General features: G+C 40.6%; 1 protein-coding gene and 1 pseudogene across 1 annotated transcript; both read left to right on the top strand.

Moving 5' to 3' along the window:
• The first annotated feature begins 3,265 nt into the window (after positions 1–3,265).
• Positions 3,266–4,817, top strand: LOC147465104 (small ribosomal subunit protein uS12-like; annotated as a pseudogene).
• A 28,193-nt stretch (positions 4,818–33,010) lies between these two features.
• Positions 33,011–33,712, top strand: LOC147465103 (uncharacterized). The gene has a single exon (XM_086529615.1). It carries the CDS (start codon positions 33,011–33,013, stop codon positions 33,710–33,712), a length of 702 nt encoding a protein of 233 aa, XP_086385741.1.
• Positions 33,713–72,089: the final 38,377 nt, after the last annotated feature.

Below are 72,089 nucleotides of genomic sequence, written 5' to 3'. Positions count from 1 at the left end.
ACTCCATCTTGGTGCCATACTTTGTGTGGCTTTGGATACATCTCATTGTGAGTATGGTATATGCTTGTTCCTTGCCTTTTTTTTTCTGCTTATGTAAAGGTGTGCGGATTCGCCACCATATACACACACTCTCTCTCTCCCTCTCATATTCCTATCATCTTGCTACTTCCATCTTGAGGTGTGCGGATTCGCCACCTCTTGTCTGAGAAGTGAGGATACTCGCAAGTTTCTCCTACCTCATTATCTTCCTTACTAACATGCACGAGTAGCAAGCCCATTCTCACTCATTCACCACTCCTCTCACCTTATTCTCCGACCACCCCATTCCACATTTGGACGTGGATCTTGAAATTATTTTCCATGGCATGCTTCATTGTGTATATGTATGCGTCCTAGCCGCACATCTTTCTAGGTGGTTCCCCTATTGTGTATCCCCCATGATGAGGCCATTGTGCATAGTCTTGGTGTAGAGGCCACCGGGTCTATTTTTTCACTTCCGTCTCTCATTTGGTTCCCCCACGGAGGAGGGCTCTTGAAACCTTCAGTTTACAAGGCTGACATGTTTACTTCTCTTCATGGACGAGTGGCTTCTTGAATTCTCTAATTGGACCACTGAAGAGGAGGAGCTTCAAGCAGGTTTGACACAAGTCATCGAGACACTCTTTCCAGGGTGTTGTATTGTTAGCATAGAAGAAGTGGTAAGACCCTCTTTCCCTACTCAGATTGTTTACATTTCTCATCATCCCCGCAAGCGTAAAAGCAAGGCACAAGCCACATCATGCTCACATTGTAGCCAAAAACCGCACCTTCGACATGAGTGAAACCCAAAGTGAAGAAAAGGCCATCATTTTCTCCCTCGACATCCGCACAGGCGTTCTCACAACGGTAGGCTTTCAAGTAGCACCAGGCTTCTCTACATCTACGTCCCCATCTTTGCCACCTATTCCACCTATATCCACAACAAGCCTTCACAACTTGAGAAAGCTACTACGAACGCGTGGTACCTCCCTCTCCCTTGCACCAAAAGATTCAAGGGTTTTCCAGCGCCGACATTAGGAAAAAGATGGACTCTCCATGGGCCTCTTTGATTAAGGGGAGGTTAAGAACTAGCCAATGGGGTGAGAGCTCGGATATCACCTAGAGCCTCAAGAATATTAGGCATGTCATATGTTGTCCCCTTTTCTCTTGTGGTTTTCCAAGTCATAAGCGGTTTCTCAAGCCATTACCATGGATTAAGTGGGCCAAGGGTGTTCAGTTCCCTCTCGTAAGTCACATTGCCCATTAATCTAAATGCAGAATTGTCAAAGGAAAGTATAATATATACGAAGGCTTTAAGGCTTTTTGGGGCGTGCAAATGAGCTCAGCCAATCATTGTTGCCCACTTATATTCAAATAAAGCATCTCCTTCATGGGCCACTATCTGAGGCAGCTCTGTAGGAGGACCATGCTACCCACTTATATTTGAATAAAGCCTCGCCTTCATGGGCCGCTGCCTGAGACAGAAGTGCAAAAGGAACGATCGCAGAAGATGCTTCGCAAGTGCATGCAGCTCCATCCCTCCCTTCCTCCTAGCGTCATCTGCATTAGCTCCCTCCTTGCCTCAGAGCGCACGTGGCCTTCTCCCATTCACTGAACCTGCAAGGTTTGCCGCGTACCGATGAAGCTGCCTGACATGCTTAATACGCATGCACTTCTTACTGGTCCACGTTGCCTTGAGGTTATGTGCTCCCACGGCTCCACGCTATACGCTCCACAGGGCTCCAACCTGTCACAGTTTCGCTTCGTCGGTTACCCTTTATAAGCTAATTGCCTAGAGCTCACGAACAAAAATAAATTATTTAACTTTTTTTCAAAAGCCTTCCTTTGAAAATTATACCATTTCAAAATTTGAAAATTTATTTAACTTGTTTTCAAAAGCTTTCCTTCGAAAAATATACCATTTCAAAATTTGAAAGCTGCCACACGGACCAATCAAATTGGCAAACTGACTTTTGCAAGTGCTTTTGAGGCAGAAAGGTATTATCAACCTAATTTCAAGAAAAGTCATATATATCTTTCTTCAATATGAGAGCTTTTTATATGAGGTGTTGCATATAAGAGCCTAAAAACCACCATTGACCCTAGTAGTAGTTTTCTATGTCCCCCAAGGGCCAACAATTTAGTAGCTAATCCCTTAAAATTAGGGATCCTTACAAGGCCCATGGGGAGTCCAGATTTTTCCTAATGACAATCACCCCGTCTCCAAAACAAAAGGGTAAATCCTCCAAAGTCTTTCTATACCTCACTCTCATCTCATGAGCCAGGAACTAGAAACAGTAGCATGGATTCTACGTCGTCTACCGAGTGAAGTGGCGGAGCTTATCATCGACAAGGTCTTTGACACAGGTTTTTCTTGGCGGAAAGACAAGACCCTCCACCTTCAAGGGGTGTTGCTTGTGAATCAAGGTACAAGAGTTTGATGGAAGAGATAATTTATAGGCCATTTCTCCTAATCAATTGGGTAATTTTAAATGGCCACAATATATTGAAAATGCTTTAGGAGGAGTTCTAACTTTTAGGAGAACTTCAACCTTCTACTCTTTTCTCCTATAGATTGGTTTTTACAATTCCCACATTAGAAAAACAAAAAAGATGGGGCAAAGCCAATGCAAAGTTGTTTTTCCTGGTTGAGCATTTGTCCTCTATGACTTGGGTCATGCGTTTGAATGCAACCAAGCGACCCTAATAGTGCTCATGGACGTCCAAGCTCTCTTGTGCACTCTACACCATCCACCATTCCTTATTGAATTGACACAACACTCTGAAGCCCCACGACATCCATCTTGCCATGCCTTTATGAACGCGCTCCCCCCCCCCCCCCCCCCCCTTCTTCCCGCCCCAATTTATCTTGCCATGCCTTAATGAACGACTCGTGTCACCTGCACACCTACAACACTGAGAGACAAGAGGCAGATAACCATCCAAACAAAAAAGTCTTCCCACACATGGAAATAGCAAGACAATGAGAAACTTCTCTTTTTTTGCTCTTAAATGTTTCCTTATCCTTCTATACTACTTTATTATGGAGCTTGAAAAGTTCTCGAATGCTGAGCGCTACCACGCATCGAAGAATGGGACACCAGGAACAATCGGAGAGAGAGAGAGAGAGAGAGAGAGAGAGAGAGAGAGAGAGAGAGAGAGAGAGAGAGAGAGAGAGAGAGAGACCTCTCTAGCAAGCTCCTGAGCACCAACTATAGTCGCAGGTGTAACAACACCAACAACAACCATGGGGAAAACATGTGGTATGGGAGCTGGTTGCAAATTGAAGATCCATAGATGGTAGGCGCATCTCTGGCTAGACAATGCATATAAGAAAACATACCTTGGAAATGAGTGGAAGAAGCCCTTTGTAGGCTCCTATCATGCCAAGGGCATCGTTCTTCAGAAGATTGGTATTGAAGCCAAGCAGCCCAACTCTCCCATTCAAAAATGTGCTAAGGTTCATCTTACCAAGAATGGAAAGAAGATTGCGGCCTTTGTTCCAAATGATGGTTGCGTGAACTACATTGATGTAATAGGACTAATTTTTGAAGTTCTTAAAGTCGAAAAGAATGTAGTAGCGCATATTTTTCATTTAGCACGATTTGAAAGATTGTTGAATAGTCTATTAAATAGAGCTTATATGAATGAGTTTGAGATATTAAGAGAGAACATATATTATTTTTTCTAAATAATACACTAAAGACATATTTGATAAAGATTAATGAATAATAGATAGTTTGTCTATGAACAGTAAAATTGAGATTTTTATTAATATCAATGTTTTATATTTATGTATTTTAGCTTAAAATGCGTGGGTAGGCTTAAAATAAGTTGAAAAAGTAGTGGAGATCCAAAAATAGAGGTTTTATAAGTCACGACCTAAAAGTTGCGTTTTGAGCCAAAGAAAGACGTTTTTGGCAATTTTGTCCGCGATGCCTTGTAGACCAGTCCTATTCACGTCGTTTTGAGTACCCGGATTGCTTCATTCTGAGTTCGTTTGTAAAATTTTTGATAAAAACAAATAGAAGACAGCAGTAGTGTAGTATACACAAGGACAGGCAGACATATATACAACATCATACAGTTCTCCCTACTATCAACCAAGAAGTGGATTGTTTCTTCATGGTAGAGTATTGCAATTGAGATTATGAAGGTATATAATTATGTTTTTTTACTTTGATTATCATGTTGAATTGGTTGCATGAGTATGTTCTTTTGGCTATTTTGTAGGCGATGCAGAAATCAGTGTGTGAAACAGGATCTGTGCAAAGTGTCATGATAAAAATCTAACCTTTACGGATCGCTTAGCGATCACGTTCTTATCTTATTCTCGCAAGTATACTTGGTGCGAAAATCGCGCAGGCTTTTTGAGGAAAAGAAGGATAAAAGCACGACGGGTGGTGCATTTGGGAATCATTCAGAGATCTCCTCTTCTGCGAGTGCAAGTGTGAGTGCGAGTGAGACGCTGCATGCAAGCAAAATAAAGCTCGGGGGTGGTCGGGAGGTTCGAGCTCCGTACAACAAAGTGCACCCATCTATTTTATTGCTCCTCTGTTGTATCAAAACTCTACAAAAATCCATCAATACAAAGATCTCTTTCTCTATCTTTTGCTGCCTATCTCTATTATTCCGTTCCTGTGACAATTGAAGAAAATAATGAAGTGTTGATTGGTGGGTTCGGTCGTAAGGAACATGCTCTTGGTGATATTCTTGGAGTGCAGTTCAAGGTTGTGAAGGTATCTGGAGTGTCTCTCCTTGCTCTTTTCAAGAAAAAGAAGGAGAAGCCATGGTCTTAAGATTTAAGAGGATATGTGAAGGTCCAACACGATTTGTACCTTATTGATTAGCTTCCTGAGAATGTCCACAAGAGATCGTCATGAAAAATTTGTTAATCTCATGAGATGAGCCAACTACTATTTTTTGATGCATGCGTTTCCTTCTAACGATGTAATGGAATTGGCCTATTAACTTGAGAGTAGCAGAAATTAATGAGAGTACTTTGAGAAATTAATTTGTGAGCATAGCGGGTGAACATAATTGAAGATAGCAACATAAACATAGCAATTAGTTAACTTGGCATGAACAATACTTTTGCAAGAGAGAGAATTTAGAGAACATGACAACAATTGAGGACCGGATTTAGATGGAACCGGTCCCCCCTCCAATAGGCATTTGTATTATGATTTCTCCCATTAAGAGAGACTTGTTACAATAGAATCTTTGTGTTCCTTGTGACCTAGGTGATGCAATGAAGATGGAAAGATTCATACATCACATTTAACTATCCCAAGCCTCAGTCCCAAGACCTCAAACACCTTCGAAGGTGGAGAGAGCTTGCACGGAATGAGGGTAGGGAAGAGGAAGAAGAAACATTTCATAGGAGAAAGAATTAGCTCCTCACTTATCATAACTCTTCTTGCTAGCATACATAATAGCATAGTAATTAAGAAGGAGAAGATGGCAAGCTTAAGCATTGAAGCATGGCTCTTGGTTGGATTTGCACTCCATAGTCAAGAGTGTTGGTGTAGGCTCTCAACCTCTACTTTCTTGGAGAAGGAGCTCTTGCACTTTGCACATTGCATAATGAGAGTGTGTGTGAGTGTGTGTGGGAGAGTATACCCCTAAGCAACCCCCTAGCTTTCTTTGGTTGACCCCCCCTTGTAGCTCATGCTTGAAGCTCATTGGACCCCTCCAGGCCTAGCCAATCACACGCAGGAGGCATTACAAGCAACAAGGGTAGCCTTGGGGCAAGTGTCCCCCTTTCCCCTTTGAGAGAGAGGACTTGATAAATGCAAAGACAATTAATTAAATATCCTAAATCATCATTGGACCCCTTGGGTGGCCAACCAATAGGCTTCACGCACACCATGAGGGCACATGAGGGGGAACTTGACAAGTGTCCCCTTTGCTTTCTTTGTATCAAGTAGGCCTTGTGTGAGTGGGTGGGTGTTCTCTCTCATACCCCCTCATGTAGGGCTTGCCCCCTCCTTGTAGGGATTAGATCTTTGACTTTTAACACCTCAAGCTCCTCAAGCTTAGGCCCAATTTCCACCACAAGCTTGGCCCTTAAGCACTTCAAGCTTGGGCTGGGTTCTCATCTCAAGTACAACCCTAGCATCTCAAGCATGTCAAGCACCTTAAGCATCTCAATCATCAAGAACCTCAAGCATCTCCAGCACCTCAATCATCAAGCACCTCAAGCACCTTAGTCATCAAGCATGACAAGCACCTCAAGCACCTTAAGCTCGGGTCGGGTTCCCACCTCAAGCACAACCCTAGCTTACCTGAGGTCAAAGGACTTAAATTACACTCATTATTGGAGGTCTTCAATGAATCTAACCCTAAGGTCTTATGCTCCATTGGTTAGCCTTGATTTTTGATAGACCATCTCTCATTTGGGCCCCTTTACCATTGGCAGTGTTGAGATAGATCTATAAGCACATGTCTATATCTTACCCCTTGTTCCCGTTTATTCTCCCACATTAAGTGATCATTTTAATATGAGAAAATCATTTGGGTTGGTTAAATATTAGGTTTTATGATATACCTCTCTCTTGAAATCATAGTCATCCTCGACTATGAGGTAGAATAGATAAATCCTTAGTCATTAGTCAATTTTACTTAGTGGGTAGAGGATCCCTGTCTATCCTACGACATCTTTCCAAGATGGATAACTAATCCATTTGGTGATTGGGAGACATAGCTGCCACAAGCATGTCTGCTCTTTAGTCCATTTCATTCTCTCAAAGTAGAGTGACAAATTCTACTTGGTGTTTGAGAGACTCCGTCATACAAACATGAGAGAACTAGTCTTATAAGACAAAAACATGGGTCATTTAAAAGCGATTGTACATTTGCTTACTCTAATATAGCATTGTAAGCATTGACAAGGTTCATACTATCCTTAAGCTGTATTCCTTGCATCCATCTAGCATCTTCAAAAGGATAATTTTTGAACTTAATAACATAACGTCGGATAATGTTACCATGTCATAGTACCTTGTCTTCATGCCAAAGGATAGCTTCGGGTTGTAGCACCTCTTCTTGGTCTTCGAGTTCGGGAGGGTCTTCAATATTTTTTTCACTTGGTGGTTCTCCTTTGTAGGGATTAAGTAGGCTCACATGAAAAGCATTTTGTATGAGCCAATGGTTGGGAAACTTGAGTTGGTAAGCTGTCTCATTGATGGGCTTCAAAATTTGGAAAGGGCCATAGTAGGTCTCTACTCCTCGAAGAGTAGGTTGATTACCTCTATGCCCCACGTAGGGAGGAGCATGGGGTTCATACATAACTTTCTCACAAAGGGAATGCGTAACACACAGCCTAGTTCCGTTGAGAAGATCATTATCCTACAAGGTAAATGGTTCCTCTTTCTTCCCCTAAGCAAGGACTGACATTATGTCTCTAAAGTGAGGGTTAGTAGCATACTCATCTATCATAGAGGATAGATCATTGTTAGTAGCTATAGACATAAAGTGCATCGGCCAATTGATTGTGCTTACCAACTATGTGAATTAAATTGCAAAAGAAAATTTTCCCACCTCATTTGTTTGTTGGAAATCTTTGTTTGTGTCATGAAATACTTGAGACTTTGGTGGTCGGTTTGTAGAATAAATGGAGTTCCTAATAGGTAGTGCTTCCATGTGTCTAGGGCATGTAAAACAACTAAAAGCTATTTCTCATAAATGCCCAAGACTCGTTCATCCGTTTTGAGCCTTCAACTCTCATATGGTATGGCATGCCCTTCTTGAAGCAAAAGTGCTCCAAGACAATCACCACAAGTATCATTGGACCTCAAATGGCTTTGAAAGATCCGAAAGCATAAGGACTGGTTGGGAGGTAAGCTTCTCCTTGAGCTTAACAAAAGCATTTTTCTCCTTAGAAGTCCATACATACTTAACGTTCTTCTTGGTTAAGTCATGTAGTGGTCCTGCTATTTGAGAGAATTTTGCTATGAAGCGTCTATAGTATGCACACATACCAATAAAGCTTCTTAGCTCATGTAGATTCCTTGGATTAGTCCATGCTTTTATTACCTCTAACTTCGATGGATCCATACGGATGCCATCTTGAGAGATAATATGACCTAAGTATTGAATCTCTTGAAGGAAAAATTCACTTTTTTTTTGGTAGAGAAAAAGATTATTCTCCCTCAATGCTTGAAAAATCACTTGGAGATGTTTCTTATGTTCCTCCAAAGACTTGGAGTAGATGATGATATCATCAAAGAACACTCCATTGAATTTTTGATAAGGTCTAAAAATTTTCTCCATTAGACGATTGAATGGAGCTGGCACATTAGTCAACAAAAAGACATGACTAGATATTCATAAAGACCAAATGTTGTGCAAAACCCGGTCTTAACACTAGTTTGGTACCAAACCAGAACACTTTAAGGGTCCTTTTTTAACAAATTTAAATTAAATGCTACTTGAATTAGATGGTTTATTTAAGAGAACCCTCTTGATATGCTTAAATATGTTAGCTAGAGGGTCTTTTAAAAATATAACTTTGCATTTTAGAATCTATCATGATCAAGAACTATACTCATCCAGTTGACCCTCGTAAGACTGCAATTGACGCTTTGAAGAAATCGTCTTTATAAGCTCAAGAAAAAATGAAGCAACCTTGTAGAAAATTTTAGGTGACTCTTCCATAATTTTGCTATAGATAATTGAAAGTTTCATGTGCAAAAAGATTGACTTTTGAGTATATAAAATTATGGAAAGTTCCATATGTTTGATATGGTCATTTCAAGCATATTGTTGTATACAAAGAAAAATATGTTTATGATGTATTTGTGAGTTTTAGAAAGTGATTCATTGCTTGCCCTTTCCATTGACCACTCAAGGTGGCAAGTAGAAGGGCTTTGGTATGCAACAATTATTGGATCCTTTTCAATATTCAAAACTGCATAAGAGAAAAGTTTTATATTTTCATTCTTAAGACATAAGCATTAAAAACATCAAATAATATCAAACTTTCCATGTAGATCAACTAAATGTATCAAAGTACGTGGTACTACACAATTAGGGTGCCTAAAACCTTGGTTTCAATGTTATTATGGAGAACTCAAGATTTTCAAGAGTTTTTGCATGATAAAGAATTCAAGATAGAGTTCAAGCAACGAGATTTAATTGAGTTAGGGAGCCCCATGTCTACATACTTGTGGATAGACTCATGAGAGAGAAGCTTCAAGCTGCGCCATTTGGTAAGCACTTTTTCCTTTGCATCGCTTGCAAGGAATTTCTTCATGATGGAAACTCGTAGAGTTTTCCATGTCTTTGAGGCTTCCCCGTTGCCACAAATGCTAGCTCGATTTCTGAAAGTGCATAGCTACATGGTGTAGCTTGGAGGACTCCGTAAAGCCCTCGTCTCCAAAGGGCGCATCAAATTGATGGATGAAGGCCAACAGTTTGTCAGTAGCACCAAAGGTGCCATCATAGGAGAGAAAAGAGATAGTCTTTCCTCCTTCCTTGAACTTCTTTATCTTTTGTAACCTTCGGCATGCAGGGAATAATTTGTGATGTCCTCCCCTCTTGTATTATCTAGGAGAATAGCCATATCTTTTGTCGGAAGAGGAGGAAGGTGAAGAAGAAGGAGAAGAGCATGACCTCTTTCTAGCCCTTTTCTTCCTTTGTTTCCTCTCTTCCCTTTCAGAATGACAAGGAGAAGGACCATGTGTTGATCTTTTCCTCTTGGGAGGAGTGGGCGATCGTCTAGACCGCCGTCTTTGTGGAGCCACATCTTCAGAGAAACTTAATATTTCATTACTGTCTTGCTCTTTGGATTCCTCCTCTCGTTTGGGAGAGAGTCTTCTTTTGGGGTCTCTTCAAGAGGCCTTCTGGGCTCTCTCTCCTCTTGGAGAGGAAGGGAAATCCCATAAGAGCGGCACTGTTGTGTAACTTCGGCTTGCAAAGCAGGGTTGCCCATAGCTTGTTGCAACCTAGTAACAAGATAAATGACAAACATGGGGGCATCATCATTAGCACCTTCATGTGCAAAATCAAAGCTATCAATGTTCATTCTACTCTCTTGATTATTGTCAGCCATAAAAAAATTTGAGTACGTACTTAGTGTATGCTTTGGCAATTCAAAACCTTAGTTGCCACTCCTCTTAGCCTTTGAAAATTGGGTCTTAAGTATCTACACCCACAACTCAAAGTGGTTAATTATAGAGAGTAGTGGAGTAGGTCTAACATAGCGGAGTTGCCAAGGGCTAGCTCCTTCTGGACTTCCTATGGCTCAATAATAGTAAATTTGTAGGCAAGTCTAAAAGGACTCCATTATTAAGTCCAAACCTTCCGAGGTGTGCACCATATCCCACATAGTGGGCTCAACAAAACCAATAATAAATTCCAGTTCCACTTGTCCTAGTATAATTGAACCGTACCATTTATAGGCTACTTAAGGACCTCTCTTCTTAAGCAAGAAAAGAGAAACCAAATTCTCTGATACCAATGTAATAGAATTGTCCTATTAACTTGAGAGTACCAGAAATTAATGAGAGTACTTTTGAGAAATTACTTTGTGAGCATAGCTGGTGAATATAATTGAAGATAGCAACATAAACATAGAAATTAGTTAACTTGACAAAACAATACTTTTGCAAGAGTGAGAATTTAGAGAACATGACAACAGTTGAGGACCGGATTTAGGTGGAGCTGGCCCCCTTCCAATAGGCATTTGTATTATGATTTCTCCCATTAAGAGAGACTTGTTACAATAAAATCTTTGTGTTCCTTGTGACCTAGGTGATGCAATGAAGATGGAAAGCTTCATGCATCACAAGCATAACATTAACTTTGAAGAAATCTTTAACTATCCCAGGCCTCAGTCCCAAGACCTCAAACACCTTTGAAGGTGGAGAGATCCAGCAGGGAATGAGGGTAGGGAAGAGGAAGAAGAAACATTTCATAGGAGAAATAATTAGCTCCTCACTTATCATAACTCTTCTTGCTAGCATACATAATAGCAAAGTAATGAAGAAGGAGAAGATGGCAAGCTTAAACATTGAAGCATGGCTCTTGGTTGGATTTGCACTCCAACCAAGAGTGGTGGTGTAGGCACTCAACCTCTACTTGCATGGAGAAGGAGAGGGAGCTCTTGCACTTTGTACATTGCATAATGAAAGTGTGTGTGGGAGAGTATACCCCCTAAGAAATTTTGGGATTCAGGCCAACTGGCCGGACATCCCACTTACTACTAACCCATCGACTAACTTAACTAGTATGCACTTATCTTTTATTACAACGCGATAAGGACCTGAAACAAGATAATGTTGCTATGCTCTCCACCCAAAGCAGGTCTCTCTCTCTCTCTCTCTCTCTCTCTCTCTCTCTCTCTCTCTCTCTCTCTCTCTCTCTCTCTCTCTCTCTCTCTCTCTCTCTCTCTCTCTCTCTCTCTCTCTCTCTCTCTCTCTCTCTCTCTCTCTCGCACTTGTACTCGCACACGCTTCCTGTGACATCTTCAACTGGTATCAGAGCAAGGTTTGTGCATGCCGTTGTCGCATCCGATCGCGCACACTTTCAAAAGTGCAAACAGGTTTTCGATTTCGACATCGCCAAATTGAACGTTCTGAGAGTGTTTCAAGCAGGTGTCCTGCGGTTTTACCCCCCTTTTGAAGCTATTCGTGCAACCAAATGTTTCACAGGCTACGCTTTAGGAGTTGTATTTTTCAACTTCACTTTTGCTATAGCTACAGGACAAGTACAGGTACAAGACACGGGTGCAAGTTGACTATTTTGGAATGGTATTGATTACTGCTTTTCGCTATTAAAAATTTCACATTTTTAGCCTCCCTCCATCACTACTGACCTTTTAACTCTACCCACATGCTAACTCAAAGATTGTAGATACCTTATTTTTCTTCATGTGTGTGATACCATGCTATAGTGGATATGATATGCTCATAAATGTGTATATTTCTCTAAAGCGTGTCCTAACCATAAAACTCCATCTTTACTAATTACCTAAGTAGGGTTGGATCCAAAACATTATTACTGCCCTTAGTATTTATGTAAATATTTCTTTCCTTTGTTTTAAAGGGCATAAATATTAAGAGTGTGATTTTATAAAAACAAAAAATTATTTTCACACAGATTTTTTCCCATCTCCTTTTTCCCTACCCACCTACTAATTCACTAGGTGTGTGTCGTGTTTTTTTTAGGGTTTAGTGATTTTTGTAAATTTTATATTTATTTACATCTCAAGAGAGTGTATTTATTCATTTATATATTTCTATTTTACTTATCCATGAGATTCCAAATTTTTCTTCATGGTAGTTAACTACAGTGTACTTTTTCCTTTCACATTGTGTAAAATTGTAAATATTATTTTTTCACTTCACCTATTGTAAGAAAATATAACAATATATATTTTAGCATACCTCTTTTGTATATTATCTTATCTTATTTTATTTTACTTTTATTTTTTATATACATATTATTTATATTTTATTTCTATAATCATGCACCTTAGCATGTACACTTGTTATCATGCATATCATCACCAAATTCAATAATAATTTTTCATGGACTCAATGAAACATTATTAAGGGTCCATGTGATGCCCTCATGCCTCACCGATTGGAATATATGCAAGTTCAACAACCAAGGACCCCACTTGGAAGACTTTGAGAGGGAAAATTTTCATGCATGATTCCACTCCGAGTTGGACTTTCACAAAACTACAAAGTTGTAGCTAGTAAGCTGAGGTTTCTAGAAAACTTTATTTCGCATGTTTTGGAGCTATGAGCGATTTTTTATGGGCATTTTGGTGGACCCCAGTTTTGCTGTCTTGGTCCAAAATGCTTCACTCTCACTCTCCTCTTCACCCACACAAATTCTCATTTCCATCTCCATTTTATTCAAACCTGCAAACATTCTCTCCCCTCTCTAATTACAACTAATCCTTATCACCTCCACTCTTACATAGCTTCCATGAAATCTTTAAACACTCATCTACCCTAACTACCTACCTAATAATTATCAATAAAGAAATATGATTGATCTCTTCTTCCAAAAGTCTAAAAAAATAAGCAAAAGACTGATTATGTGCATCTTCTTCATCAACTTAATCTCCCACAAGCGCCCTAATTACGGAAGCCGACAAAACCTCGCCACGGATGAAGCATTGGAGCGGCAAACGACAAGGCGTTGCGAGCAGTATAACATGTTTCTTTTCCTTTCAAACTCATCCTTGTATATAACCATTCCATAAAATCACTTTTTCTATTATGCTCATTTGAGCATTCCCTTTGTAAATTATCCATTTGGCACGTTTGTGCCTCACTTGTAAATATTATAACTACTAACTCACTAACTACTAACTTGTATGCAATTTGCCCATCCAATTTCGCCTTTAAAAATATGCAGACCCCATGTAGATAGAAACACCTCCATTCAACCGTATAAGGTATTTCTCTTCTCCCTATTCTCACTCGATGTAAATAGAGAAGACAAAGTAGTCCCACCATATAAAGAATTCAAAAAACCCTAAACCTAATTAGCTACACAAATAAGCATACTTATGCCTAGAGATGATCCACTTGGAAATGCTATAAATAGAGCACTTCTACATCACTTTAGGGGGGCTTATCAATTTAGAGAAGAGGAGATTTAGCTACTTAAGTGTGTGAGGAAGCCCTCGTGTCAAGTCCTTATGTCGAGATAATCGCCAGAGCTAGGCTCTCCATTTGTATGGTCTACTTATCTATCTATAACAATTGGATTTGGGCACACATATTCTCATTATCTCCTAAATCTCTTGACAATTCACAAATTGGTGCTCATTTTGGAATCTTCTTTAGCTTGCCGCAACAATTGGAAACGTCTACTTGTGGTAACACTTGTGAGAGTTTTTGTTGATGATGGTGTTGAGCATTGGTGGGACTTTGTTGGTCTAGGTTGAGGTTGGATTGGAGATCCCTCACTAGAGTAACAAAATCATCAATTGGTTTGTGATTGTGTATGTGCGTGCGTCTATTTATGCTCAAGTGTTAGTGCCTTTGTGAGTTTGTTTCATGAATTTTTGCAGGTAAGTCTCTCCATTTGGTATGTTAGGATGTATGATGGGGATGATCGTACAAAGATGTGTGTAAGCTCAAGTGTGAGGTTCATGTTTTGATATGTCTAACTCAATATAGTTAGGTGGTTCCCTTTGTCTTGGTTTTGTGTGGGTTTGGTTTGGTCTTTTGGCCATCCATTTTTTTTTTTTGAGCGACACGGGAGCCTAGGTGGTGCTTATAGGCCACTTCCTTGCTGCTTGCCCCGGACCGCCTCAATTTTGGTGCCCCCACAAAGGACCTCTCTTATCTCTATAGGTATTTTTTGAAGGCTTGAGTGTAGTTTGTACAAATCAACTCTTTACACTTGCAATTACAAAGAATCCATCCAAGCATAACATAGTTATTTGTAGGAATGAATAATGGACCCACTGTGCATCCATTTGACTTCATGCAAGATATTAGGATAAATGTTTGCATAAGTAGGAAAATTTATTTTCAACAGCGTATAGCTTTCTTGTTTGGAGCAGAGGCATTAGGAGAAATTCTACAATCTCCACTACCTGTAATTACCACTCATTGATTATAATATATCTTTTGATTGTGCATGTTTTCATATTACTCTAATTGAGGAAAATTTCATGAACATTTAGGTTATTTGCATCTCATTTGTAGGCATGAATCCTCACATATATGGAAAGATTAGGTTCAATATTCAAGGAGAAGTTTTGCACCTTGATTGTTTTAGTCTGGACATAGAAGGAACATTTGAGGACTTTTGTTTTATCCAAGCAGCTTGTGTGCTAGGAGCAGTCGAACAAGCAGTCCTCTCCACTTGGAGGATCCTTTTGGAGTGGGGATCTGAGGACTCTTTTCGAGAGATAAGAGTATCTCGACTTGACTTTGAAAGCTTTAGAGTGTTCCTTGGTGTGATAAATAGGCTACCTTTTGATTTTGAATCTCAAGGGAGGAATGTGCTTCACGCTTGGCTTTACGAGGAGGAGCGGATTTCTATCAGATATAAGGACCTATGGTCTTTGAATGTGAGAATCCTGCAGCACCCACACTCCTTGATCACTTCACTTTGGTTCTTTTGTGGTAGAAGTCAAGGGTCCCTTTCTAAGAGTTTTCGTGCACTCTAATCATGGCTGTGAACACGCAAATGTCAGGATATCCTCTTTTCTTTGGGGAACCTGGAGAGGATCCTGATATGTTTCTTGAAGATTTTCGAATGGCCTTACACATCAATCGTATCTTCACAGATGATGAGAGGTTAGGGATGTTTCAAGTTGTCCTTCGACGTGATGTTGATACATGGTTTCAAGGACTTAGTGAAGAGGTAAGGGTTGCGTTTCCTAGGGTAATTGAGGCATTTCAATCTCGATTTGGCCTTACACATCAATCGTATCTTCACAGATGATGAGAGGTTAGGGATGTTTCAAGTTGTCCTTCGACGTGATGTTGATACATGGTTTCAAGGACTTAGTGAAGAGGTAAGGGTTGCGTTTCCTAGGGTAATTGAGGCATTTCAAGCTCGATTTGGCCAACCTATTAACACCCAAAAATTGTGGCGAGATATCACTTTGCTAAAGAAATTTTTTTTAAGTGATTATTATGAGTATACAAGAGTTCACTCGTTTATGGACTCTTTGGTTGCGTGGCCTGCCTAACCCGGGGAGATGGTGCAAAATTTCTTAAGAAGGAGAGATTCATTGGAGGACTCCTTCCCACATTAAGGATCAAGGTTGAGGCAGGAGAACCAACAAATTATGCAAATGCTGAGCGTAGGGCAACCCAAAAGGTAAGGAAGATGATGTGTTTGGAGGAGGGAGAAAGTTCAAATACACAAAGAGAACCCTCCCTTCCAACATCAACAAAAAGGACAAGGGAGCTTTCGGAGGTAAGAGTTGATGTCATTGAGAGGTTAAATGAATCTTTAAACAACATGTCAATTCACCTTGCACAAGCCATAGGTCCAAGGGGACAAGCCAAGAAGCCTGAGGAGAGAGAGCCACGACCAAGGCGAGTCTTGCAATGTTGGAATTGCGGTGAGTTTGGGCATGGGATGTATAATTGTCCTTGGCCCCGGGGGGAGCTAGGGAGGCCTAACTTGAATTATCGAGTATTGAATGCAAGTGAAGGCACTAGTTAGCAACCAATGCTCTTGCAACGACCAAATGTTGCTCGACCTCCACCACGAGGAGTAGAGGGAGTACCACCTTTGCATGACCTAGATGTTAGTGTCGTAGAAGTCACACCATCCAAAGAGGATGACATTGAAGCAAATGGAATCAAACATGGACGTGACAAAGGTAAGGAAAAGGAAGGTGTAACATCACAAAGTGAATGGACGAGGAAAGAAAACAAAAGAAACCAAGGAGGGCAAGAGGACTCGGCGTCGCATCAACCTTCAAGACTTCCCTCTCGGACATGGTATGACTCCCTAAAACCTTATGGAGGACATGAGAGGTAAGGGTCCAAGCATATCATGGCCCCAATTTCTTGCATTGTGCCCACAAGTTAGGAGGGAGTTAACAAAGTCACTTAGCACTAGGAGAAGGACAAAAGAAAATGTGTCTGTCATCAAAATTGCACATGCACAAATGGATGAGGATATTACACATTTGCTAGATTGCTATATCAAGGGAAACCTAGTTAAGAAGGGTCTAGTGGATGGGGGTGCACAAATTTTCATTATGACAGAAGAACTTATGCAAAGACTAGGCATGCACATCCATGAGACGCTTGAAATCAAAGTGAAAATGGCAAATAATAGCAAGGCTAGGTGTTTGGGAGTTTGTAAGAATGTTTATGTGGAAGTTTTTGGCATTAAAAAGGTTGTTGATTTCTATGTTATGTCTACAAAGGGAAATGGCTACCCATTTATCTTTGGTCGACCTTGGCTAATGAGAATGCGAGCTTTGCAGGATTGGGAAAGTGGAAAGCTGATCTGCAAGAATGACAATCACAAAAAGGTTGTCTTTGACATGAAGGAACAACATCAAGAAGAGCTCCATGAGGAATCTTCTCAAAGTGAAAGCTATGATGATTTGACCGATGACACCTCAGAAGAAGAAAGCAGCGGAAGCACTACGGACGGGGAGTCACCCATTGAAGTCATGGGTGTACAATTTAGGCCAAACAATAAAACAAGTTGTCAAGGGTTGGAAGAGGTAAGCCTCCAAGAGAACCAAAGTGTGCTTGATGAAGAAGTGCTAAATGGTATGTTGTCCAAGACTCTTACATGGGAGGAAAGAGAGGATTTTAAACAAATGTTGAGAAAATTTCCAAGGATTTTTGCTAAGGATTACACAAATGTACAAGGAGTGGATGCTATTCAACACAAGATCGAGCTAAAGCCAGAGATCAAACCAAAGGCACAAAAGCTACGAAGGCTAGGTGTCATCAAAGAGCAAGCACTACTCAAAGAGGTACGAAAGCTTCTAGCAGCAGGATTCATCTACCCTGTAGAGAATTTTGAATGGGTCTCTCCAGTTGTGGTCACTCCGAAGCAGAATGGCAAGTGGAGGGTATGTGTTGATTATCGGCCGCTCAATGAGGAAACAAAAAGGGATCACTTTCCCCTCCCATTTCAAGACGAGATTCTTAATGAGGTGGTAGGTATAGAAAAGTACACGGTATGTGATGTCTACTCTGGTTACTTTCAAATAGGTATTGCATTGGAGGATCAATTGAAAACAACCTTCATCACTCCTTGGGGTTGTTTTGCTTTTAGAGTCATGCCATTTGGTTTGACAAATGCTCCAGCAACCTTTCAACGTTTCATGAAAATGGTGTTTCAAGAATTCTTTGGGAAGTCTATTAGAGTATTCATAGATGATTTTTTCATATATAGCCGTAAATCATTACATCCACAGAAGGTAGAAGAAGGCCTGAAGAAGCTATATGATATGGGAGGTCAACTCAACCACGACAAGTGTCACATAGGTGAAGATGAAGTGATCTTGCTTGGTCACAAGGTTTCTTCCAAAGACATTGAGGTGGATCCAGCAAAGGCAAAAGCTCTCATTGAGCTGCCAACACTAGAATGGTAACCTAACAGGACATAAAAGTGTCCTTTCAGGGTTTTGGAAAAAAATTCCAAAACCATAGTAGATCCACTAATTTTGAAAAATCATTTCATGAGCTTATAGTTCAATAACTACTACATATGGAAAAAATGAGAAACTTGTAATTTTTCTCATCCCTTGGTCACTACAAGCTTCCAAAGTTAATGGACCAGTGCATTTTTCCCAAAACAACAATTTCTTACGGTTGATTGCATATAAATAAGAGAGGGGATTTTTGTAGGACATGAGATAAAATGCCCCGTTAACTTCAATGGGTTGGTGACCAGAAAATATGGTTGCTTTTACCTCACTATTTTTTTTTGGGCAAAAGAAATAGGTAGAAAAAAGTTGCATTTTTTCCATTCTACGGACCTATCATCAAAGTTTCTATAGTCACGCTCAATACAAATACTATATACATGTTTTCTTAGTTCCCTTTGGGCCTTTGGATTCAAAAGGAGCCATGGATCATGTCAAAAGGATAATGGATCTCTTACAATTGAAACCTTGGGGGCAATGATAAAGTGCTAAATACAGCAAACATGAAAAAATTGGGTTTAGCATTATGACATCTAGAAACCCATAGAAACTACTCAAGATCTAGCCAAGTTTGTAGTCTATGATTAGATATGGTTACTACCTACAAAATACACACAATTGGCTTAAGAAACTAGCAATATTGAGAAAGTTATACTTGCTACTCTAAAATGTATCGTATTCTTCAGCAACCAATCAAAAAACTCAACCATCATCATATACTATGATATATAGCATATTAGGTCCCCCAAAACTCAAGGAAGATTAGCTTTATGTTATACATTACACTTACACAATCAAAATTGAATTTGGATATCAAGAAGGCTACCAGAAAAATCATAAAAGTGCTAATTTTGGCCAAAAAACAGGATTATGCAATTCTTGTAAATTGGTCATAACTTTCAATTTTAACACTTAGCTCTCCCTACAAGCATCAAAAAATGTTGAGAACTATGAAGGCCTAACCTGTAGCCATCTAAACCTCACAAACATGAAGTTTAGAGTGGTATAGTTGCCAAAAAGTGAAAAAAAGCCAAAAACAGGACCCGTTTTTTCACACAGTTTAGGTTCAAAAATGTTGTGCAAGAGTAAGGTTAATGGTGAGACCGATACTGCAAAAAATTGCTAAGTTTTTTTCAGCTCATAAGGCAACTTTGTGGATATATAGAACGTAGAAATTCATTTTCATACTCTTCAAATAATTCAAGCAAAATGGTCACTTAACAGGACACAAAAGTGTCCAAGGACATAAAAGTGTCCTGTTACCATTCTAGTGTTAAGGAGGTAATCTCATTCTTTCAGAAGGTGAAGTACATGTCATGCTTCATTCACTTGGCATCGGAGTTACTTCACCCCCTCCAAAAGTTCACACAACAAGTAGAGTTTGCATGGTCTGATGAGCTTGAAGAGTACTTTTATTGTACCAAAATGGTTTTGTCAGGACTACCAACACTTATGCCTCCATGTTGGGAATTCACATTCTTTGTCAGCTCAAGTGTGGGTAAGGAAACATTGGGTGCAGTTTTGTTACAACAAGATCCACATAGCAGTAGGATGCAGTCTGTCTACTTTGCTAGTAGGGTCATGAATGCACTTGAAAAGAACTATACAGAAGCAGAGTCTATGATGCTTTCTCTCGTCTTTGCAGTAAGAAAGTTAAGATCGTATCTCTTGCCAAAACCTTTTATCATACTCACTACTGAAAACTTGTTTCCTTGGGTTTCATCTCAAATGACTCTAAGTACTAGGATTTCAAAATGGATCATGGAGTTAAAAGAGTTCCAATACTCTTTCAAGGTAGAGGACAGTGTGCGTGCACAATTAGCAGGGATTCTCACCTATAGAGTTCATGAAAGAGACATCAAAGTGCCTGAAGTGAAAACCCTACCTTTACCACCACCTAAAAGTTTACCTAATGCATTCACCTTGTTTTTTGATGGAGCATTTAGGAAGGCCACAGGAAAATCTGGGGGAGGGTTTGTTTTGCATGATTCAAATGGTGAAGTTGTTATGAAAAATCATGTGAAGTTGCCCAATTCCACGAGCAACAATGAAGCAGAATACAACATACTACTCCATGGATTGCAGGTGCGTGTCTCTCAAAAGATACGGTGATTCATGGTAAAAGGGGATGCGCTTCTTATTGTCAAGCAAATTCTTGGTATTTGGGCTTGTAAAAATGAAAGGCTAATGAAAAAGGTTCAAGACATCCGTAGACTCTTCAATCAATTTGAAGAAGTGCAATTGTATCATATTCCTAGGAAACAAAATGAAGTTGCTGATTTGATTGCCCAAAAGGCAGTTGCATGCGATGAGAGTGAAGTGCAAGTCATCTTGACAGCAACAACAATAAAGCAACCAAGGTACCAAGGGATGGAGTCATTGGCTCCCATTGTGAGTTATATCCTAGAGGGCGAGTTTCCACAAGGCTTCACAAAGGCTCAAAAGCGGAGGCTCATGGAGAAGGCAAGCTCATATCTATTCTTGGAAGGTACTCTCTACCAAAGAGGAAAAGACCAATTTTGTAGAAGAATACCAACCATGGAGGAGATTCCATCCATTTTGGAAGGTTTGCATGAAGAAGCTTGTTGTTTGCGGGTCGTTGCGATGGACATCCATAGCATAGCTCTCAAGCATCAACGTAAAGTTATCGATATAGGGGAAGCGACTCGGATGAGGCATGGAAACTCACTAGGGTGTCAATCCTAATGAAGTGAACTCGAAGAGATGCAACTACTAACTCTACAAGAAAATCAATTGCACTAAAGCCAAGTAATGTGCCTATGTCCTTCTACACAGCTCTATAGTCATCACGCCCGTTCACCATGCAAATCATATCTGAATCGCACGAAACTTGAAGGGAAGCTACAAGGGACTATCAGGATCAATGTCACAGCATTCTGGAGAGGTACAAAGATCACGATCGTTCGTCCCATAGTACGCAAAAACAGTAAACGGATGATCCTAAAGGGTCGTTTTTAGGTCCCTAAAGCCTCTCCAAGGGTCAAAACAACATAAAATACGCATATAAACACTCAAAACTGCGATTTAAGGCCTAAACAGATGCATTTGAAACCTTCACCGAATCTTGAATGCTTATACTTGAATAAAAGAGCAGAGTAAGAGGAACACAATGCAGTAAACAAAATTGAATTTGGATTACCATAGCCACAGAAGCGATGATTACAAGTTGGAGCAAAGAGGTAGCTCTCTGTGCGTAACGCAATACTCCCTTATCTTCAAAAAATAATCTCCCCTTCACACTAACCTTAGTGTATTATATACCTATGGCTTTCTAAAGTGGCCGGCGGCCAAGTTCTCATGGACCTTTACATACATCACTGGAAAAATTACATCTTTGACTCAGACTTGACATAGACGATTGTCATTAGGCTTTTACAGGGTTTGATGTATTAAACATTGGAAAAATAATGTGACCACGTCAAAACATTGGCCAGCTGACCCAACGAGCACCTTGGCTAGGTGGGCACTTGTATGTTGTTATCAGCTCCAAACACTTCCCCTTTCCTAGCTCGTGTCGTCCCTTGACATGACCATTTGTAGTCTGGTCTTCTTGTTGATGATACTCCCCCCTTCCTTGATTGAGTTATATCTGGCATGTTTTTCTTGGTCAAATGGGGTGCCCATTTGCCTTTGATTGATGAACATGTGTTCTTTGTGAATTGGATGTTGTGGACAAGGCAGTTTTGCATGTTGTTGCACATCCTACTTTACCTTTCCATTTGTGCAGTTGGTCGATGATACCTGCTTCTTTGGATACTTTGCCTCCTGGTACAATTGAATTTTTATTGGAGCTCGTATCTCAAAATGTTTGAGACTTTGACATGTGTGCACTGGCATCTTCAATTTGATTTTCTTTTCCACTTTGTCAATAGAGCTTTGTTGGTATCTTTGAAGATAAGAGCTGCTCTCGTCGAAGTGTAGTTGAGAACAATGTGGTCCCACTTTATCTCTTTGAATATCGTGTAACAAATTCTTTATTGGTTTCATTTGATGGAAGGAATATATACAGTAGAATAGTGATGGGTGTTTCTAAATTAGGGTCTAGAACCTGAATGAACAAAGGGAAAAACCCAGTGGGAAAAAATGCCTTTGGTATACGCTCTTATTGGGGTTGAACACATGGAAGTTGAGTACCTGTTCATGCAAGGTGAGTGCTTGGGAGAAATAAAGTAAGAGTGCGTAATGCAAGTGCCAATTATGGGACACTCTATATGCACACAAGAGTTCTTTCAAGAAAATCATGCGGTGTGAAAAATGAGTTGTTGGGTGCTTCAAGGAACAAAGGTAGCACATGTGATATCCAAGGACATCTCAATAGCTTCCACATTTCCAAGAAGGGTTTTTGATGTTGAAGCTTCTCCACTCATTACTCACTATGTATAGTGCGTGAGTGTCTTTTGGACTCTCTTCGTCACTTTACCAAACTTAAAATACATAGACTTGGACTCTTATCCTCACCTATACCAGCATGAGCGACACAACATAAATATGCTCAACTCCTCCACCTTGAGCAGTACCTAGAATAGCTAAGACTCTTAGACCACAGAGAATATTACTTGAAGCTTTGGGACTAATGCCTTGCTCATTTAGTGGCTCAGCTGCCCGACTCTTGACTTTTATGCCATGTATTTTTAATGGAGACTTGGACTTACCTGTTCATGGCCTAAAACCCAATGCCATAAGTTCTTGACATTAAGGCCTCTTTCATTGCTTTGGTCTCTGGATGCCACCATCGAGTAGGTTCGCATATTTTGGCTCCTCTTGACTTGCTTGTTGTATGTTGATACTTCTTTGTAAAACAAGTCCTTCAGCTCTGATAGGGCTTGATGTAGCCTTTGCATTAATTTCCATGAGAAGCGATTGTCGAGATGTGTGGGTTCTCTGTGATTGAGTTTCCACTAGCAGTTTTGGAACCCATCTTGTTTTTGGTCCTTGTGTGACCATCTTTGGCATTTTATCTTCTTCTATAATTTGATGGACACTAGGCTTTGGTATCCAAACCTGATGATTTCCGTTGTAAAAGCCTTTCTTTTGTAGTTGATGACAAGGTATCCATCTGTAGATTTCAGCAGCCTTGGTTGTAATTGGTCTCCATTGGCTCTTTGTTGTTGTTGATTGTCTTTGTGTGGGGTCCTTTGCTACTTGGTTAGTCTTAGTGGCTCTAGGTTGAGCAACTACTTTGGGTAACCATATTTGGGTGTTACCTTCATAGAATCCTTATGCTTCAAGTAGCTTCATTGGAATCACCCTCTGATTCACCTGTTTGTGTTGGGTATCTTTGTTGAAGTCTGATTTCCGTACCCAAACTTTTTGCGTTGCCCGCTTGGAAGGTCTTTTTGTTTGCCTTTTGTTGGTGTTCTTTCGCTTGCATGAGTATTTTGTATTCCGTTGATGGCGTGTCTTGTTCCTTGTAGAACTTGTTGGTTGAGGTGGGTAGGTCCAGGCTATTAATTTAGGCTTTTTGGCCCAAACATTAGTGTTTCCTTGGAAGTAGCCTTGAGCAATGATTGACTCATTTGATGCTATCCACCCTGTCACCTTTTGTTGTTGTGGTTGAGCCCGTGTTTCATGTATCCAAACTGGGTCTTTGACTTGGATGTGCTCTTTGGATACCAACACCTGCTCGACATTCTTCGGCTTTTTTTGGATGCTTTTTTGTGATGGAAACTTTGGTTGATAGACTTTTTGCTTTGGTTTCCATTGCATTGTTGATGGTGTGGCTCTTGATGTAGAGGCTTCGTGGGAAATTTGATGGAGGCTCGTCGAAGGTAAAGTCGTCTGGCGAGGTTGATATGTTGAGATGTCGAGCTCTACATCTTGCACTGGCATCCACTACGGGTCTTGGTCGCTTATGGCATTTACTCACTGGCGCGTTAGGTGACCGACACGGAGGATCTCTGTCAGTGATTCTACAGCTAGACTACACTTATAGTGCCAGCCTAGTACGCTTCTAGCGTGTTCACACTTAGTGACCGCATGTACATATGTGCTACTTTTCACCTTTAGCACTTAGTCATTTTTGTACTCTCTTTTCTATGAGAAGAAGAAGAAGCTTTCCATCTCTGTGTGCTTTGTGCTTGTCTTGTGTAGCTCTCTTGCATCCTCTTTCTTTACATGATATACTTCAATGTTTACCTTTGCTTTACCTTTTTCCACGATGGTTGGCGATTTCTTCTCTGCATGGATTTGAGAAGCTTCATGGAGTCTTACCGTTGTTGTTGTTGAAGCTTTTGATTGTTGTCTAAAAAAGATGTTCCTCCATCTTTCTGTCAGGACCAGACTCTCTTTGATATAATGGGAGTTGATTATGTGGAAAGTATCTTTATACTCCCCGGTACTCAATTTGAGTACAGCTTCTGCCACTCCAAAGCTAGGAATCGGCATTTTTTGAACTTGTGTAAACTGTTTCTTCTAGCTCATTGATTGGTGGCTTTCACATCATGATCCACGTTCCATAAGTCATTAGATTCTTTGTTGCTTCTGGATCTATCACATTTGAACATGTTATTTTGAGTCCTGTTTTTCCGCATATGCTGAATTTGATTATCGTAGGAGATAGTCCATCTTCTTCCTTGTCCCTGTTCTTCTTTTGATCTTGTGTTTGTTGAAAATTGGCCGTTGAACTTGGAATCTTTTCTCCTTCATCTACTTTCATTTGCACTTTTTCTGGAGTCGGCTTCTTTGAAGCAGCTTTTGTTGTTTCTTCAGGTATGTCAATAATGACATATTCTTGTGGTTGCTCTGCTTCCTTCGTTTTCAATTTTGCCTCATGCTCCAGGATGTAGCTATCTATCTCACTTTTTCTTCTTTCACACTCACAAACTTCATTAGCTTCCTTCAACGCTTTCAACATAAAACATGAAACTAGGTCGTAGCCTTCTTCATTACAAAACTTGGTTGGAGTTAGAGTCATTTACACACACATCCAAGGTTGCCAATATTTGAGTCCATTCAAATGGCTCAAATAATTGCTCTGGAAAGGGTTCTGGTATGTAAGCTTCATCGTCCATTGATCTTTCTAGGATGCAATCCTCCTTCACTGAGCTTCCACACTTCAAAGCACCACACATCCAAAGTTCTTGTTTGGTTTGTAGCCACACAGGTATCTCTTTCCCATTGACTATAGTAGATTCAATTTCTTCTAAAGCAGTTCTATTCACATCTCTATAGCTATGGTCTTTTATGCTTATTTTGTGGTGATCTTTTTATGTCTCAAGTAGATATAGTCATAGCCTCAATCTTGAACCATCTTAAGTTGACGCATGAAAGGTCTTCCTAAAATGATATCAAAATTGTTCCCTTTTTCAAAATCTACTATTGCAAATGTATGTTCATATTCAATTCCACAAGAAGTCACAATAATTTGCTCTAAGATACCCAGAGTTTTTTCTGTGTATCCATCTGCAAGTTGCAGCTTCATTCTAGTTTTCCTAAGCGCTGGTCTACCCCATTTTTCCCAAATGTCTTTTGTGACTATGGATACTCCAGCCCCACTATCAAGTATAGCCAATGTTTTAACTCGTTTGTATTCCACAGGTAAGGTGGTGTTTCCTTCTTCTCCTTCGCAATATTCCCCCACCTTGTTTATTGGCACAGGTTTAGCATTTGTACTTTCTTGTTGAGTTTTGTTTGATTGTTCATTTGAGGGTAGATCTTGAAGAGGTATCTTTAATCCCATCTTCCCCAAATTGTTGCCTACTTCATCCCATACATGTGGTCTAATCTTAAGCAGTTCAGATAGAGTAATGGTGCACTGTATTGGAGCTGACATCAGAGCTGACATCAACTCTTGCATACTCTTTGTATCCATCATCTTGGATATGGATTTCCTCTGAGATGTCACCACTCTAGTCTCTGAGTCAGACTCATGTTTTCCTATGTATGAGGGTAAGGTCTTCAAGGACTCTGGTTTGCTTTCAATTGAAACTTCCGTCCCTGCATCTCCATTTAGAGATTGAATGTCTCCCTGATAGACTTCATGCCCTGTATTGACCTCAGTTATGGGTGCAGATTGGAAAGTCGCACTTCCATCTTTTGCACTTCTAATTGCTTCCCACAATTCATTTGGCCATGGCTCATCTATCTCTGGGATAGGTGCCATGAATTGTGATCTTCACCTTGCATCATTAGTGGTGTTGGACACTACTTGATCATCTAGTTGAATTTCTAGGTTGTTGGTTTCTTGTGTTGCAGTCTTTGCTTGCACATCCTTTTGTGATTCTAGCTCAATGTTTCTTTGAGTTAATGTTTCAACAACCTTTGCCTAAGGCATTTCAAATCCAACAATTTTTGGTTTTGTTTCTGGAGGTGGAATTGGTGCTTCAGGCTCCATCATTTCCTGTGCATTTTTTACCAATTCCTTACACATTTTCATCCTCTTAGTCTCTACCTCAGCATGAGGATATTTCATCCCTCGTTGCTCTAGGGTTTGGTTGGGCTTTCAATCTAGCCTCATATGCTTCTAGTGTAGCATCTAATGGCTCTAGGACTTTGTATACCAACACACATCCCCCGAAAGACGCCTTCCTTGGTTTCTTATCGCTCACCACCGTTTTGTTTTCCCGTTCTTGTTTTAACTGCTCCTTTGTCTCTTGTAATTTTGTTTGTAGTGCAGTTTGATTTGTAATTTTTTTTTCTTTAATTCTGTCTCTTTTAGCTTTCCAGGATTTTCTCCCAGTCCTCATTGACACACTAGTTGTTTCCCCTTGTTTGGGTTGTTGGTCTTTCTCCTCATTAGCTTGGTCCTCAACATTTTCTTTTGCTTGGGCTCTAGTCACTATCTTCACAGGAATTTTGGGTTTTGCCTCTGATCCACTTGGAGAAGGTAACACTCCCACAACATTCATTGTTGTTTTCCCCTGTTTGTTTAGGTGTTTTGGACAATTTGGAACAACGTGTGTAATGGCACACTCCAAACAATATCCAATTATCTCTACACGAGAACAATTCTTGGCCCAATGATTACCTCCACACTTATAGCATGGTCCATCTTGTTGAGTCACTGGTGGCACAATTGATGGTTGTTCTTGCTTAGCCAGAATGGTCTCTATTCTATGCTCTTGATTGGCTATGAACATCAGAGTGTCCTCATTCAATGAATAGAGTTTTCTCATAGGTTCTTGCCCTAGGCTAGGTTCTGATACCTCAGCTCTTTGTAAAGACCTTGATACAACCCTATTTTGAAATAATGGATGATTTGGTAATGGCATTTGTTTTTCTATTTGATGTCCAAATAGTATCCCCCTCGTGTAGGTTTGATTATAGTAGCACACACTCATCTCATGATTGGTCAATTTTTGCTCAATGGCACACCATTTTATTCATTGGGCTACTTGCATTGCTAGCTCATCTAGGTCTAGGTTGGTTATTAATTGAGACCTAAACACTTGCCTTGTGTTGGTTTCACTAGATGCTAAAGGAGCATTATCCAGAGTGATCTGTGTATCACCAATTTCCTCGCCATAGGCTTTACAATTGTCAACTAGGTATAACGCTTCTCTCGTGACTTGTTCAAAGGAAGTACATCCTTTTAAGTGCAAATCTTTATTGAGAGTTTCATTTTTCAAACCTTCTATGAAGAGAATTGATAATCTTTCATCCTGTGGTAACTCGCGTTCCGGACATCTCTCTATATATTTTTTGAAGCATAGCGATGCTTCCTTCACTCTCTCGTCTTCTTTTTGCTTGAATGCATAGATTTGGGACACTGTGTTATGCTTGATTCCCCTTTTAGAGAAATCCACAACAAATTCTTGCAACAGTTGTTCAACGTTTGAGAAGGCATTTTTGTCCAACGGTTGGAACCAATTCAATGCTATCCCTTCCAAGGTTAAGACAAATCCCTCATACTGTGTATGAAAATAAAATACTTGTTCGGCTCTTAACACTTGTTTGAACAAGGATGCATGTACGTATGGATCCCTTAATCCATCATACTTCTTCTTGATACATTTGACCAATTGATATGGTCTCATTTGTTCTGGTTCAACCATGTATCTTAGCGTGTTGGGGTCTCTCACAAAGACATCCCTCGTTCCTTCTTCTCGTCTTGGAGCAAATCCTGGTGGAATCCCCTTTAAGACATGTTTTGGAAATGTTGATGGATTTGTAAGTCTAATTGGTGGTCTCTTCGTTCCACTCAATGAGGTATGATCTACACTCTCGTGAATAGCTATTTTGGATGTTTGAGGTCCATTTGATCCCATAGTTTCAATGTTAGCTTCTTGCAAATCAGTCTCTAAAAACCTTAGTACGCTTACACTGGGTTGAAAGTAGTAAACAGAGATTGAAGTACCCATGTATGTATATATTTCTAGCTCATTTGGGTTGATAAGTTTGTACTCTCGTCCATACTTATCTACCATTAGAACTTGCACTCCCTGGTCATCTGTGTATGTAAAGGCATAGAGGTTCTTGTAGTCTGTCAACTCTTTAATGATGGAATTTAAACATCTGTAGAAGTTGTTTTGATCCCCAATAGGTAACCTATAAAGGCCATCATAAGTGTAATCCGTTAGAACTCTCGTGGCTTCATTGGTTTCAATGAACCTCACGTTGGGTTTGTTGATTTAGAGGATGCTTCTCCTCTAAGTCTGCAGCAATTTCCACTTTTGTTCTTCCAAACTCCCGCATTTTAGTTGATTGGTTTGTCTTCCAGTGAGCTACATGATCACTTGACAAATATCCATGAGCCATGCCTTGAGGTTTGGCTTGATATGATTGATAAGCCTCATGGTCTTGTCTCAACCCTCTTGTTATAGGTGTTGCAGTATTTCTGGCTGTTTGTGTAGGTGGCATAACTCTGAGTTGAGTGGGAAATCCTAATGATGGATGAGTTTTCATGATTAAGCCTCACTCAATACTCTCAAGATGGTCCGTGATAAGAACACATTGGCTTAGTGCACACAATGCCTTTTTGTCCCTAGTCAAGTCTCTAAAAAGTCAGGAATTTGTGACTTTTTTGGTCTCTAGAAATTGGTCTTGGGGTACCCTAAAAGTTTGGAATTAGGAAACCTAGAAAAATTCAGCTCTAAAACCAAAATTCAGTCTAGGTGTGTGCTATTTCCCGCAAGCTTTCTTCCTAGCTATACATGACTCAATTTGGAGTTGTCTATCAAAAGTTAGAGCACTTTTGGTGAACTTCTCCTAAAACAGCACTCAAAACGGTTTCAGGATCAGGACACAAAGAGATTTTGTGCTTGTATCTTGGCTTCCAGAGGGTATTTTTCACTCAATTGGGATGTACTCAAGTAGGTCTACAAACTTATGAAGTCAGATACCCCCACTATGTAGAGGTACACCGATCGCGATCGTTGACCCCATGCCATAGACTTGGAAGATTTTTGCACAGTAGCTAGCCCTTGATGTCTTGATACCAAGTGTCTTTGTATTTTTGAATTTGGAGATGTTTTGACCAATGAAAACCCAAATCCCAGGTGGTTTTATGGTTATTGGCCTGATTGTGTAACTGGGACTTTTGACCACTTTCTTTTGCTTTTTTGACCTTGCTCCTTTTGGAAAATATGTTGCACTAGATGTCAGCTACCTACTCATAAATTTTCAATCCAAAATGTCACTGGGGTACACCGATCGCGATCATAGTTCCAGCTCCTTTTTGCATGAAATTTTAGGAGTTGATAGACATGGGTATGATTAGTCTATTCCCAAACCCACTTTGCATTTGGATCACAAAAACTTGAATTTTCTCAAAATTTTGGTCTGAAGGATCAGTGATCAGTGTTTGCCCTATTTGACAACTGTCTTTTGGTTTTTTGACCCTGGTTCTTTTGAGAAAGTTGTTTGTCTAGTTATCAGCAACCTACTCACCAAGTCTCAACTCAAAATGTCACTATGGTACACCGATCGCGATCGTAGTTTGGAGCCCAAATTAGATGAAACTTGGGGATATGGTAGACAATGATGTGTACAGTCTACTCCCCAAATCTTTTTGAATTTGGACAAGAAAAAGTCAAGTTTTTACCAGATCTTGATCTGCTATAGTGGTTTCCTGACTGTCTACTGTTTTTGGCTATTTTGGTGATTTTTTTTTGAATTTTGAAAACTCCTGGTATCTTATATAACCTAGGTGTATGTGTGGGTAAAGTCTGGTCAAAATCTGAGATTGAGGTACACTGATCGTGATCATAGTTTGGAGCCCAAAGTGGATGAAACTTCACCAGCTTGTTCACTATGCTATTATAAGACTACCTGCCAGACACTTTTGTATTTGAACTCAAAAAAGTCAAGAATTTGCAGTTTCTTGGTCTGAAGTGCCTGATTTTTCTGAATCTATCAATTTGACTTAATTTTGGTGTTTGTTTTGGGATTTGAAAGCTATATGGGGTTGTCCTGTGTACAGGCTATCCCTCTGTATGGTTTCTTCCTAGTCTTGATGTGTTTTGGTCTTCTAAAAGTCAATTTCTATGCCAATTTAGAAGTTTTTGACTTGGATCTGTATTCAAATGGTTTGACAAGTATTTTGAGGTTTCTGGCTCTAGTTCCTTTAGACTTTTATGTTTGTATACACCTGAGGATCGCAGAGATGAAATCTGGTCAAAATCTGGCACTTAGGTACACCGATCGCGATCGTAGTTTGGAGCTCAAATTAGACCAAATTTGGCATGCTTGTAGACACTGATGTTTTAAGGCTATCCCCCAAGTCTTTTTGCATTTGGATCACCAAAAGTCAAGATTTTATAGTTTCTGGGTCTGTCAGGCTAGTTTTACCCAAGTGGCCTGATTTCCTTGATTTTTGATGTTTTTGGGTGTGGTTGCTTTAGACAAACTTGTTTAGAATCTTATCAGGAAGGCACATGTCAAATCTTGTACAATTCTGACAGTGAGGTACACCGATCGCGATCGTAGTACCAGAGCCGAATATGATGAAATTTTACAGGATCTCTCTGACAAGTATTTCCTAGTGTTTGGTGCTACCACTTTGTGATTTAAATAAATTTCAGCTCTGTTTGGTCAGATTTTCTAAATTTCAAAGTCTTATGGCCTTTTTTGCCAAAGTTATGGTTTTCTGGCTTTTTGACTCTAACTGAAATGTGATTTACTTATTCTACTCCTAAGTACATAAATGAAAGAACATAAGAAAATGAATCAAACAAAACAAACAGGATAAAAAACGGACGATGGATCAGTACTCAATCGATACAAAGAAATTTGAAGAGAAAAAATGCTTAAAGCAACCTCACTTACGACTCCCTATATCTCGCAAGAGTAGATCTAGCCAGTTCACCGACCCTAGACTCCACTAAGCACTAAACCCCTGTCTAGAAGCTTCACTGAAATGTAAATGGAATGGAAATTATCTTTTGGAACAATAAGAAAACTCTGAATACGCACTCGGTCACTCATCACCTAAGATTCATTCCCCGACAGTGGCGCCAATGTTTGCGGGTCGTGGCGAAGGACGTCCATAGCATAGCTCTCAAGCATCAACATAAAATTATCGATACAGGGGAAGCGACTCGGATGAGGCATGGAAACTCACTAGGGTGTCAATCCTAATGAAGTGAACTCGAAGAGATGCAACTACTAACTCTACAAGCAAATCAATCGTACTAAAGCCAAGTAATCTGCCTATGTCCTTTTACACAGCTCTACAGTCATCACGCCCATTCACCATGCAAATCATATCGGAATCGCACGAAACTTGAAGGGAAGCTACAGGGGACTATCAGGAACATATCCTATCAATGTCACAGCATTCTAGAGAGGTACAAAGATCGCGATCGTTCGTTCCACACTACGCAAAAACAATAAACGGATGATCCTAAAGGGTCGTTTTTAGGTCCCTAAAGCCTCTCCTAGGGTCAAAACAACATAAAATACGCATATAAACACTCAAAACTGCGATTTAAGGCCTAAACAGATGCGTTTGAAACCTTCACCGAATCTTGAATGCTTATACTTGAATGAAAGAGCAGAGTAAGAGGAACACAGTGCAAGAAACAGAACTGAATTTGGATTACCATAGCCACAGAAGCGATGATTACAAGTTGGAGCAAAGAGGTAGCTCTCTGTGTGTAACGCAATAGTCCCTTATCTTCAAAAAAAAATCTCCCCTTCACACTAACCTTAGTGTATTATATTCCTAGGGCTTTCTAAAGTGGCCGGCGGCCAAGTTCTCATGGACCTTTACATACATCACTGTAAAAATTACATCTTTGACTCAGACTTGACATAAACGATTTTCATTAGGCTTTTATAGGGTTTGATGTATTAAACATCGGAAAAATAATGTGACCACATCAAAACTTTGGCCGGTTGACCCAACGGGGCCTTGGCTAGGTGGGCACTTGTATGTTGTTATCAGCTCCAAACAGTTATGGTGGTCATTTTGCAAAAGAACTCATAGCAAAAAAGATTTTACTTGCTGGGTATGTTTGGCCAAGCTTACACATTGATGTTCAACATTGGTGTAAAAGCTGCCACAATTGTCAAGTTAATGGAAACAAGCACTTGTTGCATGGTCCACGTTAACTAGTCCTTGCAAATGGTCCATTTGAAAAATGGGGCATTGATGCTACGGGTCCATTACCTAGGACTAAAAATGGAAAATTGTATATCTTGGTGGCCATAGACTACATGACTAGGTGGGTAGAAGCTCAAAGTGTGGCAAGAGTAAATGAGAGGACAGTGAGCAAGTTTGTATATACTCACATTTGTTGCAGATTTGGAACACCTTTGGAAATTGTTTCTGACAATGGTCGCGGATTTAGGAAGGGTTTGATCACAGAAGTTTGTGATGAGCTTCACATTCTACATCGGCATAGCACCCCCTACTATCCTCAATCAAATGGTTTGGTTGAGAAAGATAATGGAATCATTGCAAGGATCATCTGAAAGATGGTAAAGAACAAGACCGAGCTATGGGATGACTTCTTGAATCGAGCATTGTGGGCGTATCGAACTACGTATAAGGAAGCTACGGATTTCACACCCTTCCACCTTGTATATGGGCAAGTAGCTTTGCAACCTATCGAGATCAACATTCCAACAATACGACTTCATGGAAAGGTGGCACAAGCAGAAGAAGAAGCATGGGCGGATTGTCTCCTCACCTTAGTAGAGCTAGAATGGAAGCGGGAGGCAGCTTACGAGTGCTACAAAAGCAAAGCCACACAAGTAAAAGATAATCTCAACAAGAAGGTCAAGGACAAAGGAATCAAGGAAGGAGACCTGGTGTTAAGGTATGACAATCGCCTTGATAATCGCTTTGATGTGAAGTTCAATACTAGGTGGCAGGGTCCCTACATCGTGAAGAAGGCCTTTAATTCAAGCTACTATGAGCTCATGGATCTAAATGGAAAGGATCACTCTAAAAAGGTAAATGGTTATCGCCTAAAGCCCTACTTGAGTCGCAGTCTACCAAAGGGTTTACAAAACCAAGAGGCTACATCATCATCCATGTTTTGTTGTGACATTCATACACATAAGGCATGCAAAAGTAGTAGGGAGCGACAACAAACACATTCTTTGGAAACATCAAATCTCATCAACACTCAGGCATCACTTGCATTGGAAAGAATGCCTTTTGATGGTACATGAATCTACCATCATCTTGGGGGAGGACTAAATGATAGCTGCTTTTCGCTATTAAAAATTTCACATTTTTAGCCTCACTCCATCACTACTAACCTTTTAACTCTACCCACGTGCTAACTCAAAGATTGTACATACCTTATTTTTCTTCATGTGTGTGATACCACGCTATAGTGGATATGGTGTGCTCATAAATGTGTATATTTCTCTAAAGTGTATCCTAACCATAAAAATCCACTTTACTAATTACCTAAGTAGGGTTGGATCCAAAAAATAATACTGCCCTTAGTATTTATGTAAATATTTCTTTCCTTTATTTTAAAGGGCATAAATATTAAGAGTGTGACTTTATAAAAACAAAAAAATCATTTTCACACATATTTTCTCCCATCCCCTTTTATGTAACTAGTGTGAGTATTTTTTTCCCTACCCACCTACTAATTCACTAGGTGTGTGTCGTGTTTTTTTACGGTATAGTGAATTTTGTAAAATTTATATTTATTTACATCGAAAGAGAGTGTATTTATTCATTTATATATTTCTATTTTAGTTATCCATGAGATTCCAATTTTTTCTTCACGTTAGTTAACTACAGTGTACTTTTTCCTTTCACATTGTGTAAAATTGTAAATATTATTTTTTCACTGCATCGATTGGAAGAAAATATTACAATATATATTTTAGCATACCTCTTTTGTATATTATCTTATCTTATTTTGTTTTACTTTTATTTTTTATATACATATTATTTATATTTTATTACTATAATCATGCACCTTAGCTTGTACACTTGTTATCATGCATATCATCACCAAATTCAATAATAATTTTTCATGGACTCAATGAAACATTATTAAGGGTCCATGTGATGCCCTCATGCCTCATCGATTGGAATATATGCAAGTTCAACAACCAAGGACCCCACTTGGAAGACTTTGAAAGGGATAAGCCTTTAAAAAAATGGAGACCCCATGTAGATAGAAACACCTCCATTCAACCATATTATTTATTTCTCTTCTCCCTATTTTCACTCAATATAAATAGAGAAGAAAAAGTAGTCCCACCATATAAAGAATTCAAAAAACCCTAAACCTAATTAGCCATACAAATAAGCATACTTATGCCTAGAGATAATTCACTTGGAAATGCTATAAATAGAGTACTTCTACATCACTTTGGGGGGGCTTATCTATTGAGAGAAGAAGAGCTTTAGCTACTTAAGTGTGTGAGGAAGCCCTCGTGTCAAGTCCTTATGTCAAGATAATCGCCAGAGCTAGGCTCTCCATTTGTATGGTCTACTTATCTATCTATAACAATTGGATTTGGGCACACATATTCTCATTATCTCCTAAATCTCTTGACAATTCACAAATTGGTGCTCATTTTGGAATCTTCTTTAGCTTGCCGAAACAATTGAAACGTCTACTTGTGCTAACACTTGTGTATTTTCCTTTGAGAGTTTTTGTTGATGATGGTGTTGAGCATTGGTGGTACTTTGTTGGTCTAGGTTGAGGTTGGATTGGAGATCCCTCACTAGAGTAACAAAATCATCAATTGGTTTGTGGTTGTGTATGTGCGTGCGTCTATTTATGCTCAAGTGTTAGTGCCTTTGTGAGTTTGTTTCATGAATTGTTGCAGGTAAGTCTCTCCATTTGGTATGTTAGTATGTATGATGGGGATGATCGTACAAAGACGTGTGTAAGCTCAAGTGTGATGTTCATGTTTTGATATGTCCTAACTCATTATAGTTAGTTTTCCCTTTGTCTTGGTTTTTTGTGGGTTTGGTTTGGTCTTTTGGCCATCCATATATATTTTTTTGAGTGACACGGGAGCCTAGGTGGTGCTTAGAGGCCACTTCCTTGTTGCTTGCTCCGGACCGCGCGCCTCAGTATAAAGCCGTTTTATGGCTATTATGTGTTATTGAGATAGTTTATGGGCTGATTAGGAGTACTTTTTGGCATCGACATTATCTCGGTTTTTTAGGCATCCATCTCCTCACAGGTTCTTGCATACATATAGGACATCCAGGTTTCTTACAGTTTGTAGTGTTTTGCATCAACACAAATTTATGTGGGAGTAGTTGATGCTCATATGCATTGTTTTGGCACTTTTGATAGTGCTTGAGCTCTTTTGAGAGCGGTTTTACTCCCCGCAGAGATCTGTTTACTGCTTGCACAATTTGTTTGGTGCCTGTTTGAGCGCGTATACTGCACCATGCAGTATTGTTGAAAGTGGATGTATGTTGAGTTGCGGAAACTACCATATGTATCTTTTGTGGAGCCAATTTGGCTTGTCTCTAGCAGTCGCGGCTGTGTTTGAGACTCGATTCGGAGGCCCTTTCTAAGACTGGGCTGGTTTCTTGTCTGCATAACCTTTTGTGAGGGTTGATAGCGTGAGGTTTTCTTGAGCTGGGGGATTCTCGAATGTTGAGATCCTTTCGGTGATATAGGTTGCTGGAGTACCCCTTTTTTATGGCCTTGTCATAGGACATGTATAGAGAGGGCTAGGTGCATTTGACGCCGTGTTGGCAGTCTTGGGTCAGCTTTTGACTTTTTATGCACAGTTAGTGGTTGATGCACTTGTTTTGTGCTTTGAGAGCATTACTTTTGATGCGTTTCTAATCTCTTGTGATAGTTTTGGATTGAGATTCTGTCAATTTTTCTGGGGATATTTTTCCCATAATTACCAATGTTTATGACCATATTATCTTTAGCTTGTAGCCATGTTATCTAGTGGTGAAAAGGATATTTACAATATCCGGAAATGTGATGGGACAAATTTTGCTATCTAGAAAGAGCAGATTCAAGATGTTCTTATACAAAAAGGCCAACTGGATCCTATCATGGAGCGCCCAGAGGGCGAGTATACAGATGTTGAGTGGGAGAAACTTGATGCTAAGGCCAAATCTGCCCTCCGTTTGCATTTGGCCAAATCTGTGTACTTTACTATAGTTGGAGAAAGGACTGGTAGAGATGTATGGGATAAGTTGTGTTCCAGTTATGAGAACAAAAGTGCCACTAATAAGGTTTTCTTGGTGAAAAAGCTGTTTGACCTTCGTATGAAGGAAGAGGGCACTATTTCTACTCACATTAATGAGTTCAATATCATTTTCACTCAGTTGACCACTCAGGGTTTGGTCTTTGATGAGAAAATCAAATGTATCTTCTTGCTATGCAGTTTACCCTTGTCTTGGGATATGTTCTATACTGCGGATTAGAAACTCGGCACCTCGTACCGGTCTAGTGTATAATGAAATCCTTGGGAGTCTGTTTACCGAGGAGATTCGCAAGAAATCTCTCAAAGGCAAGAAGGATGGTGATGCGTATGTTGCTAGTGATAGACAAAGGGGTCGCACTCAAAGTCATGCCAAAAGCAAGGAACATGGAGGCTCACGCAGTAAGTCTCGGGGGTTCTATGTGTAATGTTGAGTGCTATGACTACCATAAAAAAGGGCATGTGAAGAAGGATTGCAGGAAATGGCAGCAAAGCAAGAAGGATAAACAATCCGGTGAAACTTCTAAGTTTGATGATTCAAACAAGGGGAAAGAAAAGTTAGAGGAGATCAATGTGCTAGATTCTTCAAATGCTCCTATTTTAGAGACTCTTCCAGTGGTTGTTATGCCACTTACCTATGACGTATTGGTCTTCACAGCAGATCTACCTGTTGAGGCTCTTGTTACAGAAGATGCACAGTATGCACAGAATTGGATAGTAGATTCTAGTGCGAGTTTCTATGTGACACCACATAGAGAGTGGTTCTCTACTTATTCTCACTCTTGTGGAAAAGTGAAACTTGGTGATGCTTATGAACTAGACATTGAGGGTGTCGAAAACGTCAAATTGCATCTAAGAAATGGTACGTACTTTACTTTATGTAATGTCACACATGTGCTCAAGTTGACTAAAATCTTGATTTCTGTTGGTCATCTTGATGATTTGGGCTATAACACCACATTTGGCACTGGTTTGTGGATAGTACTCAAAGGTAATCTTGTTGTACTCAGAAGTCAGAAGCATGGTACCTTGTATTTTATGCATGTGTCAGATGTTGGTCATGATTACATATCTATAGCCGAGCTGCCGTCTACTGAGTTGTGGAATTGTCGGCTAGGCCATATTAGCCAAAAAGAAATGAGAACTTTGACTTGTTTGGATACTTACATGTCTTGTCTTATGTTGGCTTTCTTGTTTGTGAGCATTGTATCTATGGCAAACAAACTAGGTCTGTACACTTACCATCGGGTCAAAAGCACGTTGAACCTCTAGATTTAGTGGATAGTGATGTTTGTGGTCCTATGTCAACCAAATCTCTAGGGGGGGGGGGCAGCTATTTTGTGACATTCATAGATGACTCTACTCGAAAGGTGTGGGCTTATCCTTTGAAACATAAGGATCAAGTTCTTCCTGTGTTCCAATTTTTTTTGGCACTTGTTGCAAATCAGTCTGGCAAGAAACTCAAGAGGTTGCGAACTGACAACGGTGTAGAGTATGTCTCCAAGGATTTTGACAATTTCTGTGCTAAAAAAGGAATTAAAAGGTGGTTTACTGCACCATACATACTAGCTCAGAATGGAGTTGCAGAGCGCATGAATCTTACAATTCAGGAAAGAGTCACAACCATGCTTTCTAGAGAAAATCTCACACAAGGCTTTTGGGCAGAATCCGTCTTGATTGCAGTGCACATTATAAATTGTTCGCGTAGTATGCCATTGTTTATGAGATTCCAGAAGAGTTATGGTCTAAACAAAAGCCCCACTATGAGCATCTACGTGTTTTTGGTTGTGAAGCTTATGCTCATGTGCCTAAACAACTTTGCCAGAAGTTAGAGCCAAAGTCACACAAATGTATTTTCATTGGATATGGTGCAGATGGAGAGATGGGATATCGTCTCTGGCACCCGAAATCTCGTCGATTCATCCGTAGTTCAGATGTGATCTTCAATGAGTCAAAGATGCATAAACAACCTATCAAGGAAATAGATATACAGATGGTCTACTAGAGTCTCTCGTCCACCTGCAAGTTTTGAGCCAGGTCTTGATTACATTATGTTGACCAATTGCGGTGAGCCAAATTGCTACCAAGAAGCCATGATGACGGATGATGTGGTGAAGTGGGAGAGGGAGCAGGCTATGGAATCTGAGTATAACTCGATTCTGGCTAATGACACTTGGGACTTTGTAAATGTACCAAATGATGTGAAAGCTTTACCTTGCAAATGGGTTTACAAGAAGAAATTTACATCAGGTGATCCAAATCCAAAGTACAAGGCTAGACTTGTAGCCAAAGGGTTCAAACAGCAAAAGGGAATCAATTTTGATGAAATCTTCTCGCCTGTGGTCAAGATGACAACACTTAGAACCGTACTTGGTCTTGTAGCAATTGAGGACATGGAACTTGTCCAAATGGATGTGAAGACAACATTTCTTCACGGGGATCTCAATGAGGATGTTTACATGCAGCAGCTTGAAGGGTCTGTTCAGGAGGACGCATCTCATGAGGAGCTAGTATGTAAGCTCAAAAAGGCACTTTATGGCTTAAAGCAGGGTTCAAGGCAGTGGTATCATAAATTTGATGCATGTATGAGGTCTCAAGGATATAAAAGGAGCAAAGAGGATCACTGCTTGTACACAAGAAAGCTAGATGATGGCCCAATGATCATTCTAGTTTTTATGTTGATGACATGCTTATAGCTGGGAAATCCATTGCGGAGATTGCCAACTTGAAGAAAACACTTAGAAATAATTTTGCAATGAAAGATTTGCGGGATGCTACACACTTTCTTGGCATGGGAATCAAAAGAGATCGCAAACGTCATATTCTTGAGTTATCTCAGGAAACATACATTGAGAAAGTTTTGCAGCATTTCAATATGCAGGGGGGAAAGCATTGAGTACCCCAATGCAAGCATTCTTGAAAATCAGCAAGGAAGATGCACCCAAATCTAATGCTTAGCGAGATAAAATGGATAAGGTAGCATATTCTTTAGCAGTGGGCAGTCTCATGTATGCTATGGTAACTACAAGGCTAGACATTGCTTTTGTAGTGGGAGTGGTGAGCCGATATATGGCAAATCCTGGCAGCAAGCATTGGGAAGCAGTGAAGCACATTCTTAGGTACCTCAAAGGTACGACCTGCAGGTGTTTACACTTCGGGAACAGTGATACATCCATCGTGGGTTATGCGGATGTAGACTATGCGGGTTGTGTTGACAATAGGAGATCAACATCTTGCTATGTTTTCATATTTGCTAGAGCAGCAGTATCTTGGAGGTCATGTCTTCAAGATTGTACGTCGTCCTCCACTATGAAAGCAGAGTATGTTGCATTGTCGGATGCAAGTAAAGAGGCTGTATGGTTATCTTGCTTGGTCAAAAATCTTGGCATTGACGAGACTCCAGTGATATATTGTGATAGTCAGAGTGCACTTGCATTGGCAAGGAATCCCGTGTTTCACTCCAAATTGAAACACATTGAAGTTAGGTATCATCTCATGAGAGATTTCTTGGCCAAAAAGCTCATTGATTTGGTCAAGGTACACACTGATGATAACCGAGCAGATGATTTGATGAAAGGCTTAGTTTTGGAGAGGTTTACACATTGCAGTGAGTTGATGGGTATAGGTTGAAGCCACTAGATTGCTTCACGGTTGTACATACCAGGTCACTTAGGCTGCATTGGCCTTCAAGTGGGAGTTTGTTGGAATTCGGGCCAATTGGCCGGACATCCCACTTACTACTAACCCATCTACAAACTTAACTATTATACACTTATTCTTTAATATAACAGGATAAGGAGCTATGATAACGTTGCTGTCCGTTCCACCCAAAGCAGGTCTCTCTCTCTCTCTCTCTCTCTCTCTCTCTCTCTCTCTCTCTCTCTCTCTCTCTCTCTCTCTCTCTCTCTCTCTCTCTCTGCTCTCACACTTGCACTTGCACACGCTTCCCGTGGCACCTTCAAGAAACCCCCTTGCTTTCTTTCATCAACCCACCCTTGTAGCTCATGCTTGAATCTCATTGGACCCCTCCAGGCCTATCCGCATTACAAGCAACAAGGGTATCCTTGGTACAAGTGTTCCCCTTTCCCCTTTGAGAGAGGGGACTTGATAAATGCAAAGACAATTAATTAAAACTCCTAAATTATCATTGGACCCCTTGGTTGGCCAACCAATAGGCTTCATGCAAACCATGAGGGAAACATGAGGAGGAACTTGACAAGTGTCCCCTTTGCTTTCTTTGTACCAAGTAGGCCTTGTGTGAGTGTGTGGATGTTCTCTCATCCCCTGTAACATTTAATGGCCTAGTAACTTGTGTGTAGCAAAAAATAGCATGAATATAGTGAGAATTTCATTAGAATAGATTCCTAATGAGAATAACAAGAGTGCTTGGGTGGAGAGAGCAACAAAAAGTATAGGACCTAGTTAGATAGCATAAACAATACTTCAAAAGAGAGAGAAATTAAGCTATTGACAATAGTTGAGGACCGGATTTACATGTATCCGGTCCCCCCTCCAACAGGCTTTGTATTATGGTTTCTCCCATCAAGAGAGACATTTTACAATACAATTCTTTGTGTTACTTCAATAATAGCTAGTGCAATGAAGATGGAAGCTTCAAGAACTAAGCAAAACACTTATAAAACACAACATCAATTCCCTCACAGTCTTAGACCCAAGACCTCACACACCTTCAAAGATGGTAAGAGCTAGCGGGGTATGAGAGTAGATTGAGAGGAAGAAGGAGTAGTCTTATGAGAAAGATGTACATCTCCTCACATAATCACTCATACTAGCATAGCTTAGCTTAGTAAGTAGCATGGTAGAGGAGATGAGCATTCATTGAAGCTTGGCTCTTGGTTGGATTTGCATCACAAAGCCAAGAGTTGTTGGTGTAGGCCTCCCTTCTCACAAGATTGGAGTAGGTGATAAGATTTCCATTAAAGCTTGAGAAGGAGAGAGAGAGTCTTCTTCCTTCACACATGAGTTTGTGCGAGTGTGTGTGTGTGTGTATAATGCCTTGATAAAATCAGCCCCCTCTGTCTCTTGGTCGACCCCTCTTGCTATTTGCTCATGCTACAACCCGATTGGCCCTTTCCAGGCTTAGCCAATGAGTATTAAGAAGCATAAGTGATAGCCTGCAGACATGTGTTCTCCTTTTCCCTTTTGTGAAAGCTTTAGGTAATTAATAAATGCAACTAAACTCTCATTGGACCCCTTTGCGTCCTGGACAATAGGAATCAGGCAAGCCATTGGGCTATTGAATGCTCATTGGACCCCTTGGGAGACTGTCCAATAGTCTTCTAGAGAGCTTCATTCTTATTGGTTCTTTTATCAAGTGTTTTAAATTAATTAAACTAGATTTACTCTAGCCTAATTCTCATTGGTCCACCTCCATGGCCATTTGATTGGATTTGAGTATACCTTGTGGGCATCTGGGCTAGGGAGCTGACATGTGTCCCTCATTCCCTTTGTGTAAAGGAGGCTCGTGAGTGTGTGTTTGTGTTTCTCTCTCATCCCCTACTTGCAAGGCTCACACCCTCCTTTGTAGAACTTGGGAAGACTTTTTTACACACATACAAAGCATCCAAATTTCCTAAGCTTGACCATTGGACACAACCTTTGAATTTTGGAACCTTAGCATTTTGGAAGTCTTAATGGGATGAACCTTAGGGTCTTTTAAGCCCATTGTTGCACATTGCTCTTTTGCAGATGCCCCCCCCCCCCCCCCCCTTTGGATCCCTATTTTTCCTCCTTTGGATCCTTACTGTGGCCGGTCTGCTAGCTTAACCAATATTCTAGCCTTTTCTCCCCTTGTACTTTCCCATATTAAATGATCAATTTAACATGAGAAAATTATTTAGGAGAAGTAGATATTAGTTATTATGACACTACCTCTCTCTTGAAATCATAGTCGTCCTCGACTATGGGATAGAGAAGATAAAGCATATTCATTAGGCCTTTTCTTAGCGGGTAGAGGATCCCTATGTCACCCTACGACATCATTCCAGAATGGATGACTAGTCCATTTGGCACTTGAGAGCCTAAACTGCCGCAAGCATGTCTGCAGATTATTCCTATCAATCTTTCATCGTAGAGTGACAAGCCTCTACTTGGTGTTTGGGAGACGTCGTCTCCGCAAACCTGATCTAAGCATGCATACTACTTCATTTTTGTGCACAATAAAGAAAAGAGAGTCTTATAAGATGAAAAATTTGTTCATTTTTAACATTTGTACATTTGCTTACTCTAGGGAAGCATTGTTAGCATTGACAAGGTTTAGGTTATCCTTTAATTGTATGCCTTGCATCCATCTAGCATCTTCAAAAGGATAATTCTTAAACTTAATAAGATATCATCGAATAGTCTTACCGCCTCTTAATACCTTGTCTTCATGTCGGAGAACGGACTTGGGTTGTAGAAACTCTTCTTGATCGTTGATCTCCGGTGGGTCTTCAATAGTTGGTTCTTGTGGTGGCTCTCCTTTGTAAGGCTTTAGTAGGCTCACATAAAAAGCATTGTGTATGAGCCAATGACTGGGCAACTTGAGTTGATTGGCTTAAGAATCTGGAAGGGACCATAATACCTTTTTGCTAACTTAGCATAGTACTTTTGGTGTCCCATAGGATTCTTGCCCGTCGTGTGCCTGAATCGAGCCTTGGGAAATAACCATCTTGTAAAGTAATGGTTCCTCTTTCTTCCCTAATGCAAGGGCTGAAATCACATCTCTAAAATCCGGATCAATAGCATACTCATCTATCATACAAGATAGATCATTGTGAGTTGCTATGGAAACCGCATTCACTCTCGGCCTTCTTGAGAGTGCATCGGCTACTTGATTATGCTTGCCACCTCATTTTCCCACCTCAATTTTTTTGTCGGAGAGCTTTGTCTGCATCATGAAGTACTTAAGACTTTGGTAATCCATTCGCATAATGAAAGGAGTCCCCCATAAATAGTGCTTCCATGAGTCTAAGGCATGTAGAAATGCAAGGAGTTCCTTTTCATATATGCATAGATCTTGCTCAACAGGATCAAGCCTTCGACTTTCATAGTCTATGGCATGCTCTTCTTGGAGAAAAATAGCTCCAAGGCAATCACCACAAGCGTCACATTGGACCTCAAATGGCTTTGAGAGATCCGGTAGTGTAAGCACAGGTTGAGAGATAAGCTTTTCTTTAATATTTTTGAAAGCATTGTTCTCCTTGGTAGACCATGTATACCTAACATTTTTCTTTGTTAGATCATGTAATGGTCCTGCTATTAGTGAGAACTTTTCTATGAAGCGTCTATAGTATGCACACATACCTATAAAGCTTCTTAGTTCATGAAGATTCCTTGGTTTAGTCCATCCTTTTATTACCTCTAACTTTGATGGATCCATTTGGATGCCATCTTGAGAGATAATGTGACCTAAATACTGAATCTGTTGTAAAAAAATTCACTTTTCTTTCAATTTACATAAAGTTTATTCTCTCTTAAGACTTGAAATATTACCTGGAGGTCTTGCTTGTGTTCTTCTAATGAATTAGAGTAGGTGATAATATCATCAAAGAACACTCCAGTAAAGGTTCAATGAGGCCTAAATAGCTTCTCCATCAAGCGGTTGAATGTGGTTGGTGCATTGGTCAAACCAAAAGGCATGACAATATATTCGTAAAGACCAAACGTAGTGTGAAATGAGATCTTTACAATATCTTGATCACCTATCCTTATTTGATGATAGACAATTTTTAGGTCAATCCTACTGAAGTAGGTAGACTCTTGTAACTTATCAATAGGTCTTCTATCCATGGAACGGGAAACCTATTCTTGATAGTGATCCTATTTAGTGCTCTATAGTTGACACACATACGATATGTGCCATCTTCCTTTTGTACTAATAGCACAGGTAAGCAAAATGGAGATGAGATAGGCCAAACCATGTCCTTCTCAACTAACTCATGCACTTGCCACATAATCTCCTTTTATTGAGCTTGAGAAACTCTATAAGGAGGTTTATTAGGTGGTGAACTTCCTGGAAGAAGGTCAATTGCATGGTCATCATTGCCTCGTTTAGGAGGTAGCTCACAAGGGATGTCGTCAATAAAGACATATTGAAACCCCTTGAGAAAATTGAATACCTATAATTCTTTGTGATTGTTTATATTTTCTTTTGTTAAAGCATTAGGTTCATTTTGAGAATCTTTAACAAAAATCATGTACACAGAAATAGAGCTCTTAATTGACTTATTGAAAGCTTGCGTATGTACAATGGGTATGGTGTTACCCATTTGGTTAGCATCTATGTACATATATTTTTCCATAAACCTAAAGTAGATTTCCTTTCAGGGAATTTAACATTGGCAACCATGCGATCAAACCATGGTGCCCCTAGGATCACATCCTCGTGCTTGAGGGGAGAGATAAATAAGTCCTCTTTGTCCACATAGCTTTGGACATGGAGCCTCAATTTCCCGATTAAGGGAGTGATTGAAGCTTCTTCCCCCTTGAAAGCACCATCTGCGGGTAGGACATCTCCCATCTCGTAGGCTTGTATTCCTAGCTTGGTGGCCAACTCTTTGGATAAGAAATTGTGAGTAGAACCAGGGTCAAAGAGAATAAAAGCATCATGTTCTATTTCCTTTCCCCAAGCATGGCATAGAGGAGATCCTTTGTGATGAGTTTCCTCCTCTTGGATTTCGAACAAGGTACCTCTAGGAGGTTCATGGAGGGTGTTCTGTTGGAGACAAGCACGGTATGCATGCCCTCCCTTGCTTGCAGCACTTGAAACAGCGGTTATCCTTCCGATAATGCTCAAGCTCTTTAGGAGAGAGTTTATTTTTGCCTTTGTAAACTCCGTTCTCTTTAGCTTTGTTGGAATTGCCCTTAGGAGACTTTTGGACATTGTCCTTCCCCTTAGGCTCATTGGAACCCTTGTTTGCCATGGGCTTAGAATTTCTTTTAGCCCCTATTTGTAAATGATTTGAGAAGCCACCATAGTATGGTGTATAACCGCAGATTTGGTGCGTGGCCTTTGGGAGTTGACATACTTCCATTTCTTCAGTTAAGCCCGCACAAAATTGTTGCTTTTGCTCTCCAAAATCTAACTTTTTGAAGTCAATGGCTTTGAGTTGTAGGTCCCAAAACTTTTCTACATATTTGTGAATGGATTCATAGGGAGAGAGTTTCAAGCTTCGCCATTTGTTGACTACTTTGTCTTTGGCATCGGTGGCCAAGAACTGCTTCATAATGGAAGCTCTTAAAGATTTCCATGTTTGTGGAGCTTCACGGTTGGCCGTAGGCTAGACCACCATTGCCTGATGAACTTTTGAAAGTGCATAGCTACATGGCATAGCTTAGAGGACCCCATGAAGCCCTCATCTCCAAACGCCGCATCAAATTGTTGGATAAAGGCCAAGACTTTGTCCGTAGCACCAAAGGTGCCATCGTAAGTAAGGAAAGAGATGCTCTTCCCCCCCTCCTTGAAACTCTTGAGCTTGGATGACCTCTTCCACGCGGCGTAGGATTTCCTATGGCCTCTTCTTTTTGATGGTTCAAAAGTTGCACCATCGCTTTCTTCAGAGGATCAAGAATTTAAGGAAGATGGAGAAGAGGGTGAACTCTTTCTCGCCTTTTTCTTGCCTTGATCTTCTTTGTCTTCACCATCACTTTCATAAGAGGAAGAGGATGAAGAAGATGGAGCAGAGAGTGTCCTCTTTCTTGCCTTTTTCTTCTCTTGCTTTTTGTCATCCTCTTTAAATTATGGTGTGGAGAAGTGTGAAATGTTCTTCTCTGTTTTGGAGGTGATAGAGAGCATTCAGCCTGCCGTCTTCGTGGAGCCATCTCCATCAAGGTGGTAGGAGACTCACTTCTTTCTCGTTCGTTCAGTGGGGGATCTTGAGTTCTCCTTTGAGAAGGAGATGCGTCATCAAGAAGAAAATTTTTGAGCCCTTCGTATGGATCCTCTTCTTCTTCCAGAATCGGAGAGAGGCCTCTTATAAAAGTCTCACAAGGAAGCTTCCTAGGTATTCTCTCATCATGGTGGGGAACTTGCAGAATCCCATGATCACAAAGCTGCCGTTGCACTTCACTTTGGAGGGATAGATTTCCCATGGCTTGTTGAAGCCTAGAAACAAGATAGTTAACAAGCATATGGGATCATTAGTAGACTGCTCATTAGCAAAATCAAAGTTAGAAACATTAATTTCACTCTCTTACTATTGTCATCCATTGTAACAACTTTTAGGTGTAAACTTTCTAGGTGTACTTTGGCACTTTAAGCCCTAGTTGCTTCTCCTCTTTACCCCTTTAGAAAAATCACTCAAGCTACTGTACCCGTGGCTCGAATACCATTAATTGCAAGGAATAGAAGAGAGGGTCGTTCAACACCAAAACAACACCGGCTCTTGTCAACCTTCTAATAGCTCGATAGTGGTTAAGGCATAGGCAAGCTCCGTAGGATTCCACTATTAAGACCATAGCTCTAGACAGTGATGCCCCGTTATCTGCATGAAGGCAAGCACACTGCGAGGTTGAAAAATACCTATTCTACTTACTCACATGAAATTAATAATACCAACCATTTATAGCTAGCTCGAGGATCTCCCTTCTTGAGCAAGAAAAGAGAAACCTTGTGCTTTGATACCAATGTAACATTTAATGGCCTAGTAACTTGTGTGTAGCAGAAAATAGCATGAGTATAGTGAGCATTTCATTAGAATAGATTCCTAATCAAAATAACAAGAGTGCTTGGGTGGAGAGAGCAATAAAAAGTATAAAACCTAGTTAGATAGCATGAACAATACTTCAAAAGATAGAGAAATTAAGCTATTGGCAACAGTTGAGGACCGGATTTACATGGAGCCGGTCCCCCCTCCAAAAGGCTTTGTATTATCGTTTCTCCCATCAAGAGAGACATTTTACAATACAATTCTTTGTGTTCCTTCAATACTATCTAGTGCAATGAATATGGAAGCTTCAAGCACTAAGCAAAAAACTTATAAAACACAACATCAACTCCCTCACGGACTCAGACCCAAGACCTCACACACCTTTGAAGATGGTGAGAGCTAGCGGGGTATGAGGGTAGATTGAGAGGAAGAAGGAGTAGTATTATGAGAAAGATGTACATCTCCTCACATACTCACTCATATTAGCATAGCTTAGCTTAGTAATTAGCATGGTAGAGGAGATGATCATGCATTGAAGCTTGGATCTTGGTTGGATTTGCATCATATAAAGCCAAGAGTTGTTGGTGTAGGCCTCCCTTCTCACAAGCTTGGAGTAGGTGATAAGCTTTCCATTCAAGCTTGAGAAGGAGAGAGAGAGTTTTCTTGCTTCACACATGAGTTTGTGTGAGTGTGAGTGTATAATGCCTTGAGAAATCCGCCGTCTCTCTCTCTCTTGGTCGACCCCTCTTTCTATTTTCTCATGTTGCAACCCTATTGGCCCTTTCCAGGCTTAATTAGCCTATGAGTATTAAGAAGCATAAGTGATAGCCTTATGACATGTGTTCCCCTTTCCCCTTTTGTGAGAGCTTTAGGTAATTAATAAATGCAACTAAACTCTCATTTGACCCCTTTGCCTCCTAGCCAATAGGAATCAGGAAAGCCATTTGGCTGCTGTTGGACCCCTTTGGAGACTTTCCAATAGTCTTATGGAGAGCTTAATTATTTTTGTTTCTTTATTCAGTGTCTTTAAATTAATTAAACTAGATTTACTCTAGCCTAATTCTCATCGGTCCACATTTATGGCCATCCAATAGGAATAGAGTACACCTTGCGGGCTTCTGGGCTAGGGAGCTGACATGTGTCCCTCTTTCCCCTTGTGTGTAAAGGAAGCTTGTGAGTTGTTAGAAGCTAGACACACCCCACGACATCTAACTATTCGGAAGATTATTCTTTTTGTAATTATTCGTTCATTGAGGAAAACCTGATTTTTCACCTTGTAATTATTGGGACTTATAGAAGTTTCCAGATTGTATCCCAGTTTTGATAGTTAGATTGAGTAGATGGTTGATTTTGGAACTTTAGGGTTTAAGAAATTGTAAGGTATATATACCACTTTTTGACCTTAATAAAAAACCTTCTGTCATTTTAAAAACAAGTTTTGAAGTCTGTGAGTGAGCGTACTGTGTACGAGAGAGAGAGAGAGAGAGAGTGAACTTCATCTTGACGCTACGTGTGCTCCGGTGGTCGGAATCGAGTGCGGAGAAGTGCACCGTGTTGCCCCCGACGAGAGCTACATGCCGATACCTACATTGCGTGCGTACGGTCCGGTTTTGCGAGCTCCTTCTACGAGCTTCATCGGGTGTTTGGGTGAGCATACGTTGTCCGATTTTGCATTGCAGCATATCCACGCATTCACATTGAGTAGAACTACACATTAGGCACTTTAGATTTCAAAAACGAAGACCTGAAGATTTCGGCCAGACATTCTACGTGTTTCTGCACCAGGTGTTTTGGGTCGGGATTTTGGTTCATAGACCTTAGGGAGAGCGACCTATTGGTATTAGTAGGATCTCCTTCAAGTTCTATGGTGTTTCGAGATTGTTTGATGGGTGTTGGCTCTAGAAAGCGTTGTAGGAAGTTTCCTCTTATGCACTCTTGAAGGCTGTGACTTAGACAATTAGAAGAGACCTCTGTAGGAATTAGTTAGGAGTCGGTCGAGTGTAGGTTGAAACCTTATGCTTGCTTCCATGCGCCTGCGGGTCGAGATTCGTCCTTAGCTAACATTATATGTTAGGTGATTTCTCGTTGTGCTGACGTCCGTCACGGCGTATCCGTCCAACATTGGCGCCGCTGCCAGGGAGGAAAACCTTAGGTAGGTGATTGAGACTAATCCTTGAGGATTGGGATTTTTGGCTTGCCAAGAGTCTCGGTTTACATTTAGATAGGATCAGAGGGTGGAGGACTCTCTAGGTCTTAGAGGGAGTCTAGGAAGCATGTGTCTCATCTAGATCCTTCGACTTAGGTAGATGAGGTAGACTTAGGTAGTTTTAGGTGGTAGTCGAGTTCTAGAGTAGGAGTTGGAGTGGTAGAAGTGGTGAGAGGAGAGCTTGAGAGTCCGGAGAGGCCAAAAAGCAACCAAAAACACCATTATCACCATTTCATATGATAGGTAGGAGTAGAGTAAGTAGGACATCATGATTCAGGATCTAGAGCATTTTATGCATGTACACTTGCTTGGTAAAGTCATTACAAGTTTCTAAAAGACGCAAAAAGATGTGAAAGTGTGTTTGAAAGCCTAATTGAAGTCCAAAAGTTACTGTGAGTGTTTCTGATAGGTCTACAGAGCATTAGGAGCATTCTTGTCAGAAATATTTTTTATTTTAATCCAGGAGACATCCTACGCGTAGGATATCTACAGGCTAATCTGGGAGGAATTTTAGGATTTTGAGCTGACCAGTGTGTTCAGAAGGTAGGGTTTACCCTAATTTCAACTGGAAAGTGGAAAGTTGACCATATCTTGACAGGATAAGGCCAGATAGACTGAAATTGCCAAACATCCTACCCAAATAGTGCCAAAACATTATTTTGAGATCAAAACCATAAGATGGCTACATGAGCATGTCTTGCATGATATATTGAGTGACTGAAAGGGGTTTCACCTCATTTGGGTGAGAAAATTGGGTTCAAAGCAGACTTTAGCACTTTTGTCTGAAAAAGGCAAGAACAACTGAAAATTGGGACTTTTGACATCCAAACCAAAATCTAAGCATACCATTGGGTTATTGACATCAAGGGGAAGTTGTGGGATAAGTCTGGGGTCAAACAGGCCAAAAAGACATCCTACGCATAGGATGTCTTCTGAGTGATTTTGGACTCCAAACTAAATTTTGAGTATACCAAAGTGATCAGCAACTCAAGGGTGTTAAGTATGGATCCTGATTTACCCTTGTAATTTTCTGTGGTAAAAGCGCACATTTGTAAGGCCCCATTATGAGGAGAAGCCATCGTGCGTGAAGGAAAATCACTCACCGGAAACCAAAATTTTCACGGACAAGAATCAGGGGCAACTTTAGAGGCCTTGGGGGCGGAGACCCCCGAGACTTTTTTTTTTCGCCGGAATATTATGGCCGGCCGACGGCCGGAAAGTGGTCGGAAAACAGCTGGTCGGTTGGCCGGTAGTCAATGGCCGATGGCCGGTGGTCGGAAGTCAATGGCCGGTGGCCGGTGGCAAAATTCAAAAGCGGACTTGTCTTCTCAAGGGTGGCCACACATGGGCGGATTGGAGGGTCCGATTTGGACTTATTCGCACAAGGACGGCTACACATGGCTGTCTCTCATAAGAGAGGGCAGCCTTTTTGGCCTATTAAAGGAGGCCATTTCTACACACATTTCATAGTGTGAAGTTGATGCAACAAGGTGAGTGTGAGGTGGTGAGAGTGAAGCAAGGCGGGAGCTCCATTAAGGGTATAATCCCTTTGTAAACTACTTCTTGTTTTGAAGTACTAAAGCCATTGAGTGGCTGCTTTTTCGTGGACGTAGCCCACATTGGGTGAACCACGTATATCGTGTGTACTCTCTCTCTCTCTCTCTCTCTCTCTCTCTCTCTCTCTCTCTCTCTCTCTCTCTCTCTCTACTCTATAATCTCGTGTATGTAAATCTGTCTCTCTCAATTAAGTAATCTACTCAATTATCTATTTAGCTACGTCTTATTTCCTAACAAAGGGGAGCCCGGGCTTTGAGTTTGAAGCCATTCTGATGAATAAGACATCCTACGTGTATGATGTCTAAAGCAAGAAATTGAAGCCATACTTTGACAATGAGCATAGCCAGTTGTTGTATAACCTAAGGCAAGCCTCCTAGTCAATTTTGGTCCAATTTGGAGTTGATTAGACTGATTAATATCAGCAACAGGCTGTCGGAACATATTTCTAACTCATTGACCAGCTAATAGGTGTCCAAATCAAAAAGTAAAAGCAGTTGTAAGCTCAACACAACAAGGGGAAACCACAATGCAAAAATCCATGCAAAACATAGCAAGAGACATCCTATGCGTAGGATGTCTATTGAGGCATACTGCAAAGAAAATTTGACCTGGCATAGACAGTGAGATTCTATTTGGCTTAGGGGTTCCACAACTTCTTTCAAAAGTGAATTTGGACCTTGTTTGCCCATTTGACGAAGCAAAGACTGAATTCAGACTTTTTCGCGTAAATTGACCAACTTCTGAGGGTAGTACTGTTTCACATTAGCAAACTTAATCCAGAACATCAATAGTGTATAAAATACAGTAGTGGTTGGGATTAACTCTCCAGTTATACCAATCATTACTAAGATAACCTCTAGCAAATAAATGCTTTGATTCGATTACCGAAATTAAAACGCTTGTGTACAGGTACATTCAGCAACAAAGCAAGAAGTTGTGCAGAAACTGACCCTTTGCCAGGTGAGTGGTTGGAATTGTGATAAATTGCATTGATAAGTTTGATGAATTTAAGATCAGGAAGATACATTGTTAGAGACCAGAAGGTGGCAGGTGACCAAAGTAGATTAGTGTCCACCGAAGAGAGTGTAACTCAGGCAAGGCTAGATCCGCTAGCACCGATTATTGAGGAAGGTAGTGATACTGACACTTTGTCAGACAAATATTTCTTCATGATGGGTAGTCAACAGCGAGGAGGTTTCACCTATGATGGACCTATGCGAGGAGGAAGCACCTCCCAAAATCCTTTGAATGATTCCAAGCTCACGGTGATCTTCTTAGACGGAACAAATTCGAGAGGAGCCCTAGTCTATTCCGACTATCGAGGCCGCAAGTGCATTTGTATCGAAGAAAGGCCAGATCAAAGATTAGAGATAATCCGAGTGTATGATGATGGAGATAGATTCCGAGATGAAAAGGGGAAACACTATTTAATAGTTAGTAACCCTGAAGATTACAACAGATATGGAGATAATGTGGCGAAAGGGAAAATGGTTTCAGAAACTCAAGAACCGCCACCAAACATTGATTGGCTCGGAGCTATTTTTATGTATGATAAGAAAACAACCAGGGTTCCAACTTATAACGAGAACGTGGGAATCTACAAACATGAGAGTGAGGGTATGGTCACTTACTTTTGCAGCAAAGAACCATATGTAAATGAATTAAGCAAAGACAAGGTTCTTTACTTATTCTCTTATGAAGCTGCTACGGGGAAGGGTATAGTTTTTGTTGATAGATACGGGCGAGAACACCAATGTATTCTCCCAGAGGAGGTAGAGAGGGCAGCAGGTCCAGGAGCATCAGCATATGCCCCTGAGGAAGTGCCAAGAGCCACCTACACCCCAAGCAAGTCAACGAATCCTTTTTCAGATGAGCATGACACAACCTCACATTCCACCCAACCGCAAGCATTCAACAACCAATACCAGCCATCATTGCAAGCATGGCTTCTACAGAGTGCAATAATGGAATCAGACCGAAACCGAGATGGTTATCAAGCCGCACGAGGGCTCAGGGATTTGCAAGAACCACCACCCTATTCAAGGTATCAGGCAGAGAGTAAGCCAAAGACTCAAGGGTTGACAGAGCCTGGAGGACCACCCATAGAACGAGTTCGAAGAGAAGAACCACCTCTGGCGAGAACCGTTAGAAATTATGGCTTAGGAGCACCACTGGGAGAGGAACCAGCCTATTACAGAAGGCCTAAGGAGGTATATCGACTAGGATGGGGGGATCCAATGATGAGGTTTGTAGACCATCAAAGAATTAGACCTTCTCAAGTGCAAAAATGGGTAAACAAGAAATACACAGGAAGTAGAGACCCAAGAGATCATGTAGCAGCCTTTGTGCGTGTAATTAGAGCTGAAGAGGTGTTAGATTTTCCTACCCAATTTGCAGGGTTTGGACTAACCCTAGAGGATGATGCTGCCACTTGGTTTGACTCTGTGGAGCGTAGAGACTTTGAGTCAATGGAGGAAGTGTTTAACGAGTTTATCGAGGAATTATCTCAAAGGGGATTAGCTCATAATACCGTCTCACAGATCCATAAATTCAAACAGAAAGATGGAGAATCTGTACGAAAGGCAGCCCTAAGACGAAAAAGATATGTTAAGTTCTGTCCTGTTGAAGAACTGCCAACTCAGTCCAGACTTATGTTGATATTCATCCAAGGACTAAGGAATGCAGATCTCCAGAAAGACTTACATACGAAGAGGAGCACGACGTTGAATGAGTTGACCAAGGAGGCTCTTTACCTTATGGACGATTGTGCGGTCCACAAAGAAGGGGAGTTCAAGGACCTTGATGACGATTCGTCTTCACAACAAAGTGGAAGCAAGTCTTCTAAGACAGCACCGAAAGGGGAAGTAGCAGTAAACCAGGAGCAGCTTGTAGATAAAGTGCTAAAAAAGATCAACTTGTACGCCAAACCCCAGGCTAAACAGCCCAAGTGGTGTGCTATTGAACAAAAATGGACAAACCATGGGACCGAGGAATGTTATTATAACAAGGGATATGTGAGAGAGAGACCTTACGCTCCCCAAGCTCCAGTAGCTTTCCCTCAAGTACCACTGATGCCTAGATATCAAGAAGGAAACTTACCAGGACCTGTAGGTGTAGAAAGACCACAACCGGTGTTGGGGCAACAACCACCCCTACCAGGATTATGACTAGTTGGTATAAGATATACACCAAAAGTAACTGAATCTGAGGATAAGGCTTTGGTGCCTATGCATGCATATTATGAAGATCCCGATGCATATGCGGCAAAACCTGTCTATTATCCACTGGAAGAACCCTCGACACCAGAACCATGGAGCATGATAGGAAATACAGGACCACCAACTGCTACATAGGCAGCAGGAGAAGGAAGATATAGCTTAGATGAACGAACATTGTTGTTCATAGCCAATGGAGGCATGGGCGGACAGAGACATGCTTACTAACAAAGAGGAGCTCAAGGAGCACCTCAACAACCCAAGGGACCCTGTTACAAGTGTGGTGGAGACCATTGGATGAGAGACTTTCCTCATGATGAAATCATTAGAGTCAATGCGTATTGTCCAGAATGTGGAATTACTCATTTGATTACCGATTGCCCTAAAAACCCGAGCAAAGGAGCAAAAACCACCTTGAACATGTTAGAAATAGTACCGTCCAGTGGAGGATTGGAAAATGAAACAATCATACCTATTTAGGCGGTAACACGAGCCCAAGCTCAGAGAAGGACGAATGAACCCATAGTTGAAGAACCGGAAACCGATGCCCAAAGTTCAGAAATGAAAAATCAGAGAAGCACTTGGAAAGCTAGAAAGGCGCTTAGGAAAGCCAGGAACGAACGAGAGCAAACATCCCTATCCGAGGAGTTGAAACATACAAAGGATAGATTGGAGCGGTTAGAGGATCTAGCTAGATTAAGCTCCCACACCACGACAATCGTAGCACCCAAGGAAATAGCAGAGCCCAAGAGTGCAGGATCAGGAGGATCTGTACAGGCGAACATGGTAAATGAGCAGCTGGATGCACTGCTAAAAGCTTATGAAGCTAGACTTAAAAAGAACCAAACCCAGAAGCAAAGGTGGATGACTTATCCATATGCAAAAATAGAAAAACAGAGGTTGGATATGTGTAAAAAGATGATCGAGACGGCTCAATCATTGATGGAAGGCCCGCTGGGTAAACCTGCGAATTGGCATGAGGCACCAACTCCAACCCCTATCCAACCAACTTTAGAGAAACATGTAGAAACAAAGCAAAGACTCACTCATGCCTATGAGTCCAGAGGAGAGCCTATCATAGTGCCAAATACCACAGATGGGACAAGTGACGGGTTCCAGACTAAAATAGTGGCAGAAATGGGTAAGGACTGTAATGGTCTAGATGATTTGTGGAAGCAAATCCGTGAGGCCAACGAGGCTAATAGGATGAGTAACCACCTGAATAGCACGAGAAAAGAAACGAATGTGACCTTACCTCCTATTGAAGAATTTGAGGCAAGGTCGCAAATGAACTTTGAGATACATTCACAAGGGGGAGACCAAGGATCAATTAGTTCGGGGCACAACCAACTAGACTCGTTGAAAACTTTACCCTCTTACCTCGGAGAGTATGAAGCCAAGTCGGAGGTGAGAGCAATACCATCTCAAAGACTTTCTTCTAACAAGGTGATGGATTCGCAAGGATTGATTGAGTTGTTATCCACCCCGGTGCCATGCGCAATCACGTTAGCAGAAATCCTAAGGTTAAGGCCAAACATGTGGACCACAGTAGGAAAATGCCTAGAAAAATTTGGAGTGAAACACTCCACCTTGAAACTACAAGAAGGGATCAGAGAGTTGGACAGGCCTCAACTAAACACTAGGCCAGTACCATTGAATAAGGTTGGAGAATATTGCGAGGGAGAAGATGGAAACACCACGCTACCGGTAGAATTCCAAGGAGTAGTTTCCAAAGCTATTCTTGACAGTGGAGTGGGAGTTGCTATCGCCACCAAGGAAATCTGGAAAAAATGGGGAAACCCATCTTTGAGGGCTACCAGAATGAAACTGCAATTGGCAGATGGGTTCATGGAGAATCCACTAGGACTCTTAGAAAAAGTGATTGTCACTTCGTGTGGAATCGAGTATGAGCATACATTTGCAATAGTTGATTTCCACAAAAAGAACAATTATGAGATCATCTTGGGACGACCATTCATGCGACAATTGAAGATGATCCAAGATTGGGGTTATGACCACATATACCTCAGACATGGCGAGACAACAACTAAAATACACCTGAAAGACCATAGTTACAAAGATGTGAACTAAACACCTGTGGAAGAGTTTGATTCGGCTACAGCAGCAGGATCGGAACTACCAGCATGGTTAGGGCAACCAAAAGAGCTATGGATGTGCGGAGCTTCACATTGTCGAAGCTTAAGAAGACAGGAATGTGTCTTAGAAAGAGAAATTGAGGAAAAGGAGTATATTCTAGAACCTTTCCCTGAAGATGCCTTGGAACCTCTAGAATGGAAACACATTCTAGCAACATTGGATGTCTGTACCATTACTGACAGTCCAACAAAAAATTTTTGCAATACGGATGGCTATGATGTGTTACCCTATTACATGGTAAGCGTTATACCACAAAAAGAGATGGTAGAACCACCAGAACAAGAAGAGTTTTACAACTCCTCTGAACATTTGGAAGTAAATGATGATGCAGATAATGAGTGTTCAGACACCTCAAGTGAGCGTGGAAATGAAAACGAGAATATCTAGTTTTATGATTTTGCTAATCAACACCCTAGACGCTAAGAACGCTATAGGAGGAAAAGAGCAGGAAATAAATCAAGAGAGAACTTGATGCACATGATAAAAGGTAAAACTCACTATTTGATGCTTGTAAAAGCAAAGGATTGTCTAAAAGATCAAATATCAGGAAGATTCTCAAAAAATCAAAAAGAAATAACGCGAGAGGAAATAAAACAGGTATGAAAAGCTAAAAACAAAACAAAATCTCAAAAATAAAAAAAAGAAACAATAAAAGACCAAGAGTGGACCAAACTGGAGCGTAAACAGAAATACCAAGAACTGAAACGGTCTTTGAGAGAGATATGGACTAGTGAAGAAGATAGTGATGGTAAAGGGGAGTCAGAAAAGGGGAACATGATTGTACCATCACACTATCGGAAATTTACTATCCAGGACATAAAAATCATCATTACGATGGGCCTGAAAATACAAAAAAGATAGACCTCGCAGAACCACGTGAAAAGCCTTAGCCGGTCTATATAGCTAACAATTTAGAGCCTGAAGAGGAAGAAGAGCTAACAAAACTTCTCAAGAAGTCTAAAGATGTGTTCGCTTGGTCCTATAAAGACCTCAAAGGAGTTGATCCATTGATATGCCAACATATGATTCCTTTGAAATTGGATGCAAAACCTAGCAAACAACGTCCTTATACATATAATGACACATTTGTTAAACGAATCAAAGAAGAGATTGATAAACTGATGGAAGTTGAATTCATCTATGAGATTGAACATACAGATTGGGTGTCACCCATTTTCGTAGTTCCCAAAAATAATGAAAAACTGCGAGTGTGTGTAAACCTCAAGAAGGTGAATACAGCAACCATAAGGGATAATTATCCCTTGCCAATTACAGAACAAGTACTTGAGCGAGTGGCCGGGAAACGGGCTTATTCCTTTCTGGATGGGTTTTCAGGATACAACCAACTAGCAATAGCAAGGGAGGATCAACACAAAACAGCATTTGCCACAGAATGGGGGATTTATGCGTAATGAGTTATGCCATTTGGCTTAACTAATGCACCAGCCACTTTCCAAAGGTTAATGACTCATGCATTCAAGAAATACCTAAGAATATTCTTAGAAATTTACATGGATGACCTGTGTGTACACTCTCTTCTACGAGAGGAACATATTGACCATTTGCAAAAGGTCTTTGAAAAATGTAGGACATATCGAATCTGTCTTAACCCGGAAAAGTTTGTATTCATGGTTAAGCAAGGACGAATCTTAGGACACATTGTCTCAAGATTGGGGAAAGATATTCCATGTGCGCATTGATGCTTCAGCATATGCCATTGGAAGTTGTTAGACACACATTGCCATAACAAACAACCAATGCAGTTAACATACAGTACATATCAAACAGGAAGCAGGAAACTGCATACTTCAAACACCATACTGCAAAGAAGACAGGTATGTAACATCAGAGATAAAGAGAAGATAGTGTGCCATTCATCATCATCATTCAATAATACAGCAAAAAGCACAGAACAAATGTAGGGGAGAGCCAACTGCATCAAAAGGCATTCCCATAACTGCTTCTTGTCCTGAGAATTCACGAGACACACACTAACTTCCCCAAAATATAAAATACCCATGTTCACTTATCCCTAAGGTTCAAAGATAAAGGTTTTAGTTACAGTTCAAAAAGTAATAGCCTGACTGCCCTGAAAGCCCTGATAAATCAGGCACTAACACCTGGCACACCTGGTGGGCAAGGTTTCTCAAACCTTGTGAGAACCCACAATATCCCTTGATCAAAAATTCATCCACCAGCTGATCCTTGAATTCAGTTTGTTGTGAAACTGCTGTTGTAGTTGGAGTTTCCTTGTCAAACTCTTCAACCTCTGCATCCACTTGAACTGTAACTGCCTCCTTAGTACTTTCAATGTCCTGATAGAGTATCTCATCCACAATCATTTGCACTGGATCATTTAAGTCGTGAATTCCTCCTACAGCTTCTGTGTCCTCCTCTGCAACATCTTTAGCCTGTCCTGTAACTGTACTTGTCCCTGCTTCTTCAGTCATATGCTCCTGAACTCCTGCTAGCACATCAGTTCCTGCAAACACTTCAGAATTTTTTTTAACAAACACCTGCTCAGATTGTTGGCCTTCTTGTCGCTGCAGCTGCATCTTCAGGTCCTTAAACTGCTCTTTTAGGTCAGTATACTGCTGCTTCAGTTCAGTATTCTACTTCTCCATAAACAAGTTTTCCTCCTTCATCTCCTCCTCTGCAAACATCTGATATGGTTTACTCACCACATCATACACCATTACTTTCATTTTCTCCCAAACTCTCTTCATGTACTCCATCACTTCAGTCTTCATTTTCTCCACATTTGTTGAATTGAGATACCTTCTACAAAGTAGAAAAATCTCTTCTTCAAGTGATTTCAGGTCTTTAGGCCCATTTTCATATTCAAATACATATCCAAATTCAGTAGTAGGGCTAGGTTTAGGTTCAGGTTTCCCTTCAAGAAGAATGAAGAAAGATTCAAGGTAGGATGCAAACTTTGCAACCATTAGACACTGTCTCTTGAACACATCCAATATCTCTGCATGTAGATGCAACACTCGAAGACCTGATTTAGACTCCGCATGCCAAATCAATTGATTTCCTTGAAAATCTTGATTCAAGAAAAACCAAAATTGATATGCTTCTCCATCAAACTGATCTGATTTAAGGCTTAAAAATAACAGATTGAACTCTCCTTTAGGCATAAAAAACACCACCAAGATGGCTTCCCCACATCCCTTATAAAAAATATAAAGAAATCCACTTTGTAGCTGCAAAACTATCCAATCAGTGATATCTCCCTGAAACTCAAAACTTTTGACTTCTGCTCCTTGAAAAACTTCCCTTATGTCATCAAGCATGAAGATATAAAAGCAATGAGATATAAGAATATCAACATCATCTCCTCCATCAACAACATCACATAGAAATGTAGAACCATCTTCAAGAAAACCTACTTCACCATCATCAAGAACTAGAAAAATACTTGCATAATCATCAGTCAAAACCATCTCCTCAGCATCAACAAAACCATTGACATCAGAAACTTGGTATAAATCATCAAGAATATCATCAGTAAACTGAACTTCACTGGAAAAAGACGGACTTCCAATATCCATGACTGAATTTGTAAAAGCACCAACATCATAAAGATCATTGATAACAACATCATCATTCAAGAAACCTTCTGTAACATCAAGATTTGAAGAAAACTTCACATTCTTGATTTGAGTAAGTTGAAGCTTCAAGTCCTCAATTTGATTATCCTTGTTCAAAACAACTTGCTTAAGAGCAACATGAACTTCATAACAATAAGAAATATGCAAGTCGGCTTCAGTTTGAACCTGAGAAATCTCCGCCATCAATGATGTCTTCTCTTCATGAAGTTGACTGATTTTGGAAAGTGCTTCATTTGCCACAACCATACTTGAATGCCTCTCATTCTCTAGCTCTAATGAGAGATTATTGATCGTCTTCCCTTGAGAAAGAAAAAGACTTTGAAATTCAGCAAGTTCAGGTACATAACTTCTTTGCAAATCAAGAATCTGCGGATCAGGGACCTGAGTTCTGAAACTTTGCAAATCAAGAACCTTTGGTATCAAAACTGGTAATTCAGGGATCTGAAATTGAAGATCCTTGTCTTCACAACCTGAATAATTCATATCCACTCTCGGAAATTGGCTTTCACTCTTCAAAACTCCAAAAAACTCTTCTTCATCAACACAAACACCTTCTGGACTGTCACTTGTCACATATTCCTCATCAAGATTCATCAAAAACTGATTCATCACATCATTCTCATCATTAGCACACATTATGTCTTTATCTATCTTCAGCTCTTCCATTGCATTACGCTGAAATCTGATGTCTCCCTGAATTTCAACATCTTCAAGATTGATGTCAAATGTTGGTATATGGGTTTGTATGGGATATTGGTGTCTTCTCTCACTCACTCCCAATTGTATTCCCTTCTTCTCAATCAGTAATTCTTCTTTTGGATAAGTTTCCTTTTCTTCCTGCAAAGAGGTGAGTCTCTTCGATGTAAGGTTTGGGGATAGCTAGCAATCCTCTTGGCTCCTTTGGCTCATGAGTTGCTCCTGGCTTCCTCCTTCTTCCTTCATCATCTTTTGGACTATATCTCCCTTGCATTGAACAAACTCTCCTTCCTAAATCAACTTCTTCTCTTCAATAATCTGAGTGTCTATAGCTTTCATCCCATATTCAGAAACATCAAAATAGGGTTGAAAAACTTCAGGTGCTGAAAAATCAGATTCAAGCTTTGAAACTTCAGGTTTTGAAACAGCAGGTGCCTGAAAAACTGTTGGTACTTCAACATTGTGCAAACCCTTGAGTCTATCTGGAGTGTGGTTTTGGGATACTAAGTGCTCCTTTTGGCTTGTTTGGCTCTCTGGATGCTCCTTTTCTTCTGCCCTTTCCAACATCACCTTCTTAACTTCTTCATGTTGGCTTTGTGCTTGAGCTTCTTTCATTGATTTGAGACTTTCAACAAGTGCATTTGGAGAAGTTAAACATGATTGTACCTGATTGTTCCCAACCAAGGGAAACATTGGTGTTGTAACTCCCCATTCATCATCACTTTCGTCTTCCTCCTGAAACTGATCTTCATACTTCTCTGTCAAGACTTCGATTGCTTCCAGCGCATACTAGAGCATGACTTTCTTCTTTTTCCTTCACGACCTTCATGCCAGTCTTCTGCTTTGTCAAGAAGATTAGAAAAATCATCCAAATCCTCTTGTGCATCACATAGTTCCTCATGATCTGATGCATCTCGAAAAGATCTGACAATTCGATACAACTTCTTGCACAGTTTATGCATACAATATTTGACACATACATCTTCCTTTTGACAAGGCTTGCACACGTAAGGACATTGCTTTGCAGAGTGCCCATATTTTTGACAAATAGTACACTTTTTCTTCTTCTTCTTTGCCATTAATCACCCATCAAAAGAATAGAGAGCATTTGTACCTCTTTAAACCCTGAAACTGCTTAAACTGCATTGCAAACTGAAATACCTGAAACTGTAGTCTGTAAATTGAAAGACTGAAAGTGCATTCTGCAAACTGAAAAATTGAAACTGCATTCTGCAACAAACTACACATAATTTGCACAGAAACTGTACAGAGACTTCAAAACTGTTTGGGCTAACAATACATTGACCAATGGTCCCAAAAGTGGGTCTGATGTGGGATGAGTTGTTTGTTGGCCTTCTTGATTTGCAGGTAGGGTTTCCTGCAGCCTGTTTTTAGGTTCATGCAGTTCAGTCCCCTCCCCAACAATTTCTGCCCTTGCAGCAAGTTCCCCTACTGGTTCTTCTCGGTCATCATTACCCGACTCTTCTCCTTGTCTTCCTCTTGCAGAGAACTCCCTTCTTAATATAAGCCTTGTTCCATAATGTTGTGGTACATTGGACCCCTTCCCTGATTCACTCATGCATTGCTGCTTCTCCCTTGTCTAGAATATTGTACTAGCATTCTTTGATTATGCACATTGTAGTTTCAAGGTAAATTACAGGCTCCAAAGGGTAACAGTTTTGTAACTACCTTTTCGAGAATGAGAATTCTGACTTCGCTGGGCAGTTGTGGGTAGAATTCTTTCAAGAATTGTGATGCATACTCCTCAGACTCTTCCCCCGCTGTTTTCCAGTTCGCAAAATCCCACAAACGGTCACTATCAGGGAACAGGTCGCCGTTGTGATTCATTCCTTAGCACCCATATGGTTTTAGGCGAAATTCGAACCAATAGCAGGATCGCCAAATGTTAGGCACACATTGCCATAACAAACAACCAATGCAGTTAACATACAGTACATATCAAGCAGGAATCAGGAAACTGCATACTTCAAACACCATACTGCAAAGAAGACAGGTATGTAACATCAGAGATAAAGAGAAGATAGTGTGCCATTCATCATCATCATTCAGTAATACAGCAGAAAGCACAGAACAAATGCAGGAGAGAGCCAACTGCATCAACAGGCATTCCCATAACTGCTTCTCGTCCTGAGAATTCACGAGACACACACTAACTTCCCCAAAATATAAAATACCCATGTTCACTTATCCCTAAGGTTCAAAGATAAAGGTTTTAGTTACAGTTCAAAAAGTAATAGCCTGACTGCCCTGAAAGCCCTGATAAATCAGGCACTAACAGAAGTATTCTAGCTCAACGTGGAGACGGAACAATGGATTTTCCGGTTTGCTATGCGAGGTGACAGTTAAACAATGCGGAAAAGAACTACACAACCACCGAGCAGGAAGGGTTAGGAATGATTTATGCTGTAAAGAAATTTCAACATTATTTGCTTGCAAACAAATTTGTGTTCTTCACAGATCATCAAGCTCTTTTGTACCTGGTAAATAAACCTTGCAATACAGGGAGAATCGTACGCTGGTTTATTATATTTCTAGAATTTGACTTCATAGTGGTGGTCAAAAAGGATAAAACCCATCTACGAGCAGATCATCTTTCAAGGATACACAATGGAGAAGCTCCTGAAGGAGTAGATGATGACATACCAAATGCTTATCTTTTCAACATTGAAATGGTACCCAAATGGTCTGAGGAAATTGTTAGCGTTCTTTCCTTTGGAAGTGGGTTTGATAATACGGAATGCAGATCCAAATATCAAACAATTCGACAAACAAAAAACTTCCAGTTGATAGCAAGACGGTTGTATCATCGTGGATCGGACCTAATCCTACGATTATGTATAAATCCGGAAGAATTTGAGTGCTACCTTAAAAAGGAACATGTTCAGGGGTTGTGCATTTCATTGTTCAACAGTGAAGACCCACCAGAGACTGAAACACTTAGGGGTTTATTGGCCAACTATCTATGCGGACACACATTCTTATGTTACGAATTGTACTATACGTAGTGCCAAACGACCAGTGGATCACGCAACTTTTTTTCAGGTAAACATAGCACCTGCATGGAGTCAATATATCATTGACTTCTTAACCACCAAGATGTTCCCTGAGAACATCACAAGAGCATGGAAAAAAGCTATAGAGCTGGAAGCTCGTGACTTTCAGTTAATTGGGAACCAAATCTATAATCGAGGTAAGGACAATCAACTTAGAATCTGTGCAAGTGAAAGCGAATACCTGTTGATTCTAGAACATGCACATAGCGGAATAAGTGGAGGCCATTTTTCGGGCGATAAGACGGAAAAAATTGTCTTAACCGCAGGGATTTGGTGGCCTACATTGCACATGGATGCTGAAGAGTTTGTAAAGCGTTCTAACGCATGTCAACTCACCAAGGTGCCAATAAAAAGAGATGAGATGCCATTACGGCCAATGATGGGAGCAAGAGAATTTGCAAAATGGGGCATTGATTTTGTGGGACCTATAACACCCCCTGCATATCGCACCCATACCCAATATATCATTGTGGCTACAGACTATCTCACAAAATGGGTCGAAGCCAAAGAAACACAAAAAGCTAATGCACGCACCACTGACAATTTTTGTATGAGAATGTTTTTGTACGTTATGGGTTACCCATAGAAATTGTCAGTGACCGTGGAACACATTTTCTCAATGAAGTCATTGAATATTTGCTAGAGGAATTCATGGTCATACATAGAAAATCTGCACCATACCATCCACAGGCCAATGGTCAAGTTGAGGCCACAAGTAAAACAATATGAACGATTCTCACTAAAATAGTGTCAGAATCAAGAACAGATTGGGATCAGCAGCTACACTCAACACTATGGGCATACAGGGTAGCTTACAAAACATCAATAGGAACAACACCATACAACATGGTGTTTGGCCTAAATGCTATACTACCCATAGAGTTTTTAATTCCAACTCTATGAGTAGCAAAAAGCTTAGAATGGATAGGGCATGAGCTCTCTTCGAGAATTGATGATCTTGAAAAGCTAGATGAACTCTGCTTACGAGCTGTTGCTTCAATCTATGCTAAATAGAGAAGACAAAAAGATTTTTTTGACAAACATGTGTGTACCAAAGAGTTCAAAACCGGTGATTACGTACTTGTTTATACCTTGAAGCAACATGCCAAGAAACTTAAAAAGCGAGGGATGGAACCATTTGTGATTAGTGATCCATCACAAAGTGGAGCTGTCAAGCTTGCTACATTAGCAGGGGAAGAAATGCCAAACTGGATTAGTGGATGTCGACTAAAGAGGTATCATCTACCACTCACACAGGAGATGCTCCAACAAATTCATCAAGGAAAACAAAGAATGAAGGAAAAACAGAGAGTACGGGAAGAAGTTCAAGCCGAAGCACAAGAACGCATTGCAAAAAGATGGCTTCTGCAACAACAACAACAAAGTGGACCACCATTGCCAATCAATTCCATTTGACTGACGAAGTTGGAGGAAGAAACAGCGGAGCCAATAATTGCGGTCAAAGTGGGCAGCAATCAAGTTGAATCAACAGCCTTGCTTGATTCGGGTGCTCAAGCAAATTTGATCTCTTACGGATTATACCAACAGCTCAAAGTCACAGGTCAAATTCATCCTACTCCTCAAGTGCTGGAAAGTAGCACATCACACCCGTTGAAAACATTGGGATGGACTATATTGCATGTACAGATACATCAATATCTTTACCCACACAAATTCTATGTGGTGACAGATGAAAGCGCACAACACCCAATGATGCTCGGGAAACCTTGGCAAAAAGCGTACAATGTGAAGATAGATTGGAAAGCAAAGGCAGTCAAAATTCAGCATGAACATGAACAACAGGTGATAGATTTTGCTCAGCAATACCAGCATGATCAACTACAAGCCATGCAATCACTGGAAACAAAGCCAAAAGCACAAATTCCATTAAAGAACAACATGATACCCGAGACCAACAATCAGGTAAAAGCCAACCATGCTAATTACAGACATATGAAGTCACCGGCCGCAATGCACAGATCTAGGTTACCAACACCATGAAAACAAGTATGGATGCGGAAGGATAGAAATGCCATGGCGGACAAACAACAATGCAACAACAAAATTCCAACAAAGCAGATGGTTCAACCACAAACCAAGGGCATAAAACAAATATGGATCCCATAAAAAATGCTTAGCCATAGCACAAATGTCACTCACATTTGGATACCAAAGCAAAAGCAAAAGGAAGTCCCTTCAGTACAAGAAACAACGGAAGGCAGACAGCTGCATTTCAAAAAGGAAAACCAACATATGTGGATACCAATAAAAAACAAACCAGTGGCAAACAAGAAAGTGCCAAACCATCTACAAAAACTGGCAGCAACAAAATACCAATGGAAAGCAATGGCAATACGGCCCATAACCATTACGGCCCAGCCAATTCTATCCTTAGAAACAACTACGACTCCACCAACAGTGTCGGCAAAGCAATTTCCATTTGCAAAAAAAAAAAATAAACAGAGAACAATAGAGTTATAGCTGTTACTTGCAAAGAAAGCAGTAAACCTCGATGGAAAATTCCAATAAGAATCTTGCTCTTTCCCTTCTCTTGCACAGCATTAATTTTTCCATGCATTGACCGAGTATGCATAAAGTAGAGCCACATTAAACGGCCAGGCATTAGCACAAATTTTTCAACCTATGCATGGCACATAGTCTGAGGTGATACCTTGTCGTCCGGGAGGACTCCGGCTAGGAGGGGGGGAGGCATTCTAGAGGCACTCTCAAATGCAGAACCAATAACAGAAACAACAAAAAAGGGCATGATTTTCGACTATTTTAAGGGTTGTTGTTTGATTGTGAAATTTTCTGGAGTAACCCAAGTACATATGCCCTTATACAGCATGAAGCTACAGGTATATGGGGCCAAACGCCAAATCAAGCCCCTAGGTGTGTGTATATAAGTAGAAATAGACATTTTTCAGGTAAAATATTGGTAAAACGGAGAAATCCGGCCATAAAAATTGCATGCGAGTGTATATAATGATTGGCGGTGATGTTTGTGATTTATTATGATTTTTGGGGATTTTTTGGGTTTGATTTGGTATTTTCCTTTTAATTTTGCTAATTTTCGGCAGCTCAAAGCAAACAGTCGTAATGAAAAACAAAAAATATGGGTATGATCAGAGACTATAGGACAACCTATGGTGCAGTGGGGGTGCAATTATGAGATTGGAGCGGAAAGCGTGTTTTAGCCAGATTTTGACAGAAATGCCAAATTTTTGGTAAACAGAGCAAATGGAGTCCAAATCAAGAAATTTTTGAGCCTAAACCGCATCTCACAAGAAGATAGGAGCACATGTCAAATTTCATGAAAAGTGGTTCGGGGACCTCCATTATAAGAAATTTTCACCCCATTTTTAGCTCATTCTCACTATTAACTTTGTGGAGAGAGCTTCTGCCACCTAGAGCGGATCGACCTTCCAGCAGCTTCTACGACACGAACGACTACCCGACGAGCTCCAGACATGAGAGGTAGGCTCACCACCTTAAGCTTTTCACGCATGTTTGTCATTATGTCACGAAAACTAGCATAGGGGTCACACACAAAGCGAGCGGTAGAGACAGCGGCCTAACGGCTAACCCGAAAGCAACAAGACTTCATGGGCAGCTTACCCTAGTCTAGGAGACCAGTCCTGGATGGCCAAAGGCAGTAGGAAACCATCGGGAAAAACCCTAATTCCCAGAAACCCACAAGAGGCCACCAAATGGAAAATCGGAGAAACGGCAACCAAATGCTACCAAAATTCATGGGTATGAGCATCTCGACATGCTCGAAAAGTATATATGACCCGCATGACCAAAAAGTGACCCGAAGCGGCACTAAACTTCAGAAACGGCATCAGACACACAAAGCGTCAAATTGCACTTGCGGCCAAACCGCAAGCCCGTTTGCCACCAAACTTCACGAGCGGCTTTCCTAGACCATCAACAACCAATTCCTATGGTGGTAGACCACCACAAATCATCAAAGGTATGTAAACGCAACCATGGGTGCTTCTAGAGCGACAAATTGCCAAATGGATCTCCGGTGAAGCCAAAGTCGACAAAAACCATACGGCAAGGATCCCCGAGGGATTGGGAAGCTATGGAGACCAACATCAAGAAATTTCATCGCCAAAAATCACTCCAAAAGTCAGAAAATGGCTTGGAGGCTCTGAAGTCCACACAGGGAGTTATTCTCTATCCATTTGACTTTTTTGTTGAAATTAGGCTCAAAAGGGACTTAGGGGGCCAAGGGCAAGCACTGGGAGCACCAGCAATGAAAAAATCACCAAGAGACATCCTACGTGTAGGATGTCTCAAGGGCACTTTTGGACACAAACTCCAACATTTTTCATCATGCACATGTTCTGAATGACATTTTCAAGCTATCCACCAAGTTTCATCACATTTGGACCAAGTTTGACCTCATATGCATGGAAAAACGCAAAGTTAGGGCATAGAGACAATACTGGGCCATAGACCTACCAAATCTTGTCCAAATCCAATGAAACTTGCACAACACATTCACCAACACATCAACAAACAATCTGTGTGGTCAGAAGGAGAAAATGATGAAATAGACATCCTACGCGTAGGATGTCTATTTGACTTTTTTGACTAGCAGGGGATGATTTATCATTCTAGATCCAATCACCTCATCATCAGAAGCCCATATATGAAGTTTAAAGCCATTCTAATCACTTTTGACCCTCAACACCTTCAAGATACACTTTTGACCCCCAACACCTTCAAGATACACTTTTTGGAGCCCAAAAACACCACATAGAGCCTTACAAGCATCAAATCTTGTCCAAATTCAAATCCAAGAACATGGCCATGTTCCATAGGCCAAGGAAAACACACAGAACAAGTTTCATGTCATTTTGATGAAAAAGACATCCTACGCGTAGGATGTCTCCAGCATAAATTTAGCCTTCTGTGCAAAGAATGACATCATGGGAGCCAATACCATGGTGCAATAAGCCCATATACCAATTTTCAACCCATTTGGACATCAATTGCTACCTATGATGGACATTCTACCAAAATTGTGACCTAAAGCCTGAATCAGCCCAAAAATCCACTTTTTGATATCCAAATTCAAATCCAAGCATATAGCCATGTTCCATGAGCCTTACACTACCTGCATGTCAAGTATGAACCAATTCTGATGAAAAAGACATCCTACGCGTAGGATGTCTAGATGAAATTTTTTGGCTAGATTTGCACTGTGAGCACATGCACAGCTTCACAAGTTCCTTTTAAGCCTTATTTTCAATTTTCAAGTCATTTGGATAAGTAAAACTCAGTTTCACATGTAATATGAAAAAACGCTAACTTTGGACTACTGAATGCAACAGGATCCATGGCAGCCTCGAAGCCACCGGCAAAGAGGAAAAGAATGACCATCAAGGATTATCTGGAAGAAGTGGAACCCTTTGTCATTCCAGAAGGAACACTAAAGCCAACCAGCACATGTATACAAGAGGATCTGTTAGAGTCCAACGACCTAAAGATCTACCAGGGAGTGTTCAAAGACACTGAAGGCAATGTTATAGAGCTACCAATGCTGCCGAGAGAACTCAATGAGTTTGTACGAAGCAAGATGGCCGGCTACTTGGAGAAGATTGATCTCCACAACTACTTTGAAGCAATACTGGCAGGGGTGGACATCAAAAGAGTCTAGGAGTTTGTAACAAGCATCAAAGAGGATGGAGTGGCCAAGGTAATAGATTTACAAGGCAGACTAGAAATAGAGATAATAATCACTGAGCAGGTTGTAGCCGATGCACTAGACCTCTCCAATGAGGGGGACAGTGTAACAAAAAGAAGGGATGAGATCAAGGTGTACAAAGAGAAAAAGGTGAATTACACCTTTGAAGACATTGCCAACCCAAAAGTGGCAATCATGAGCCAGTTATACAACCACTACTTCCACATGTGAACGAAGAGGCCACAGAAGTATAGGATGCTGCCAGGTGCAATTTACACAACGTTCACTTGGGCAATGACAAAAGGCACCCCAAAGATAATCAACTATGTGCTACAGACGAAAGCGTCGCGAGCCCTGCAATATAGCAAAAACAATATACTACAAGCCATGAAATGAAAAAATATGCATACCTCGAATCACACAGCGCATAATCCAAGTTGTACACATTAGGAAATTTCAGAGGTCATTTGGAGGGCCATATGAAGAGAGAGAATAATAGAGCGCGTCCAATGAGCACAAAGGCTACGTTACATAGGAAAGTACGTGGAAAGACTCAAAAAATAAGAAAATAGCATAAAACTTTCACGAATCTAGGATTGTAGCATCGTAATTTCCTTCCTTTTACCGAGCTTTTAGGTGCTTGCATGTGGTCCCACTTTTGATATTCTCTTATGGTCATTAACGTACTGGAGGGTGACCATTAAGCCCGCACAAGATATTGGAATTCTAAAACACTTTCCCTCCATTAGAATGCTTTCAAAGTGAATCTCCCTCCACTAAAGCTTTTCTCTAAGAGCTATGGCTTCCACGTCTTCTCGCCCAAGAGGCTCCAGGTGTTTACTGTCTCTCACACCAACAACCAACAACTGCACTTTGCCTAGAAGGCCAAGTAGTAGCATATCCTCAATTACAATACCATCTTCAATAAGTGCAGAGAACCAATGGGTTGGACAAAGGATAAAAAAAGGTTCATGGGTCCTCATGCAACCAAGAAGACCCAAGAGGTCTAGTGGTATCAACGTTTACCGCTTAGCATGAAAGGCCAGAGTGTTGGATTTCAAAGTTGAAATCGGCAAAAGATCTGTAAAGGAAGTTCTTGTTCAGCATGTGTTTACCCATCCAGAGGTGATAGCAAACGGTGAAAATGTATCAGATATACATCAACCACGTTGCAATTGTAAGTACTCTTGACATGTGAACTTACTGATACTCTCATTATAACTTTTCTTATATATTTTGCAATGTTTCTCCCGCTTGTTATGAGCAATGTCTCCATTCTTCACAGCTCAATTACATTAGATTTGTCATTTGTACTTATTGATACTCTTAGTTTAACTCTTCTTATATATATTGCAGATGTTTATCCCTCTTCTTATGAGCAATGGGAGCCTGTGGAGTGCATAATAGGCCTCTTCCATGTTGTTCATGCCCACATTGGTTCTCTACAGTATTCAGGGAGGAGCAACAAAAGTCTGGCTGATGAGGGAATATTATTTTATGACCACTTCTACCAACTCAGCTCAGGGAATAAGAATGGCATGTTGGTGAAAGTGCCTCTACCAACCGATTGGAACAGGTGTGGACTGGCCAGTTCCCGAGGAAACAATGGTGGAGGCAATGCGAAGTAAGCTCTACAAGGATATACAAAGGTCTCTACGTAGCTCTATTCCCACCAAACTGGTTAGAATTGCAAACTTCTGTCCTGTTGCACTCTTCATAGAGCTGTTTCATAGCTACAACATCCGTGTTACGAAAACTATGTTCATGTGCAAGTCATTTCAGCAGTCATCCTGTGACAAACTTCTTGACAGAGGATGGTGCGCAAAGGAAGAGATTGGTTTACGATGCGAGGTCTCTCTTGATACTCTAGTTGTCAAGTACATGATTGCAAGCCAATCACTGTTACTCTCGTTTTGGTATATGTGATCACAAATGCTCAACGGTAAGTACATTCCTATGGACCAGGTTTCTGCAGGTTTGGAAGATAATCCTGCTGTGGATGTGGAAGTGATTGATAAAGAGCATGGCCTACTGTTGGTGGTTACAATAAGGGAGCTATGCAGTCTTCAGCATTTGCGGCATGACATAATTGAAGAGTCAATGGACAAGGACCTATCAGATTTTATCTTTTTCCTAGCTGGCCGTAAGGTGATGCGGCGAAGGGAAAAAGATATTTTGTGCAAAGAGTTGGATGGTCATGTGTGTATTCTACACACTTTGGGGTTCTACTTTTGTGCTCTCTCCTTCTCTCTCAACAGTTTCAAGATTGAGCAATTTCTTCTTTGGGATACGACCACCCAAGATGGTGTCCTTCATTTGACAACTTCGCACCTTTCCTTTCAGTTCTTGTACCTCTGTTTTATGTTGCGAAATGGTAACCTGATCTGTAGAATGTAAATGTGAAAGGCGAACAATCTCACATTGTTGAGCTTGGAGAATGCTCTTGTAAGTTTCAGCTTCTCTTGTAAGAGATTTACAATAACCAGAAGGCCCTTTTCTCCATCACCAGCAAAGGTC

The sequence above is a fragment of the Adiantum capillus-veneris genome, chromosome 1 (genome assembly GCF_014529385.1).
Source record: "Adiantum capillus-veneris isolate H3 chromosome 1, ASM1452938v2, whole genome shotgun sequence".
Taxonomy (NCBI): Eukaryota; Viridiplantae; Streptophyta; class Polypodiopsida; order Polypodiales; family Pteridaceae; genus Adiantum; species Adiantum capillus-veneris.
Note: the sequence above shows the minus strand (reverse complement) of the source record. Positions and strands in the feature narration are given on the sequence as shown.

Excerpts from the sequence above, each read along its gene's own strand:
- LOC147465103 (XM_086529615.1), top strand. The coding sequence starts at position 33,011 with ATGGTAAAGAACAAGACCGAGCTATGGGATGACTTCTTGAATCGAGCA.